Consider the following 72089-nt stretch of genomic DNA (forward strand, 5'->3'; position numbering starts at 1 on the left):
AATGATGTTTTTAGTAAGACTTGGAACATGGAAACATTCTTCCAGTTCCAAAACTAGCCCGGAGGGCAACGACAAATAGTAAGTTCCTACAGCTAATGCAGCAATCCGTGCTCCATTTCCCACTCGTAGGTCGACTTCACCCTTGCTTAACTTTCTACTTCTTCTTAGTCCCTGTGGATTGGAACATAAGTGTGAGCCACAACCTGTATCTAATACCCAAGAAGTTGAATTAGCAAGTATACAGTCTATAACGAAAATACCTGAAGATGGAACGACTGTTCCGTTCTTCTGATCTTCCTTTAGCTTCAAGCAATCTCTCTTCCAATGCCCCTTCTTCTTGCAGTAGAAGCATTCGGATTCAGAAGTGGGTTGACTGACCTTCCTCTTTACAGATTTGGCGCCAGTTTGCTTAGTTGGGCTGGCCTTGTTGCCACCTTTCTTAGCATTCCTCTTCTTTCCAGATTTCTTGAACTTGCCCCCACGCACCATAAGCACATCCTGCTTATCACTTTTGAGCGTCTTTTCAGCGGTCTTCAGCATACCGTGAAGCTCAGTGAGCGTTTTGTCCAGACTATTCATACTGTAGTTCAGTTTGAACTGATCATACCCGCTATGAAGAGAATGGAGGATGGTGTCTATAGCCATTTCCTGAGAAAATTGCTGATCCAGCCGACTCATATTCTCAATGAGTCCAATCATTTTGAGAACATGTGGACTTACGGGCTCGCCTTTCTTAAGCTTGGTCTCAAGAATTTGCCTATGAGTCTCGAATCTTTCGACTCGAGCCAGATCTTGGAACATGTTCTTCAACTCACTGATGATTGTGAAAGCATCTGAGTTGATGAACGTTTTCTGCAGATCCGCACTCATGGTGGCGAGCATTAGACATTTCACATCCTTGTTGGCATCAATCCAACGATTGAGGGCTGCCTGAGTGACCCCGTCGCCTGCGGCTTCGGGCATCGCCTCTTCTAGGACATACTCATTTTCTTCCTGCATAAGAACTATTTGCAAGTTCCTTTGCCAGTCAAGGAAGTTTTTCCCGTTCAACTTCTCCTTTTCGAGAATTGATCGAATGTTGAATGAATTGTTGTTTGCCATATTAAAACTACAATTGAAAAGAATAAACAAATAAATAACCATTCACAGTTTCTCTTAATAAACTTAAATTCTAGCATACATGCATAATTCAATGTTTATTAAGCATTTTATTCAAGTTATGTGTTCCGGCAGGTGTGAATAAAATGATTCCAAGATCCTAAAATCATTGAAGAACTAAGCACAGTTTGTCGACTTAATCCTAAAACATCTTAGGTAAGCAAAAGCCTTTTGCTAATAGTCTAGAAACTATTCTTGGTTGATAGGTACGTCTAAGAACTTATTAGGTAAACCTATCGATTTTGCCACGACATAAAAGGACTCCTTACTTATATCGTTGAGTTTCACCAAAACTAACATGTACTCACAATTATTTGTGTACCTTGCCCCTTTAGGACCAATAAGTAACACCTCGCTGAGCGAAAACTATTACTAGATTGATGTAAAGGATATCCAAGCAAGTGTATATTTTGGCATGGCACCTTATAACTCAATTTTTAGGTTTGGAACTTTAAGGCTTTTACTATGTTGGTTAGATTTTAAGTGAACTAAAATCCTTAATCATGCAACATAATCAAGCCACAATCTCATGCATAATTAAGACATATTTAAAGCAATAAATAACTTAAAGCATGCATAAGATAAATGTGATCTAGTATGGCCCGACTTCATCTTGAAGCTTCAACTTCAAAGTCCGTCTCGAAAATCTCCGTGGGAGGCACCATTTTCTTCAAATAGGATAAGCTATAATTAAAACTAATTACAACTATTTGATGGTACGCAGACCATATTTGAATTGAAAAACGACTTTGGTACTTTAGACCAATTACATTCAAATTAATGGTACGCAGACCATATTTTTTATCCTATTTGGGCCATACTAGTCACTTCATAACCTGCAAAACAGTACATATACAATATATACCATTCACCCATTCATTATCATGAATGGCCCACATAGCTGGTTAGTAAAACACATTATGCATCACGTAAACATTTGCAGCAATTATTCAAGGGCACCAATAATCTACCAATTATTCAGTCCTTATTAATTCTAATCAAGTTGTTTTAACCTTAAGGATTTGTAGACCTAATCAAGAGTTTATGACTAAAAGCGCTCCCACTTAAACCAATAAATTCATATGCTTTACTAATTTTAAACATAAAAATGTATTTCTAGTCTAACCGGAAACATACAAATTTAATTAAAATTTAAAGCTCATATAAATTTATAATTGAATCCAAAAAGTTTAATTTAATTTCAGTCGTATTTAAATTAATTCATGATTTTAATTTTAGTAAAATAATTAGAATAAATGAAATTTATTATAATTACAATATTCAAAATTAAAATCCAAGAAAATAATTTAAATTATTAATTTTAAAATTAATTAAAATTACGTAAACTGAAAATTTCAAATTAAAATTTCAAAACGATCTAATCGCAACGCAAACACCTCACGCATCACACGCCCATGGGCCACACGCACACAGCCATCGCTGGCCATGTGCGCGCAGCCCATGCGCTGCGTCGCATAGCTGCTGCTTCTACCCTTCGCAAGCCATCGCGCGAGCTGGTGCTCGCTGCGCGCGTGCCAGCGCTCGATGCACGCGAGCATGTGCTCGCTGCGCGCGCGCCAGCGCTCGATGCACGCGAGCCATCGCTCGCTGCGTTCGCTCGCTAGCGCTCGCTGCACGCGGGCCAGCGCTCGCTTCGTGCACTCGCCAGCGCATGATGTGCGCGCTCGCTAGCGCTCGCTTGGTGTGAGCCAGCGCTCGCTGCGCGCGGCATCGACGCTGGGCGCAGCACTCGTGGCACGCGAGCTTGCGCTCGCTGCGCGCGAGGCTGCGCGCGCTTGCGCGAGGCAGTGCGCGTTGTGGCGCAGCTCGCTTGCTGCCCACACGCGACTGCCGTGCCTTGCCTTCGCCCATGCCCATTCGTCCATTGCTCATAGCCCACGACACAAGGCAGGGCTGCTGCCTTGTGCTCGTGCACCATGCCCTTGCTCATTGCATTCGTGCCGCATGGGCGACGAGCTCCCTTGCTCGTCGTCACATGCCCGCACTATACAACACCCCTTAAGGGTTACACGTAGCGTCCATTGCTTTGTGCGTGCAAGTTATATGAACGAATCGCATAAAATTTAAAAAATTTATACTTAAAATTAATGACAAATTAATAAATAATATTAATTTCATAATTTTAGGGCGAAAAATCGAAAATTTATTATTCAATTGATTTCCGATTATCATGGATTCAAATCTAGGTCATAAAAATTTAAAATTTATCATAAATTTACAATTTTTATGGTGGTTTTTAATCATAGGTATCTAATTAAATTATAATTAATTATGAAAATCAAATTAATTCTAAATTATTCTAATTTTCAACAAATTAATCATAATTACAAATTAGATTGCATAATTAACAAGGCTAGGCATTCAAACTTGTTAAACATATACAGTAGGGCAATCAAAAATTCAAGATTTATCAACAAGAATCGCAAATATTTAATTTAACATCTTAAATTTACGAAATTTTGCATTCGAAAAACTAAAACCTTCGAAAAGTCATAGTTAGGCTTCGAATTTGAGAATTCTGGGTTCGGTAGAAAAACATTATTTTTGTCAAAATTTTAGAATGCCTTTTACATGCGGAATTGACACAAAAATCACTCGATTTGGATGAGTAACGAAGAAACTGCCGAATAACTGCGTACGTATAATTAAATAAACGCAATTTGCAATTAATTAACAATTACGAAAATTAATCACCCCTTTTAATTCTTGCAAATTTGTAATATTTAATCATGTTTATGCAATTTAGATTATGAAAATAATAAGAGGCTCGTGATACCACTGTTAGGTTATGATACATATCACAATTCATAAATCATGCGGAAACAACCATTAAGCCAGGAATACATATTATTTACACATAATCATATAGCATAGTCTAGAAGCATACTCTTTGTTGCGTGCCTTCCCTAGCTGCGCCCGAACCGAACAAGAACAAGTCTTTAGGACTCCAAGTGTCGTCCCTCCGTAGATAGTCCACAGCACGTCCGGATCCGCCTTAAGATTGACCAACTAGAATCGCCCTTAAGGTACTAATAATTTCGGCACTTTTAGGCAAGGTATTTGACTGAATTTTTCTCTCAAATACTCACTTTGAATACTTGAAACTCGTTATAAATTGTGAACCCAGGCCACATATTTATAGGGGTATGGAAAGAGAATTGGAATCCTACTAGGATACGAATTAATTAAATTAGAATCCTAGTGGAACTCTTATTTAATTAATTTATCTTTTAGGATTAGGAATTTAATCATTAAACGAATTCTATACGCTTTAGGATTCGAGTAACACACTTCGAGTAATACGCTAGCACCGCACGCAGGCCTTGCGGCCCACGCACAGCGCCAGCCCACTCGTCGCAGCCCCGCGCGCGCGCCCAAGCTTCGGCTGGGCCTGGCTTTTGCGTTGGGCCTGGTCGCATGCTTGGCGTGTGGTTGTTGCGCTTGGCTTGCTGGGCGATGGCCCGGCTTCGTGCTGGGCCTTTGTCTGGCAGGCCTCGTCCGATGCTAATTCGTACGATGTGCTTCCGATTAAATTCTCGATTCCGGAATTCATTTCCGATACGAACAATATTTAATATTTCCGATTCCGGAATTAATTTCCGTTTCGAACAAATATTTAATATTTCCGTTTCCGGAATTATTTTCCGATTCCGATAATATTTCCGATTCAGACAATATTTCCGTTTCCGGCAATATTTCCGATTCCGGCAATATTTCTATTTCCGATAATATTTTCCGATACGTACCATGTTTCCGTTTCCGGCAACATCTACGACTTGGATAATATTTATATTTCTGATACGATCCATATTTCCGTTTCCGGCAATATCATCGTTTCCGGAGTATTCATTTCTTGCCTGTGACGATCTCAGCTCCCACCGAAACCAAGATCCGTCGATTCCGAATATCCATAGATGGAGTATTTAATGCTATTAAATACTTGATCCGTTTACGTACTATTTGTGTGACCCTACGGGTTCAGTCAAAAGTAAGCTGTGGATTAATATCATTAATTCCACTTGAACTGAAGCGGCCTCTAGCTAGGCATTCAGCTCACTTGATCTCACTGAATTATTAACTTGTTAATTAATACTGAACCGCATTTATTAGACTTAACATTGAATGCATACTTGGACGAAGGGCATTATTTCCTTCATCAAAGACCATAACCATCTACCTTTTAGCCCAAATAAAAAAAAAATTGAAGGATTTATGTTGGGGAGAAATCCCAAGCAAAAAGAAAAAAGAGAAAGAGAAAAGGGAGAGCGAAAAGAGCGAGCCATGAAATACTTAGCCCGTACCTCACAAAGTGCGAAATTTACCCAAGTAAACGAAGGAAAAGAATTGAGTCAACCAATCCAAATCATGCCACAAAACTACATAAGGTTCTACGATGTCTACCCTTTCCAATCCTTATGTTCTTAGACGCCTTCGCTCTGGGGCCCCTGTTCAGCTCATTTAACCCATCCATGTTCTCATTACCATAACCCAAGAAACCATTACCTCGACTCTTGTTCTTGAACTTGTTGTCAACCGCAAACCACGCACGGCCATTGACACGTGCGTCATACCCGTTATTTCCAAATCCCAAACCTGCTCTTACACCACCATTAGCATAATGACCATATAACTTGTTTGGATACATCCTTGAGCCGTCCCCATGCTACTCATCGCCTTGGTTGATGTAAACTCATGACACTAGCTTGAGGCTCCAAATTTTGAGTCCTAGCAGATATAATCCTCGTGCTTACCTATACAAATTATCTTATCCCATTCAACCCACCTTTCAAACCGTCTTGAGTCACGAATAAAAAAGAAAACAAATGAAAAGTACAAAAAATAATAAATAATAAAAAAAAGCGAACTTTGCAAAGCGCCTCTAAAGTTAGTCTAAAAAGAAAAAGAAGCATTTAGCGCACCAAAAAAGATCCGCCCAGAAATCATTTTCAGCGCCCAGAGCTGGGCGCCGAAATCTTTAGCGCCCCAGCCTGGGCGTTGAATCTCTCTGCTTGCTAAAAATTTGTCCAGAAGTGCTCGTCATTTTATCCGCACATACACGGAACAATAACGAACACTTGGAGGGGTACAACACGTATTCAAATATACGTACAAAAAAAACACATGAAAAGATTTTTGTGCTAATACATGTACTTAAAATATATAAAACAAATTTTTGGCTTACGGCAAGGCAGCAGATTAAAATAATAATAAACTTCACTTATTCTACCGTTTCAAATAATATGTTTCCACCTCAGAACGTACTTATTTAAAATCGCATTCTAAGAAACCATTTTCTGGCTAAGAACTACACAAGACCTGATTCCAAATTAAATCTATTTAAGGCGGATACGTAGGCAATCCATGATTCGGTCCAACCAATTTGCAAAAATATTAAAGCCTATAGAATAACAAGAATAAGAAATAAAGTCCCTTATTGAAATTTAATTACTTGCAATCCAAGTCGAAAGAAAAATTTAAGTCAAAGGAAGAATCCAAGTCATCAAGATGCCAAAATGAGCACACATCGAAGAAGAATAATAAGGGCACGTACCCTTGCCAGAAGGAGCACTCACACTCCTAGACACTTAGCCAAGACTCAAAAGATCGCTTCGCCTCAATTGAATGGGGGCTAGCGCAAGCGTCCATGACCTCTAAAGTACTCGACTTGACCCTCCCTAAAGCGAACTAACTCACTTAAAGACCTTCTTTCACCACTAGACATAGTCGTTCGCTTAAAAACCTTCTTTCACCACTAGACACAGTCATAATCGCCAACAAGTAGTAAAGGCAGTAAGCTTGCAATAAAAAGGATTGTTCTACGGCATCGCCCTATCGTTCCTTCGAACTCAGGGCACCCGTTCATGGTAATTCAAATGCTTGCTAATCCCCTTTGAAAAAAATCAGACATTGTCAATAGGACTTAGCACTTAACCAAGGCTCACCCTACTCAGACATATGACACGGGCATCTAAAATCGAAATCTAAAAGCATCATTAATGGGAAGACATAATAGCAACTGGGGGCTAAAAAATTGAAATGAAAGAGCTAGGGAAAGAACTAAGTATACTTTGACCTTTTGTACAGACATACACCAAGTAAATCTAAGTCAATTTGAAAACGGTTTATGTTCCCACAATTCTGGAAAAGATGGCCCTAAAAGCCTAAAGCATATGCCAAACGGGCACAAGTAATATCTTGATGCTTGCACCCTGGCTTCCAGCAAATCCTTAGACAGCATTCCAAAAATCGTAACAGTATTTTGATTCACTCATGTAATCCTGTACGAACTCTTCTGTAAGTCAACTTACTTAGGACACCTCGGACTGTACACAGTAGGATTCGGATTTTAAATAATTTTCAAATAATTTTCAAAGACTTTTTCGAACATAATGCAGTGTCGTTGGTTTAAGCTAAGTATGTTGCAAGTGAGTCAAAAGATTTCTAAATATGATTATGAGTAAAGGAAGGCACCTAGCTTTTGGTCAAAGGCACACTTTAACATGTGACTACCTTGACCATGGCAATGTCGCACAATACGACATTTACAGGAAAAGTAGCAAATCACTACTCGAACGTACCTCGCACTAAACGAGTCTGGTTCAAACTATTCATGATACATGTCACCATGAATACATAAAAACGTATGCCAAGCATTATAGCACCAAGCCAATCCCGTAGCTGCAATTGGGGGCTTGAGAAAAACACTCTAAAAGTGCTCGAAATGACAATTTTATCGCAAATTCTCGATGCTGATGCTATACACACGTAATAGGGGCACAATCCTAAGCTTTAATCGTGTAAAACGAACCTTAGAATGGCTACAACCCCTCCCAATTTCTAAAGCACTACTTAGAATATATAAAGTCACCCCACTATCAAGGGTAACTGAAAATCGCGAGTCACCAAAACTCCGATCAAACCACTGCACATAACGCTCACCCTATAAAGCGCCTGTTACACAGTCTACATCGTTCCAAAGCAAAAGCGAAAGAAAAAAAACAAATCAAAAAAAAACTGTCAAAATTCTGCCCATAAATCATTTTCAACGCCCAGAGCTGGGCGCCGATATCTTTAACGCCCCAGCCTGGGCGCTGAATCTTTCTGCTAGCCATGTTTTGCCCAGATATAAAAATAAGAAAAAAAACACCTATGAATCCTCGCATCGAACGAAGTAATAAGCCGTGCAAACCCACGCAGAAGGTGCAACACTTGTTCGAGCACCTGAACGAGGCGTGATGAAGTACTCCAATGCAAAAAATAATAATGATATCCCAACACCTGGAGAAATGTTCTAATACATGCGGTTAGGCCACACAAGCCTACGTCGCACCATAAGTTCAACTATCCCACGATACAAGTCTAAAAAAAAGAGAGTAAGGCATATTTCACTAATGCGGTCACGACCAAAGAGCATGTGTAAAAGAGGCAAAGACTACTTATCGCCCAAATTCAAAATGCAAGCCCCACGACTCCTATATTAAGGATTAAAGGTAGCGAAATATTACCTACCACGGAAGGGATAGCTCGCACCTACACGAGCGGAACCCCAAGGCATCTTTCTCGAAAGAACCTACAAAAATCGTACGCCAAAAGGAAGCATCCCAACATGCATACTTGGGGGCTCCAAGCTACGAAACAACCATAGCAAAATAAAAAAATCTCGAAGCAAATGTTTGAACAATTGAAAGGGCACGATGTTTGAGCCCACTTCATGAATGGGCCTGAACCCTATCAAGCTTCTAAGCAAACTATTCAAAATCAGTCATTGCTCAAAAAAAAATGATTCAAGCAAACTGATTAATGGACCGCACACAACGGCCATTCTATGAACGCTCGTTCGCACATACATATCATCATTCTAAGTATCGAACATTTACGAACGCATTCAAAAGGAAAAAATATATACAAGAGTGATCAAAATCTTACGCCTCAAGGTATGTTCCTCGGGCCACATAGACTCGCCCAACTATTGCAATAACTGTACGCCTTAAGAGCAACAGTTCCTTAAAATAATCGCCCCAAAGTGACAGGCACCGTAGTCCACCAATCGGCTACGGCTTCTCGAGAAAATCATCACGTTCTAAAAAAAAACAAAAGAAAAGAGAATACATAGAACTTCCAAGTGAAATAAACGAAAAAACAAGAGACCAACTGTGTCATCAAAAAACCAGCCCAAACAACACTTTCAAACGCCCCACCTGGGCGTGAATTATTTCAACGCCCAGGCCTGGGCGCCAAAAATGAACCCTGGCTCAAAAAAGGCCCTAACTTCTACTGGGCCCTACCATATTTATTCGAATTGAAATTTGCCGATTCCTTTACTGAAAGTCGCACCTCACGACTTTGTTAAGAGTAGCACACCACTACAAAGATCGCTCGCACTTACGAGCACGATCCCAAACGCGATCAAGGACATTACAGAATGCGTATCCCCAAGGAACCTCTTTGACAAGAAATGACCGTCAAGCACGAATGCTTGGGGGCTCGAAAGAAAATATATATTATGCAAACTTAAGACAATATTCCCAGACTACGTTGTACGAAGTCCCGTGTTTGGATGTCTCAAAAAATCAAACCGGTTTACGACCTCAAGACAAAGGTCGCCGTTGATATTTATACATAGTCCCCTAATCAAAGACCGAATAGTGGCAAAATTGAGCCGTAAACACTAGCTCAAAACCATGAAAGATGATGACCACGAGACAATGGTCCGTCTAAGCACGTTGTCAACCCACATTCAGGTTGCAACTAAATCTGAGCATCCCTCGAAAGAAAATAAATTCTTAAAAAAAACAAAAACAGGGTTCGCCCACCCTCAGCGGGCGGGGTCTGCGTCACAAACCGCGTAGGTCCTTATTTTCAAAAAATAAAACAAATTTCAAAATAGACTCGTCCACTTTTATCGGACGGGGTGTCCACCCTTAGCGGATAGGCTCGCCATCTTTAGCCGGCGGGGTCTGCGCCACTAACCGCGCAGGTCCTTAGTCGCTGCAGCGATAACTTTTTCTGGTTTTCCGTTTTTTCCAAAAAGAACGATGTGAGTAGCTTTTGGTTTTCCCTTTTTCCCAAAAAAGAACGATGTGAGTAGCTTTTGGTTTTCTGTTTTTCCAAAAAACTTTTTTCAAAAATTAAAGGATTGGTTTTCCGTTTTTCCAAAAAAGAACGATGTGAGTAGCTTTTGGTTTTCCGTTTTTTTCCAAAAAAGCGATGTGAGTAGTTTCCCTTTTTTCCAAAATTTAAAAGATTGGTTTTCCGTTTTTCCAAAAAAGAACGATGTGCTGGATTTTCCTTCGTTTTACGTCCCATAAAAACGAGGGGGTTTTCTCGTTTAGCCAACCCTGAAAATGAGAATCTTTCAAAACATTTTTTACCTCGTGATTAGGCTTGGCCAGGCCCAATTACACTTGATAGCTTTGATTTCGAAAACATCTGTAGCTACTCCCAATGACAAAGTGAGGGAGTTTCTATGCACCTTTAGATTCTTCCAATGACAAAGTGAGGAAGTTTCTATGCTATCCGTTGACAAATCCCAATGACACGTGAGGGATATGTCGACACTTCAAGTGATGACCCTTAAGTCAAATGTTATCACTCGGGGGCTCGTGAGACCCTCGCCAAAACAAGTCACCACGGCTTGTGCGACGCACTCCGTCTAATACTTTGACCATCGTCTTACTCCAAGACTCAGTCAAAGTGGGGGCTAACTGTAGACACCTACTTTTGTCCCCATTCCCGAAAGGGAAGGTTCGATGATGAAAACGTAAATCTCCACTTGACAACGCATCTCCTATAAAATAACAAATCTCAATTCCCCTTTTCATTTCACCCGAAACCTGCTATTTATAGAAACCTGCTATTTATAGAAACCTGCTTTTTATGGAAACCTGCTAAAAATAGTAACTGCCGTAATGAGTAGTTGTTAAAAGTGGCAAGTCATAAAAGATAGAAACCTGTCAGAATTAGGTGTTGCACTCCAACATAAATCCTAAATTAGATAGAGATTATGAGAGAATCCTATTCCTAATATGATTCGAAAATAAGAGTCACGTATTAATTAAAATCCTAACGAGCCTAGAGTCCGTAACGGGCCCAGACGCATCCCGTCACAAGGTTAATACGCACTAAAAGACTCAATTAAATCTCAAATACCCCGGATTCTAGGAATCCGAATTTGACTAAGAAAATGGCCCAGATCCTATTTTCAACGCCTGGCTCTGGGCGACGAAATCTTCGGCGCCCAGGCCTGGGCGCTGAAAATACCTGGGACGTGTTCTTTCCTAATTCTTCGTGGATTAGAGTTCTACAATTCTATCTTTCCACGAACTCTTTTCTATAAATAGGGCCTTAAGTTCGACGTGAAGGGGACACACAACAACACAATTATTATTCTGAGTATTGACTCTAAACCCATAAGCCTAAGCCTCACGCTGCAAAACTGATCACACGTTCTGTCGCAATCGATCCATAAATCGAACAGAACGTATCCTGTCCGATAATTTGAGATTCGTTAAATAAAAGGAGAAATAGCAAAGTCAAAGTGGTTAGTTTTCTGGGAACCGTGACGCACCTCTCAATGGTGCGTCGTAATGTGTCCCTTTTCTATGATTTAATTGCTTTCCTCGCCCTTTTATAAACTGTTAAACTAACTAAATCTGATTGTTCGATCACTCCTAATAAATATGATATTTTTGGGAAATTGGATTATCATGCTAGGTCCCTTAAAACAATCTAAATCAGATAATCGCGTTCGATCTAGTACTATATGTTGCATATTGTTAAAATCGACTCAGATTAGTTTAATAGTTAACGCATGTCCCTTCAATTATTTATGCTGAGCTAGTAAGGATATCCTGCCTCTGGAGTTATCGAAGAGCGAGTACTCCTCTCGGTAGTTACAGTCCCCCGAACCCTCAATCTCTACCCTGCGGGTGTACGTTGAGCGATCCCCACCACTAGGGATCACAAGGGAACCTACGGCCGTCGTGGTCAAACATAATTGCACTCCATTTATGTCACGATAATCGGGTTTTGTCAGTTTTTCTCATTGTCGTTAAAAACTGAATGGCGACTCCTATATTACTAGTCAATTGGGTGTAAACTCACAGGAAATCCAATTACACTTGATTTGACAAAAAGAAGCGTCACACCCACGAGGGACGAGGTCACACATTAGCCTCGTGCTTTTTCGACCCCCTCACATCCATTGCTTTGTGCGTGCAACATTTATGAGCGTTTTTCATAAAAATTTAAAATTTTAATTCAAAATTAATGACAAATTAATAAATATATTAATTTCATAATTTTAGGGCGAAAAATCGAAAATTTATTAATCAATTAATTTCCGATTAACATGGATTCAAGTCTAGGTCATAAAAATTTAAAATTTATCATAAATTAACAACTTTTATGGTGGTTTTTAATCATGGTTACCTAATTAAATCGTTAATTAATTATGAAAATGAAATCAAATTCTAAATTATTCGAATTTCAACAAATTAATTACAATTACAAATTAGGTTGTATAATTAACAAGCTTAGGCATTCAAATTTGTTAAACATATACAGTAGGTCAATCAAAAATTCAAGATTTAACAACAAGAATCGAAAATATTCAATTTAACATCTTAAAATTACAAACTTTTGCGTTCGAAAAACTAAAACCTCCGAAAAGTCATAGTCAGGCTTCGAATTTGGGAATTCTGGGTTCGCCCGAAAAATAAATTTTTTGTCAAAATTTTAGAATGCCTTTTACATGCGGAATTGACACAAAAATCACTCGATTTGGTTGAGTAACGAAGAAACTGCCGAAAAACTACGTACATATAATTAAATAAACGCAATTTGCAATTAATTAACAATTACGAAAATTAATCACCCCTTTTAATTCTTTGCAAATTTGTAAAATTTAACCATGTTAAGCAATAATTGATTATGCAAATAATACGAGGCTCGTGATACCACTGTTAGGTTATGATACATATGAACAACATAAATCATGCGGAAAAACCTTAATGCCAGGAATCATATTAATTGCACATAATCATATAATTAGTCTAGGATGCATAAACTTTGTAGCGTGCCCTCCGTAGCTGCGCCCGAACCGAACAAGAACAAGTCTTTAGGACTCCAAGTGTCGTCCCTCCGTAGAAAGTCCACAGCACGTCCGGATCCGCCTTAAGATTGACCAACTAGAATCGCCCTTAAGGTACTATTATTTTCGGCTAAATAGGGCAAGAGTTTTGACTGATTTTTCTGCTTAAAAATCCTAGCTTTGAATACTTGAAATCTCGTGTATAAATTTGTTACCCTAGGCACATATTTATAGAGTGTGGAAAAGGATTTAGAATCCTATTAGAATACCAATTAGTTTAATTAGAATCCCTTTAGGACTCTATTAAATAAATTCTATCTACTAGGATTAGGATTTAATCATAGAACGAATTCCAATAGCTTTAGGATTCGTATCGCACACAACCGCACACGAGCACGAGCACCGCACTGCCCGCGCAAGCGTTGCGGCCCACGCGAGCTGCACAGCTCGCAGCCCATTTGCTCGTAGCCCACATAGCTCGCGCGCGCGCCATGCCTTGCTGGGCCTGGCCTTGCGCTGGGCCTGGCGAGGCTTTGGCAGCGTGTGTTGGTTCGTATGGCTTGCTGGGCGTGGGCCTGGCTTCGTGCTGGGCCTTCGTCTAGCAAGTCTCGTCCGATGCTAATTCGTACGATGCGCTTCCGATTAAATTCCCAAATCCGGAATTCATTTCCGATACGAACAATATTTAACATTTTCGATTCCGGAATTAATTTCCGTTTCGAACAAATATTTAATATATTTTCCGATTCCGATAATATTTCCGATTTTGACAATATTTCCGTTTCCGGCAATATTTCCGATTCCGGTAATATTTCCAATTCAGATAATAGTTTCCGATACGTACATGTTTCCGTTTCCGGCAACATCTACGACTTGGATAATATTTATATTTCCGATACGATCCATATTTCCGTTTCCGGCAATATCATCATTTCCGGAGTATTCATTTACTTGCCTTTGACGATCTAAGCTCCCACTGAAACCAAGATCCGCCGTTTCCGAATATCCATAGATGGAGTATTTAATGTCATTAAATACTTGATCCGTTTACGTACTATTTGTGTGACCCTACGGGTTCAGTCAAGAGTAAGCTGTGGATTAATATCATTAATTCCACTTGAACTGAAGCGGCCTCTAGCTAGGCATTCAGCTCACTTGATCTCACTGAATTATTAACTCGTTAATTAATACTGAACCGCATTTATTAGACTTAACATTAAATGCATACTTGGACCAAGCTAAGGGCGTTATTTAATACACATGTATGCTATGATTTGTACAAGGCCGGATGTTTCGTTCGCACTCAGTGCAACGAGCAGGTACAAGTCAGAACCAGGTGAGGCACATTGGACTACTGCCAAGAATATCCTAAAGTACCTGAAAAGGACTAAGGATCAGTTGCTGGTTTATGGTGGTACAGATGAGTTGATTGTTAAGGGCTATATGGACGCAAGCTTTCAAAACCGACAGAGATGATTACAGATCACAGTCCGGGTTTGTGTTCTGCCTTAATGGCGGAGCAGTAAGCTGGAAAAGTGCTAAGCAAAGCACTATTGCAGATTCTACAACTGAAGCCGAGTACATTGTTGCCTCAGAAGCAGAAAAGGAAGCTGTTTGGATTCGGAAGTTCATCGAAGAACTTGGGGTTGTCCCCTCCAATTGCCCAGGAAAAGGAGCCTAGGAGCCACCAGAAGTCCAAACACATACTGCGGCGATTTCATATACTTCGAGAGATCATTGAAAGGAAAGAAATCGAGATTTACAAGGTTGGAACTGACAACAACGTTGCGGATCCATTAACTAAACCGTTGCCACAAGTGAAGTACAACGCACATGTAGCAACCATGAGAATCAAGCATGTTGGAGAATGGCTTTGATTTTATAAAGTTTTGTTTTAGAACATCTGTTAGATCTGTGTTTAAAACAATTGGTTTAACCATTTCATATTTATGAGATTTATTATTTCATATTCATTTAAGTTTGGTTTAGTATTAAATGATAAGTCCATGTGATTCAAATCATTCAAATGGCATGTCAAGATGGATTCTTCGACAAAGAAACACCCATAAGTGAACTTGAATATTGAAGTCACAAAGGATCCCTAATCCAGGTCATTGAAAGGTGGACGACCAATGACTGATGAAGATTAGATTGCAAGTAGATTTTAGTTCTGTTTCTTGAACTAGATTGACGGGATGTCAGAATCTTTTGCATAGCTACTTATTGGATCTTGTATCGGATTGACCATGAGAAAACTTTAAGAGATTAAAGTCATGTCATAAGTAGTTCTCATTAATGGTGATTAGAACCATTCCTTAGAACATGAGCGATTATGTCTGCTCGTTTGAGAATTAGTTCGCTTTGATGCTAGCTAAACGTCGCACCGTAAAAGGAGGCTATAAAAGCAGTTATTGGGCGTACTATGAATCAAAGTGAGTGTTCATAGATTGCAAGAATGGATTGTCCTCCTATCTTTGATAGGATATGGTGTTGTTGTGTAACAAGGCTTCTCGGAGAGTTAGATACTATGAAAATGCATGGCAGTGCTCAGAATGGTTAAGGCTTAACCTTCTGTAAAAATTTAACAGTTGAGCTCTATAATCCGAGAAACACTTCTGGACCTAATAAGGATGGCTTGGATCTTACCTTATGTTCAGCAAGTAACACTAAGCGACAAAGGAATGTGAATGCACACTTGTCTTAATGACAAGTGGGAGACTGAAGGAAATATGTCCTTCACCCAAGGTGCATTAAGTCTAATACCAAGGTTCAGATTAATTGCGAACAATTAATTCAGTGAGATCAAGCGATCGTAACAGCTAGCTGGAGCAATGCTTCCGATCAGTGAGTTCTAATGGATATTAAGCTCACAACTTACTCTTGAATGAACCTACAAGGTCACACCAATGGCATGTAACAGATCACCGGATTAAATGAATCGGAAATTCATTTGATAGCTTTTCGAGAATTAGTTTTGGAAAACGTATTATACGATACGACCTTGCACCGGAATCGTATATCGTATCGTGAATATTCGTAAGCTGGGCGAAACGAATAATCGTATCGTACGACTGTGATTCTTCGTATACAATACGATAAATAATAGCCGTAAGGTATTAATCGCGAATACGAGGAGCATCGGAGCTGCCGACCCGTCGAGCCAAGCGCGCACGGCCCAACGAGCCAACGAGCTAGCGAGCAAGGCGAGCAGGCCAGCCCGTGGCGTGGCACAAGCGCGTAACAGCAACAACATCGCAACAGTGAGCGAGCTAGGCCCACGCCCCAGCTGCTCGGCTGCGCGCGCTGTGGGCTTCGGCCTACAACGTGTGGCTGGGCGCGGGTCTGTGAGGTCGTGTGTGTTGATGTGGCCGGTCAAGGCGATTTGGTCTTTGGCCGGTTACATCATTAATATAATTAGGTTAATTATATTTTTCATACACACCACACATTATTCAGTTTTTCCAAAAACCCTAAACCTAATTCCAATATTACGTTCTTCGGTTTTCTCTCTGTGAAAACTGTTCATCCCGAAAAGCAAAAACCTTGAGCATTGTCTAAGCTACAATAATCAAGACGGATCTGAACGTGTCGGTGAACCAAGTAGAGGAACAACAAGTGGTGTTCTTTGTTCGTGTTCGTTGACATAATACTCGGGAAAACACGCTTCGAATGTATGTTTGCTTAAATTATGCTTACATGTTTCCTGGCTTTGGGGATTGTTCCGCACATGTTATGTATGTTTAACTGTATTCCCCTACACCTAGAACCCATGTTCCTTTGTAATCTCTTGCCACCACATCTAGACCAACCACCCAAGAGGTTCTATCCCATGAAGCATCCACATTTCTGTTAGGTTATGAACAATCCAATGTCATGCAGAAAAATCATAAATGTCAGAATCCATGTTAAATGCACATAATAAATTAGCATAATTCAGATTACATATTTGTGATGCCTGTCTTCCCTAGCTGCTCTCGAACCAAACAAGAACAAGTAAGAACGTCAAACGTCGTCTCCGTATAAAGTCCACAGCACGTTCACATCCGCCTTAGGTTCAACCAACTAGGATATTTTCTAAGGTATTATGAATTATGGATCTCACTTTATGTGATAGGCAAAGTATAATGAATTGTGTATTTAAATATTTTACCCTAGGGTCATATTTACAGTGTATGGAATATTCTAGAATATCATTAAACCTAACTATATTAGGATTATATACTAGAATTAGGGATGACTTAGGAAATCGGTAAGTTTAGATATATTAGGAATCTAATCCTAAACCTAACATAAACTGGTTCCATAGGTCCAAGAAACTTGCATAGCAAGTTACTTGGCGCCTAAGAAACCATAACTCGCCAATGTGCACAGCCCAATAGGCGCAAGGCCCATGGGCGCTGGTTGGCCCCAAAGCACGCGGGCTAGCCTTCTTGCCTGTGGGCGGGCGCTATGCTGTGCGCTGGCATTGTGGCCATGGCGCATGGGCACTTGCGCGTTGCACCATGGGTGTTGCCTTAGTGCTGGCGATGGACCGGGTTGTGATGGCCCACGCGCTGGCGCTTGGCCGACCTTTGTGTTTCCGATTCAATTTTCGATTCCAGCAATATTTCCGATTCAGAAAATATTTCCATTTTCAGTAATATTTCCGATTCCGCAATATTTCCATTTTCGGCAATATTTCGATTCGAACAATGTTTCTGTTTCTGAAAATATTTCCGATTTCGGCTATATTTCCCTTTCCGATAATATTTTCATTTCCGAACAATAATTATATTTCCGGTAATATTTATGATTATGGTAATATTTCCACTTCTGATACTATTTCTGATTCTAACCATGTTTCCGGCAATATCTTTGTTTCAGACAAATATTCTCGTCTTTGCCATTTGACGGTTTGTTTACTCCGACTGAAACCAACATCCACCATTTTCGATAATACATTATTAGAGTATTTAGTGAATGTTATATTCACCTAAATACTTGATCCGTTCACGCACTATTTGTGTGACCATACCGGTTCAGTCAAGAGTAAGTTGTGGCATTAATATTATTAGTTCCACGTGAACTAAAGCGGCCTCTGGTTAGGCATTCGGATCACTTAATTAATCTCACTTAATAATTAACTTGTTTAATTTATAATGAACCTCATTTGTTAGACTTTAATTAAAAGCATTAAATGCAAACTTGGAACAAGAGCATATTTCCTTCAGTCTCCTACTTGTCCTTAGTAACAAGTGTGCATTTCCTAATTCCTTTGTCGATTGATGCCTGCTCATGAACATAACCTTTGTCACTTGATACCTGCTCATGAACATAAGGTAAGATGGTCATCCTTATTACGTTCAGAAGTATTTCTCGGGGTTAGAGTTCAACTTATCAAATAAATAGATAATCGTATGTAGCCTATGATTCATCTGGGCACGGCCATGCATTTTACAGTTTCTAGCTCTCCGAGTGGCCTTGTACAACTTTTGGCATCTCATCCCAATTTGTGGGAGGACAATCCCAATCTTGCGAACCGTTATAGCACTACAAGAAAATGCTGTACATAATGACGTTTTTTTCTATGACGCTTTTAAGAAGAGTCACGATATATTCGCATCCAAAAAAAACGGGAATACGCATATTGACGGTTTTAAGCGCACAAACAAATACTGACAACCAAAGGAGTCGCAATATACCAAAAGTAAACCCGTTTTCACTCCCCGCTGGATTAAAAATTTCAAAGAATAAAATATTCAATCCCTCTTTTCAGTTTTCACTCACCCACGATATCATCCTCAACCTCCCTCAACCCCCAACCGACTCGCCCTCACTCTAGCTATTCTTTGGCAAAATCCCATATTATTCTCAGTAAAATGATCTCCTCAACTCAATTCTCCCCCATTCCTTTCAAGTTAAATGGGAAATCTGGAGAAGCACATAATTCTCACTTTCACCGCTAATTTCATCATGATTTACAAGCTTCTTTGGATTTCACGATTTGATTTGTAATTGCACAATTGAAGATTTGAACTCAATCACAACACCGTGAACAGATTCTTCGCCGCCAATTTCACCGGTAAGTTTTATTTATTTATTAATGTTCCATTTAGATCAAGTTAATTGTACAATTAGTTTCTGCAATTGAATTTTAGGGGAGAGGTATCGATGGAACAAGTATAGGGTTAAGGGGATGCTTTTATGGGAACTAGGGACACAAAAATTCCACAGATTTTGAACCTTGAATTCTAAAGGGAAACATATGCTAATTAAAAATCCTGCAATTACTTTTCTTTGTTATGAACTTATTCCATAGAGAATTGAGTGTATACTGTGAATATGAGACTTTGTTTTTTTTAGTTATACGGATTAAGCATAGGCTTCGCTTGTGTTCCTGGTTGTGCCAAGCACGGAGCTATTTCATTAGGGTTATTATCTGGTTGGACTTGCTGAAGTTATACTTGCTGAAGTAGGGGTCTATAGAACTTGCTGAATTTAATACTACTCTGATACATTGCAAATTTATGTCTTGTAATATTTTCAGAAGAGAGAAGGCAGACTGCAAGGGGTTGGTCAATGCCTAATCTACGAGTTTAGGATGGTTTGCCATGTTTGGCAAGGAGATGTAAGCAAAGATTTCTTCGAGGTTCCAAAAGTTTAAATTAGTTATTTTTCCTGTCATATATGTGCCATGTGTGTGGCTAGTAAGTTCTTGCTTCTACTACAGGGTTTCCGAGCAATCTTGGTTGACAGAGACAAAAATCGTAAGGTAAATTTTACTGAAGCTTTCAACTGGATGGACGGTCTGTTTCATGATACCGTCTTAGCTAGATAATGAATCTCTTTGAATTTGACTTGATTTCTCCGGATGCTGTGGGTTACAGGTTTAGTGGAATCCTTTGCGGTTGGATCTGATTAGTGGCCTTGGCTTTGTTGGTCCAGTCGGTCATTTCTGATATGCTTTCCATATGTTTTTCTTGGTTTTGGCTTAAAATGTTGTTGCATGAGAGTTTTAAAAATATTTCATTAGATTTGTGTCCTATCTGCAAGGAAGCAGGCATTTTTAATTAGTTATATTAATTTCAGAATCTTTCGTGCTATTTACATGAGATTTCGGATGTCTGAAATGTACATATATCTACCCGAGAACCATTTAATTTGGAGTGGGACTACTCTTTATTTTATAAAATTTTGAAGTAATTGATATCCATATCTTGTTTAATTTCTCTTGATACCCAATTATTACGTGATTACATTTTGTTTTTCTCTTGGAAGATGACTTGTTCATGAACCACCTAATATGTATCCTGTGCATCCTGGATTTCTGACGTTGTTTGGAGAAGTCAAAGTTAGTCATAGTTTGAATAAAACACCCTGTTGAAATGAATTTCACCATCTGCAATTTTAGAAATATGAAATCCATGTTCACAGGGTCTAATTGATTGACAGGTATGAAGGCCTAGACAAGTTAGGTTAAGGCTTCGACTAGAGCCTAAGACGATGTGTTTTGTAGCGACCAAAGTCACAGCAGACGGGAAGATCTCCAGGCCCTTTGGGTTGTTTACATTTTTCAGATACATTCGATTTGCTCCTTTCATTAAGTAGGTGAGTGGTCTTGCCTGAGGGTTATTTATTGCTATAAAATTTGACTTTGTGTAGATGCTAATTTTAATTGACAGCCCAGAGAGCCTCTTTCACTTGGTAGAGGTTCACGAAGACATGATAGTCGCAGCAAATAGAGCATACTGACATGGGGTAGAGAAGGAAATTGCAAACGAATATCTCCTGGACTAGATTTATGGAGACCACGGAATTCAAGTCGGTCCCCTAGGAATGGTTGGAGCCGCTCTCACAGGTATGACTTGTAAAGTGCCAATCAGTCATGGAATTTTTCATGCTTCCTTTGTACTTTGTAATAAGAATTATATTGATTAGGGGACAACATAGCAGTTATCCATAATATGATCTCCCTTTATATGCTTCCTCTTGTCTTGAGTTTCCTTCATCATTGATTTGTTTTCTCTTAGGGTGTTCTTGGACATTAAATTTTTCCTCGAGATCTCAATTCCATTCTGAGATCTAAGAGGGGATTTTTGTGTGTGTTTCTTCTTTACTTTGTTTATATTTTATACGAATCATACTCTATAGCAGATTTTTCATCTTAAAGTGGTCAATATATTGGTTGGAAGTTGCGCTTTAGTCATGTGGTTTACACTTTACACGGACTCCCTTCTATTATCAACTTATTATGCTAGCTCCTTTTAGTTTTTAACAATTTGTCCTTTTCCCCTAATATTGCAAAGCTGTCTAGGACTAGTCAAAGCAGAAGGAGGAGCCGGAGCTAGAGCCCAACTCCTAACTTTAGACAGGAGCCTACATCAATTGATAGGAGTAGAAATGTCTGGAGTTTCAGCACAAATATGTAGAGATTTTGTTGCTGGAAGATACAGGAGAGGGAATAGTTGCCATTTCCTTCCAACCTTTTAAAAGGTAGTGCTTAGCAGATAATTCAGGTAGCAAATTTCCGGTATGTACCTGTGAGGTATCAGCTCCTGTATTCAAGCATTTCTTTCGTGGCTTGAACAACAGAAAGATGTGGCTTGGAAACAGTGGTTTGTAAAACTGTCAATTGTAACTGGAAGTTTTCACCAGGAAAAAACTTGTAAAACAGGTTTCAGGATAGCTTAGAAATGCAGACTTGGCTTCTTATATGCGAAACATCTCTTTAGTTTCACCAGGAAAATACTTGTAAAACAGGTTTCATGATAGCTCATAAATGCAGACTTGGCTTCTTATATGAAAAACATCTCTTTATCAGTTCATCCACTTTCAATAATGTGTAAAATAGCATCATTTCATTTGATCCCAACTGAAGATGTTGAATCAAGTGAATTTTTCAAGTTATATATAAACGTTGTTCCCGCGCCGTTTTGTAGTTTTTAACTAAAGGCTTTGCAGATTTGATGATTTGGAGATTACTTATGTATGCACAGGGGTAGGACATTTGAGAGGGTACTCAATAGGTCAGACTCTCGTCTTGAGGACAGAACCTAACAATATAATTATTATGGATTGGAACATGTTGGTTGTGGTTCCTCCCCGGAATTTAAGGTCTCCATTGTATAGCAGGTGCATGAATCTTTCTTTAACTTTTTGGGTGATATTTAAGTTAATGTCGTTATTTTTGTCGACAATATATTAGGAGGCTAATGTTCTGTGCAAGTGTTGTAGAAATTTTTCTTTGATATATGAATTACTCTGATTTCACATGCTTTTAGTTGGGTAATTCTATGTATATTTAGGATAATAAAACAATCAGAGTGTGATATAATTCTATAAATGATACTTGAATTCCCCATCATTCTCAAATTGTCTAATATAATAGTTAATGACTCAATCGCTAAATAGCTGCCCGTCTCACATGAAGTCACTCTTAGATTAATTAATTCGGCATAGTAACACTATTATTTATTTCATCTTCTTTTTTTATTGTAGTTAAGAGTATGTTTTTCTCTTTAATTTTTCTTTAGGACTTCCGGATTACATGTTACTTGAGATCTTTGTGGATTTGGGATTGATATATAGTGTATTGATAAACAATCAAACTATAATATTTTTATCTGTCTTACTTGCGTGTTGCCCTTCTCTAGTTGCTGTCTAATTTGAGAAATTTGGTTTTAAAAGTTAATACACATACGAATTTTGGGACAGTGGTGAAGTTCGTTTGATGGCTGAGGTGATCTGTTGCAGTATTGAGCAACATGTAATGTTATAATATACCTAGCTTAACTATAGAATCGAATAATGGATGGGAAAACAATCTGTATAAACTGAGCCAAGTTCTAATGTTCATCTAATTCTGTAGTAATAATAGCTATAGTAAGTACTACATTTAAAGGTTTATTGTAACGACCAAATTGTAACACTATATTTAATCGTTACAAAAAAGGGGTATATTGTAACGGGTGTATAGTTTTTTATCTAAAACATAAGCTATTGTAACAAGTGTATGGAAGGTGTTACAATAGATTAAAACCTGTCATAGTAGGTATGCGGCGTATGCCCTATTGTAACAACATATTCCTAATGTAACGCCCATCGAAAATATGACAAGGCGCAATTTTTTTTTCCAGTTCGCGCCGAGTATTTTGACATCAAAAGTTTCAGAATTAATTTTGAAAGCCCTCTTTTTCTTTTTCTGTCTTGGTTCTAAACCCTAACTATAGAAACTTCTAGCTTCCTCTCAAAACATTCACAACTCAAACATCTTCAGCAGCTAAATCGCTCAAATTCAAAGCTAATTCAATCAACAAAGAAATTGAATTTCCTCTCTTTACATCTTGGTTCTAGGGTTCTTCAAGCTTTAGCGGAAGGTGTTTCAGTTGATACACTTCCATTAAAATCATTTGTTGAAATTGTTTTTTTTACCGATTTCCATTCAATTTCATCTCTTTTCGTGGAAGGCGTCGATCTAGCCTTCTAGGGTTCAAAGAAAGGTGTTTTGGTTGATAAATTCCCAATCAAATCAGTTGGTACTGCTGTTTGTTTGACCAAAGAGGTAATCTTTCAACTTTCCCCAAATTGTTTGAAAATTCATTTCTATATGTAGTCAATGTTTAGATGTGAAATTGGTATTACTTAAGAGTTTGACTAAATGATCTTGATTAATAGGTAAATCACACTGAATTTGGTATAACTCATAGGATTGGTAGGTAAATTTTTTGAATAAACAGATTTCCTTTACGGGTCATAGAATTTGGCTGTGAAGGGCAATAGGGAAAGTTATAGTGTTTTGACTCATTACAAATGTATTTTGTTTTTATGCTTCTCCTTTTAGCATGAAATATTGTGTTCATAAATATTTCTTGATGATTTGGTGATACAATATCTGATACTCCGTAATTCACTATGTGATGTCAATAAATAAAATCTTCTGGTCTCATATTTTACAGATGGTAGATGTTTTGATGGAATGTCCAAACAGTAGAAAATGGTGGTCCATTAATTCACCAAAGTTTCAAACTGTAAATTAAATAATGCTTCTTGCTAATATACTTTTAAGTGTATGGCTTTAACTTTGATTGAAAAAGGGTTAAAGGGGTATGACGTATCCACTACTAGTCCAATTGCTAAACATCTCACTATCTCCAAATAGCTGAATAGATTATGATTTAGTATGGCAGGAACCTTGTTGTCGCATACAGTCAGATTCTTACAATATTTTTGATGTCATACACATTTTTTGGTGACAAGTCAGATAACATATACAAACTGGCTAATATTCAGTGTACTATTTTGGGTTACTTTTTATATTATTGCAAATTTGGGTAATGATAGAAGACTATTCTAGATATAGGGTGTATTAGCTATGTTGGACAATCCAGTTTGTTATCAGTTGCTATTAGCTATGTTGGACGATTAGGGGGTGTTTGGTTCGTGCAATTTATGTATGAGGTATGGTTTTAGAATGAGTAAAACATAAACCTTGTGTTTGGTTTGCAATAGTATGAATTTAAACCTATACCTCAAACCCATGAGGTATGCGGTTTAGAAACCTTGCTGGGATTTGTACAGAAAGGTAACTCTGAAGGTGTATCATATATTTGTCAGATAGGGGAGAATTAAGGCTAGCATATGTACATTCTTGCTCTTTTTTTCCATCTATTCTTTGGTTATCTCACTGTTGTGTAGAACGTTTTACATACGCTCAGTTGTTTTTTATACAAGTATATATATAGAGTAAATTATGCTTAGTACTTTCTTTTTCCTGACTTATGGTAAATTCAGATTCTCATCTTTATTTGTATATTGGCTAATCTGGATCAATATTAGTCTTGTCATTCCTGACTTTGAAGTAACCCCAAGAGCTGAATCCAATGATCCAAATGGCGAACGAGATGGAAGGGTTTCTTCTAAAATCGTTTCAGAACATCAGGTATTATTTCTTTTAATTCGTATACTTTCTTTTTCTTCTCCCTTCTAACTCCAACTTGTTTCCTTCTTCCCTTTTATCGATCTCTCTCGTACTCATTTCCTTGGAAACTATATTTTCCATTAATGACACCACTCTGTGTATATCTACATGGTGATGGGTTACTTGAATGTGAGTACTCTGTATTTTAATATTATTTTGACGGTAGTTGTTGGGTTTCAAGATTATTAAGAAAGGCTCAACTCCTATTATCATCAAATTATTGCACACAATAAATTAGAATGTGATCAGGATCAAGCTACAAAGTAGAACCATGATAATGCACTATCAAATGTTGGAGCTGAAGGAAATAATGCCCTTGGTCCAAATATGCATATAATATTAAGTCTAATAAATGCGGTTCAGTATTAATTAACAAGTTAATAATTCAGTGAGATCAACTGAGCTGAATGCCTAGCTAGAGGCCGCTTCAGTTCAAGTGGAATTAATGATATTAATCCACAGCTTACTCTTGACTGAACCCGTAGGGTCACACAAATAGTACGTAAACGAATCAAGTATTTAATGGCATTAAATACTCCATCTATGGATATTCGGAATCGACGAATCTTGGTTTCAGTGGGAGTCGAGATCGTCATAAGCAAGAAATGAATATTTCGGAAACGATGATATTGCCGGAAACGGAAATATGGATCGTATCGGAAATATGAATATTATCCAAGTCGTAGATGTTGCCGGAAACGGAAACATGGTACGTATCGGAAAATATTATTGGAAATGGAAATATTGCCGGAATTGGTATTGCCGGAAACGGAAATATTGTCAGAATCGGAAATATTATCGGAATCGGAAAATAGTTCCGGAAACGGAAATATTAAATATTTGTTCGAAACGGAAATTAATTCCGGAATCGGAAATATTAAATATTTGTCGTATCGGAAATGAATTTCGGAACCGGGAATTTAATCGGAAGCGCATCGTACGAATTAGCATCGGACGAGGCTTGCCAGACGAAGGCCCAGCACGAAGCCAGGCCCGCGCCCAGCAAGCCAAGCGCCCAACACGACGGCCACAGCCTCGCCAAGCCCAGAGCAAGGCCATGCCCAGCAAGGCCGTAGGCGCGCGCGCTGGAGCGTATGCTCGTGGGCTGCGAGGCAGCGCTCACTCGTGTGGGCCGCAAGGCCTGCGCGGGTGCGTGCGTCCCTCGTGGTCGTGCGACACTCGTGTTCGTTACGAATCCTAATCCTATCGGAATTCGTGCAATGATTAAATCCTAATCCTAATAGATTAAATTTATTATTTAGAGTTCAAATAGGATTTTAATTAATAAATTCATATCCTACTAGGATTATAATTCTTTTCCATAAACTCTATAAATATAAGCCTAGGGTCACATATTTAACAAACGATTATTGAAGTATTCAAGGTAAGATTTTTAAGCAAAAATCAGCCAAACACTTACAACCCAAAATAGCCGAAAATCCTAAGTAACCTTAAGGGCGATTCTAGTTGGTCAAGCTTAAGACGGATCCGGACGTGTTGTGGACTATCTACGGATGGACGACACTTGGAGTCCTAAAGACTTGTTCTTGTTCGGTTCGGGCGCAGCTAGGGAGGGCACGCTACAAAGTGTATGCATCTGAATTATGATAAATGATTATGTGTAAATAATATGTTTCCTGACTTTATGGTTTTTCCGCATGATTTATGTTTATTCATATGTATCATAACCTAACAGTGGTATCACGAGCCTCTTATTATTTTCATAATTTAAATTGCATGAACATGGTTAAATTTCACAAATTTGCAAAGAATTAAAGGGGTGATTAATTTCCGTAATTAATTGCAAATTGCGTTTATTTAATTATATGTACGCAGTTTTTTGGCAGTTTCTTCGTTCCTCATCCAAATTGGGTGATTTTTGTGTCAATTCCGCATGTAAAAAGCATTCTAAAAATTTGACAAATTTTTTTTTCCCGCCGAAACCCAGATTTCCCAAATTCGGAGCCTAACTATGACTTTTCGGAGGTTTTAGTTTTTCGAACGCAAAAGTTTGTAAATTTAAGATGTTAAATTGAATACTTGCAATTCTTGTTGATAAATCTTGAGTTTTCGATTGACCTACAGTATATGTTTAACAATTATGAATGCCTAGACTTGTTAATTATACAACCTAATTTGTACTTATGATTAATTTGTTGAAATTCGAATAATTTAGAATTGATTTGTTTTTTATAATTAATTAGTAATTTAATTAGGTACCAATGAATAAAATCCACCATAAAAATTGTTAATTTATGTTAAATTTTAAATTTTTATGACCTAGATTTGAATCCATGTTAATCGGAAATTAATTGATTAATAAATTTTCGATTTTTCGCCCTAAAATTATGAAATTAATATGATTTATTAATTTGTCATTAATTTTGGAAATAAAAGTTTTAATTTTTATGCAATTCGCTAATAAAACATGCACGCACAAAGCAATGGACGCTACGTGTTACCCTTAAGGGGTGTTGTATAGTGCGGACATGCGACGACGAGCAAGGGAGCACGTCGCCCATGCGGTACGATGCAACGAGCAAGAGTCATGGCGCACGAGCACAAGGCAGCACGCTGCCCTGTGTCGAGTGCTGTGTGCATATGGGCGAGTGGGCAATGGCGAAGGGCCAAGGCGCAAGCCATCGGGCAGACGCGTGTGGGCAGCAAGCGTGCTGCGCCACAGCGCGCGCTGCCACGCCCAGCAAGCAAGCAGGCGCAACGAGCGAGCGGGCGCGCGCAGCGTGGCTTGCACTGCTGCGTTGCGTGTGGCCTGCTTGCGTATTGCTATACGAACAGTCGAGGGGCGCTAAGCCTCGTGCACTCGATGGGGCTTGGGCGCAAGCCCAAGTGCCTCGTCGTGTTACGATTGAGTCGTTCTTAAATTTATTATTGAATTTTCAGTTTGGAAACGTTTTAATTAATTTTAAAATTAATAATTTAAATTGTTTTCTTGGATTTTAATTTTGAATATTATAATTATTATAAATTTTAATTTATTCTAATTATGTTACTAAAATTAAAACCTTGAATTAATTTAAATTCGACTGAAAATAAATTAAATAAGTGGATTCAATTATAAATTTATATGAGATTTAAATTTTAATTAAATTTGTATGTTTCCGGTTAGACTAGAAATACATTTTTATGTTTAAAATTAATAAAGCATATGAATTTATTAGTTTAAGTGGGAGCAATTTTAGTCATAAAATCTTGATTAGGTCTACAAATTCTTTAAGGTTAAACAACTTGATTAGAATTAATAAGGACTGAATAATTGGTAGATTATTGGTGACCTTGATTAATTGCTGCAAATATTTATGTGATGCATAATGTGTTTTACTAACCAGCTATGTGGGCCATTAATGATAGTGAATGGGTGAATGGTATATATTGTATATGTACTGTTTTGCAGGTTATGAAGTGACTAGTATGACCCAAATAGGATAGAAAATATGGTCTGCGTACCATTAATTTGAATGTAATTGGTCTAAAGCATCAAATTTATTTTTCAACTAAAATATGGTCTGCGTACCATCAAATAGTTGTAATTAGTTTAATTATAGCTTATCCTATTTGAAGAAAATGGCACGGAGATTTTCAAGACGGACTTTGAAGTTGTAAATTCAAGATGAAGTCGGGCCATACTAGATCACATTTATCTTATGCATGCGTGAAGTTATTTATTGCTTTTAAATATGTCTTAAATATGCATGAGATTGTGGCTTGACTATGTTGCATGATTAAGGATTTTAGTTCACTTAAAATCTAACCAACATAGTAAGAGCCTTAAGTTTCAAACTTAAAAATTGAGTTAAAAGGTGCCATGCTTAAATAACACTTACTTGGATATCCTTTTTTCATCGATCTAAGTAATAGGTTTCTGCCATAGCGAGGTGTTACTTATCGATACTAAAGGGGTAAGGTACACAAATAATTGTGAGTACATGTTAGTTTTGGTGAAACTCAACGATATAAGTAAGGAGTCTTTTTATGTCGTGGCAAAATCGATAGGTTTACATCAACCAAGAGTAGTTTCTAGACTATTAGCAAAAGACTTTTGCTTACCTAAAATGTTTTAGAATTGAGTCAAAATACATATTGTTCTTAATTTTTTCAATGGTTTTAGGGTCTTGAAATCGTTTTATTCACACCTGCCGGAACAATAAATTCGAATAAAATGCCAATAACTTGTTTAAAATTGCATTATTGTTTTTTTTTTGCTAAGCAAGTAAGGATAATATTAAGCACAAAACCAATTACAACCTAAGCTTAACTTTAAGAGGCACGAACCAACTAGGTTGGACCTTATCACCATGAAGCAAGCAAGCAGAAACACCTATACAAGCTCAAAGAGCCAAAAATCAAGTACAATCCCTCCTACTAGCCTTCTTAGGCATAACAACTTTGATTCTATCTTTCACAACATGTTTAATACTTTTTACAGAATACTGCACTGTAGGAACACACTTACCCCAAAAGCTACCATTTCTGCACTGCCAAACCACATAGACTGTTGCTGCAAGTCCTGCATACCAGACTTGCTTCTTGAAATGAGAATGTCTGCTATGATCAATCCCCCTTGTGATCTGCTGAAGATCAGAAGAAACACCAGGGATACTCAACCAACTTCTAATACCATTAAGGCATTGCTGACTGTAGGAGCAAGAGAAAAACAAATGCTTATGATCCTCATTCTGTTGCCCACGTAATAAACACAGGCGGGACACACTAACTCCAATTCTAGCAAGCTTTGCTGTGGTTTGAAGTCTAGCTTGAACAGCCATCCAGCAAATAAATCTATGTCTTGGAACATTTAGCCTATTCCAAACTAACCTGTCCCAGGTGACCAAAGGTCTAGCCTCAATTAATTTCTCATATACCACTTTAACTGAGTACTGAGCAATAGTACTAAACTCATTCTGAGAGTAATATTGCTTTAAAAACTCTTTAGTTTCACAAATTTTCCTCCAATACCAGTTGGCTGAAGCATTAGGCTGGTATTCCCACCAAACCCCATCTTTAACATACACAGCATTAACCCACTTAATCCACACATTATCCTGTTTAGAAGCAACAGCCCACACATATTTTCCCATCAGTGCAATGTTCCATTTAACATCTCTGAAGCCTAAACCACCCTCTTTCTTGTGACAGCAAGACTGTGCCCACACATATTACTTGGTTTTGTGCTGTAAGCTTTGCCACTCCAAAGAAAAGACCTGCAGATCTTATTAATCTCATATAGAACTTGCTTAGGGAGCACATACACCTGGGCCCAATACATATGCAAGCTCAATAAGACTGAATTGATCAGTTGCATTTTGTCTGAGTAGGAAAGATTCCTGGAACTCCAAACTTTAATTCTTGCAATCATCTTGTCCACCAACATATCACATTGGGATGTGGTGATTTTCTTAGAACATATTGGTACCCCCAAGTACTTGAAAGGCAAGTAACTTCTGGTAAAACCAGAAACCAATTCTACCCTATTAACATCAGAATCAGACATCCCATAGCAATAGATGGAAGATTTCTGTTTGTTAGGTTGCAGACCAGAAGTATCAGAGAAAAGCTTGAATGCCTGTAGCAACAGATAGATAGAAGCAAAATCACCTTTGCAACACAAGATCAGATCATCTGCAAAGCAGAGATGAGTGAGTTTTACAGATTTACACCTTGGATGGTACTGGAACAAAGGCAACAAGCTCATGCTGTGCAGAACTCTGGACAAATATTCCATGCAAATGACAAAGAGCAAAGGAGACATGGGATCACCTTGTCTTAGCCCTCTCTGAGATTTAAAGAACCCATGCATAGTGCCATTAATCATCAAGGAGAACATAGGAGTGGTGACACACTTCATCACAATATGCACAAAGTTTTCAGGGAAACCCAATTGTTCTAACATCTCCTGTAAGAAATTCCAATCCACAGTATCATAAGCTTTTTGTAAGTCAATCTTCATTAAGCAGCTAGGTTTGACATATTTTCTACCATAATGCTTCACTAAATCCTGCACCACCATAATATTATGAACAATGTGCCTTCCATGAACAAAACCACCCTGATTCTCCATGATCAAATTAGGTAAGATTTGTCTAAGCCTATTACACAGCACCTTAGTAACACACTTATACAGTGTGTTACAACAAGAAATGGGTCGAAAATCACTCACATTATTAGGACATTTAATCTTAGGAATAAGAGTGATCACTGTGTGATTAAGTTCTTTCAAAAGCTTCCTTTGCTGCAGAACATCTAAAACAGCAGCCACCACTTCATCACCATCAATACTCCAGGAATCTTTAAAGAAAAAGGTACCAAAATCATCTGGACCTGGAGCTTTAACCCCAGGAATAGAAAACAAAGCCTTCCTTACTTCATCTGCAGTGTATGGACCATTCAGAATTGCTCTATGTTGATAATTTATGAGAGGACCTAGCTGGACTACTTGACTGAGAACTGCTTTCCTATTGGACTGAGTAGTACCCAATAAGGAAGTATAATACTCCAAGAATGCCATAGACACCTCAGCAGAATCTTCTTTCCAAATGCCATGCATATGATGAATACTATAAATCTGATTCAAAGTTCTTCTCTGTCTGATGCTCTGGTGAAAAAGAGTAGTATTTTCATCACCTGCTTTGAGCAAGTCCAACTTTGCTTTTTGTCTCAAAAAATCCAAATAAGCCTGATGTTTTAGTCTATATTCATTGATAGCCTGCAATTCCAAATCAGCCAAAGTTACATCTGAAGGATTCAAATGCATAGCCTGTTGAGCTGCATTCATATCATTAAATGCCTTAATATCTGCAGCCTGAATATCAGAGAAACCCAACCTATTCAGATCTTTCAAAGCACCCTTAACTTGCTTCAATTTGTTAACAACCACATACATCTTTGTGCCATGAAATTGCTTATTCCATTGTTGCTGAATGATAGATAGAAAATCAGGAGAACTTTTCCACATAGTGAAGTATTTAAATGGCTTCTTTCCCCCTCCAGTCCTAGGATAAACAGTAAGTAAACCAGGGGAATGATCAAAGGTGCCCTCATTCATAAAACAAACCTCAGCTGTGGGAAATTGAGTTTGCCAAGTAGAATTTGCCATAACTCTGTCAAGCTTTGAAAATACTCTGGCAGCACCTTGTTGTTTATTGTTCCAAGTGTAATAATTTCCCACACTCTTAATATCTTCCATTCCACATAAATGCATACATTGACATATATCCACAATCCCAGCATTCCTAACAGGAGCCCCTATCTTCTCTTCAGTGGTCATTACACAATTAAAGTCACCACACATAATCCAAGCATCCTGAGTGTATGAAGCTTTGAGATCACTCCACAGATCCAATCTCTTATGACTTTCATTAAAGGCATAGATGAAGGTACAATAAAAACTATAAGAACCACCCACTGGCTTAACTAGACAGTGAATAAGCTGACTTGTAACTTGCAGAATAGTTACAACAAAACTGCTAGGATTCCAAGCAAGGACAATCCTACCCCCATCATGATAACTGCTATTGCTAGTGAAACACCAATTCAAAAACACTTTTTGTTAAAGATTCCCAAGATTAGGAACCTTCACCTTATGCTCCAGAAGCCCTACTAGCCCCACATGGTGTTTATGAATGAAATGCTTCACAACACCTTGCTTATGAGCTAGATTAAGACCTCTGACATTCCAAGTTACAATTCTATCCATAAGAGTGGGAGGAGTTCCCTCCTCCTAGATCATCTGCCCCACCTTCAATGTCCACCTCCACTATTGTAGGTTCAAATTCACCAGTTCCCTCTTCATTTAACAAATGAAAAGTATTATTCAACTGTGTTGGTGCTGCAATTGAATTTCTCACCCTGATAGGCCTAAGAGCTTTCTGAAAACCCTCTTGGTCCACTTCAGGAGCCTGCACCATTGGTTGCACTTAGTGTTTCTGCACCCAAACTTTTCTAGTACCCTGCCTACATTCAGCATCTTGGTGTCCCACCATCTTACACACCCCACACTTACTAGGTTTTCATTCATACTTTATGTCTACCTTAATCAATTCACCATGTTCATCCATGAAAGAAACTTGATCAGGCAAACTTTGAGTAATGGGCATGTCCACTAACACCCTAGCAAAGTGAAATTTATCCCTTTAGTAGTAGCAGAATCTCTCTTCACAGGTTTCCCTATTTGATTCACAATCTTGAAGAGTGCCTTTTCTCCCCAATATTTGATATTAAGTTTTAGTTGAATCCAGATAGGAACAGACCTAATCTCCTCCTTCTCCATGTCCATATCTACACTCCTTGGCTTCATGATTAATGGCTTACCATCAAAGAAAAAGTGCCCTGTTAACACTTTATCCCTCATGTCCATAGTGTGAAATCGAACTAGGAACATCCCTTTTTTCACCATAACTACCTTATCAAGCTTGTAATTCTTCCATATTCGTCTAACAAAACCCTCCATAACATGAGCACGTTGATTAGCACCAACAACATAACACAAAACAGCAGAATTCCAGAATTCTATTTCTTCCTGAATGTCATCCAAATCAATCTGAATAGGGTTTAGATTTTCAATTGATTTATTCGAAACTGATTTATCAGATATGCTACCAACTTCATCATTATTATGCACAGATATCTCATCCAATTGCTGCAAAATAGGGACAGAAATTGATCCTACATCCATGTTTGCTCTGTTTTGACGCAAAACTCAAAAGAATGGTGAATCTGCTGCATCCACTCATTGAATGAGTGTCGCACCTCTGATCTCAGTTGAAGATGTTGCACACTTGATTTCGGAGTGAGAATGTCATTCTCCATTCCAAAATCCAGTGCCTCCACGCCTAATAGTTCATCAATCGAACGCGTTCTGAGAGCCTGCGAATCCGATGAAGGTCCATGAGGCTTCGTCGTCACATTTCCATGAGAATTATGCTTGCTACCTTGCCCTTTGCCCCCAGATTTTCATGCCATGGCAACGGAGCACGATAAGGCTATCGAGCACCGAGAGAGCTTGGGAGAAAGAAACTGTTGTAGTTTTTGCATTATTGCTTTAATTTCAAGTTATTATTCATGATAAATGTTTAGACTTTGCATGCTTCAATATATGTTTTAATTATTGTTTATAATTAAATATCTTGCACTGCAGTAAATCCTTTTAGAAAGGTAACAGTAAATTTCCTCGATTGGTAATGAATTCAAGAACGATTCATGGAAATAAGAGAAAATGAGCAATTTAAAATGTACGTTTCTTTTAGCGACTTTTATGGTTGTTTTCGAGTATCAAAGTCGAATGGCGAACCGATCGGTGCTTGTGAATTCAAAATACAATGTAGTTTTGAGATCATAAAGCATTGAGTTTAAACGCTCAGCTTTACCAATGGTTAACAACCTAAAATCATTTTTCATTTAATTCTCGAATGAGTCTAGTCCCTAGACATTCGAATAGATCGATGCTTAGAGAACTTTAGAAGCTTCTGATAAGATCATCTAGTTGAAACAAAATATTGAACATAAATTAAAATGGTAATGAACCTTGTTGGTGACATTGGACATGTCTAAACAAAGTATAAAAGTCAAATCTAGAGAAATCAATTCTTAAGACTATAAGAAAGGGTACAAGAAATAGGAAAACAAGGAAAAAATGAAAGAAATTTTACGATTTCGTTTCTACCTATAAGTTAATGTTTAAAGAGAAGTGACATAACAATCAAACTTCCTTGATATCATATACCGCTTGAGGTTCTTACTTACTAATGGCCTACAAGTGGGAAATGAAGCATGGCAATGCTACATTAGTTGTAGGGTCATCTAGTTTGTTTTAAGTCCTTTCAAAGGCTGGAACTTAATGGCTATTTTGTTCCATAATCAGCATACCTCAATTTCTGTTTCAAACACAGAAAGACTCACATTCAGAAGAACAAAAACAATGTTTGTTTGTTTATTTGAATGAAATGGTCATTTACGGGTTGAGTCAATATGCTTGATTAAAACAAACAACTCTTTAACAATAAAAACTTTACTAGGTTCAAATCAAACCCTTGATTTGAGTTCCACTAATCTTTGGCATTGTTGCTTAGACCATATCAACAAGTTAACATTCATAAGCTCTATTTTGATGGACTTTTGAAAGTTGATTGATTTCTAGATCAATTCAAGACAAGCTAGTCTTACTTGTTGAAAGTAACAAAAGATATGAACTATTGCTAGAACGCCTAGACGATAGAGTTCAAAGCTAAAGAAAGGTTTTATGACTTTATTATTTCACAAAGATTTGAGTGAATATAGGTTTATTTACTCAATGTGATATAAGATTGAATCTGTTTGGCCAGTTCAAAGATTCAGAAGTATAAATCCCACTTGGCAAGAAATCATAAAGATCTAAGTTAGATCATGTCGATGATTACTTTAAGACCAAATATGATCATCTATGATTGTGTGTTGTAATTTCACGATCTAGCTCCATAAGATATGGCATATCTAAGTTAGAATGATCGGAGTCAATTAGTACTTGATTCGATCAATGATGATTCATAAAGACCTTTCCTATAAATTCTAAAACAAAATGCTGAACTACTACCAAACAAAACCAAATTCGTCAAAGCTATTGAAAAGTAATTTCAGAATATCTATTCATAAATATATATCTAAAGAGTTGCTAAACTCAGTGGAAGCTTAGTGTTTGTTATTCAACAAACTAAGACCCATGTCTAGATATATGTATCATTGTGATTTATTCAAATGAGACACAAGGTGTGAGGGGGTCGAAAAACACGAGGCTAATACGTGACCTCGTCCCTCGTGGGTGTGACGTTTCTTTTTGTCAAATCAAGTGTAATTGGATTTCCTGTGAGTTTACACCCAATTGATTAGTAATATAGGAGTCGCCATTCAGTTTTTAACGACAATGAGAAAAACTGACAAAACCCGGTTATCGTGACATAAAGGGAGTGCAATTATGTTTGACCACGACGTCCGTAGGTTCCCTTGTGATCCCTGGTGTGGGGATCTCTCAACATACACCCGCAAGGTAGAGATTGAGGGTTCGGGGGACTGTAACTACCGAGAGGAGTACTCGCTCTTCGATAACTCCAGAGGCAGGAGATCCTTACTAGCTCATCATAAATAATTGAAGGGACATGCGTTACCTATTAAACTAATCTGAATTGATTTTAACAATACGCAACACATAATACTAGATCGATCGCGATTATCTGATTTAGATTGTTTTAAGGGACCTAGTATGATAGTTCAATTTCCCAAAATATTATCTTTATTAGGCGTGATAGAACAATCAGATTAAATAGTCTAACAGTTTTATAAAAGGGTGAGGAAAGCAATTAAATCATGCGGAGGGACACATTACGACGCACCCTTGAGAGGTGCGTCACGGTTCTCAGAAAACTAACCACTTAGGCTTTGCTATTTCTCCTTTTATTTAACGAATCTCAAGTTTCCAGGCTTAATTCTTTAGCTACAAGGGACAGGATACGTTCTGTTCGATTTTTGGATCGATTGCGACACAACGCGGGATCAATTTCGCAGCGTAAGGCTTAGGCTTAGGGGTTGGAGTCAATACTCAGAATAGGAATTGTGTGTTCTTTTCTCGTCGAATTTGGGGCTATATTTATAGAAAAGAGTTCGTGGAAAGATAGAATTTTAGATCTCTAATCCACAAAGAATTAGGAAAGAACACGTCCCAGGTAATTTCAGCGCCCAGGGCTGGGCGCCGAAGATTTCGGCGCCCAGAGCCAGGCGTTGAAAATAGGTTTGGGTCGTTTTCTTTGTCAGATTTGGACTTTTAGCGCGTATTAACTTTATGACGGAATGCGTCTGAGCCCGTTACGAACTCTAGGCTCGTTAGGATTTTAATTAATACGTAACTCTTATTTTTGAATCATATTAGGAATAGGATTCCTCTTGCAATTTCTATCTCATTTAGGATTTATGTTGGAGTGCAACACCTAATTCTGACAGGTTTCTATCTTTTATGACTTGCCACTTTTAACAACTACCCATTATGGCAGTTACTATTTTTAGCAGGTTTCCATAAATAGCAGGTTTCTATAAATAGCAGGTTTCGGGTGAAATGAAAAGGGTGATTGAGATTCGTTATTTTATAGGAGATACGTTGCCAAGAGGAGATTTATGTTCTCATCATCGAACCTTCCCTTTCCGGAATGGGGACAAAAGTAGGTGTCTACAGTTAGCCCCCACTTTGACTGAGTCTTAGAGTAAGACGATGGTCAAAGTATTAGACGGAGTGCTTCACACAAGCCATGGTGACCTGTTTTGCGAGGGTCTCAGGAGCCCCGGAGTGATAACATTTGACTTAAGGGTCATCACTTGAAGTGTCGACATATCACTCACGTGTCATTGGAATTTATCAATGGATAGTATAGAAAACTCCCTCACTTTGTCATTGGAACTATCTAAAGATGTGTAGAAACTCCCTCACTTTGTCATTGGGAGTAGCTACAGATGTTTTCGAAATCAAAGCTATAAAGTGTAATTGGGCCTGGCCAAGCCCAATCACGAGGTAAAAATGTTTTTAAAGATTCTCATTTTCAGGGTTAGCTAAACGAGAAAACCCCCTTGTTTTTATGTGACGTAAAACGAAGGAAAATTCGGCACATCGTTCTTTTTTGGAAAAACGGAAAACCAATCCTTTAATTTTTGAAAAAAGGGAAAACTATTCACATCGCTTTTTTGGAAAAAACGGAAAACCAATCCTTTAATTTTTGGAAAAAAAGGAAAACTACTCACGTCGTTCTTTTTTGGAAAAACGGAAAACCAATCCTTTAATTTTTGGACAAAAAGGAAAACTACTCACATCGTTCTTTTTTGGAAAAACGGAAAACCAATCCTTTAATTTTGGAAAAAAGGAAAACTACTCACATCGTTCTTTTTTGGAAAAACGTAAAACCAATCCTTTAATTTTTGGAAAAAGGGAAAACCAGAAAAAGTTAGCGCTGCAGCGACTAAGGACCTGCGCGATTAGTGGCGCAGACCCCGCCGGCTAAAGATGGCGAGCCTGTCCGCTAAGGGTGGACACCCCGTCCGATAGAAGTGGACGAATCTGTTTTGAAGTTTGTTTGCTTTTTTTTGGAAAATAAGGACCTACGCGGTTTGTGACGTAGACCCCGCCGGCTAAAGATGGCGAGCCTATTTTGAATTTGAAAAATTTATTTTTCGAAAACTGAGGACCTGCGCGGCTAGTGACGCAGACCCCGCCCGTTGAAGGTGGGCGAGCCCTGTCTGCTAAGGGTTGACGCCCCGCCCGTTGGAGGTGAGCGAACCTGAATTCGTCTTTTTGATTTGGGATTCGCGTGCCGCGGTCTTACCTGATTGAGGTGGACAAGTCCCTATTTCATTTTTTCTTGTGATTTCTCTTGAGAATTTCTTTTTATTCATTCTTGTAGGAGCGAATTCTTTCGAGGGATGCTCGGATTCAGTTACAACCCGAATGTGGGTTGACAACGTGCTTAGACGGACCATTATCTCGTGGTCATCATCTTTTATGGTCTTGAGCTAGTCTTTACGGCTCAATTTTTCCACTACTGGGTCCTTGATTAGGGGACTACGTATAGGTATCAACGGCGACCTTTGTCTTGAGGTCGTAAACCTGTTTTATCTTTTGAGACATCCATACACGGGACTTCGTACAGCGTAGTCTGGGAATATAGTTTTACCTTTGCATAATATATATTTTCTTTCGAGCCCCCAAGCACTCGTGCTTGACGGTCATTTCTTGTCAAAGAGGTTCCTTGGGGATACACATTCTGTAATGTCCTTGATCGTGTTTGGGATTGTGCTCGTAAGTGCGAGCGACCTTTGTAGTGGTGTGCTACTCTTAACAAAGCCGTGAGGTGCGACTTTCAGAAATCGGTAATTTTCGAGTCGAACAGATACGGCAGGGCCCTATAGAAGTCAGGGGCCTTTTTGGGTCTGGGATCGTTTTCGGCGCCCATGCCTGGGCGTTAAAGATTTCGGCGCCCAGCGCTGGGCGCTGAAAATGATTTCTGGCGAGGTTTCTTGATGACACAGTTGGCCTCTTGTTCGTTCGCTTTTTTTTTTCTTTTCGTCTAGAGATTCTTTTTTTGGAACAAACCATTCATTTGAGATCACCATTGATTGGTGAAAAATTATTTCTCGAGAAACCGTAGCCTAATAGTGGACCAACGGTGTTTATTATTTCCTTATTCGTTCGCCATTTCTTAGCTTAGAATGATTGTGGGATTAATCTTCAACGCCCAAAGTCAGGCGTGGGTTTTGGCGTAGGAGTTGATTATTGGGTAGATCTGCCTCTTTTCCGTTCCCTTATTTCACTTGGAGATTCTACGTATTCTCTTCTCTTTTGTTTTTCTTTATTTTTGGAACGTAGAATTTTATTAGAGATCACAATGAGCTGAGTGATCGTGATGATTTCTCGAGAAGCCGTAGCTGATTGGTGGACTACGGTGTTTATCGCTTTGGGGCGATTATTTAAAGGAACTATTGCTCTTAAGGTGTACAGTTATTGCAATAGTCGGGCGAGTCTATATGGCCCGAGGAACATACCTTGAGGTGTAAGACTTTGATCGCTCTTATATTTTTTTGAACGTGTTCGTGAATGATGATATGTATGTGCGAACGAGCGTTCATAGAATAGCCGTTGTGTGCGGTCCATTAATCAGTTCGCTTGAATCATTTTTTTTCAGTAATGACTGATTTTGAATAGTTTGCTTAGAAGCTTGATAGGGGTCAAGCCCATTCATGAAGTGGGCTCAAGCATCGTGCCCTTTCGATCGTTCAAACATTTTCTTCGAGATTTTTTATTTTGCTATGGTCGTTTCGTAGCTTGGAGCCCCCAAGTATGCATGTTGGGATGCTTCCTTTCGGCGTACGATTTTTGTAGGTTCTTTCGAGAAAGATGCCTTGGGGTTCCGCTCGTGTAGGTACGAGCTATCCCTGCCGTGGTAGGTAATGTTTTGCTACCTTTAATCCTTAATGTAGAAGTCGTGTGGCTTGCATTTTGAATTTGGGCGATAAGTAGTCTTTGCCTCATGCTCTTGGTCGTCCCCGCATTAGCGCAACATGCCTTACTTTTTTTTTTAGACTTGCACCGTGGGATGTTTGAATTTATGGTGCGACGTAGGCTTGTGTGGCCTAACGGGGTGTCTTAGAACATTCCTCCAGGTGTTGGGGCATCATTATTATTTTTTGCATTGCCGTACTTCATTATGCCTCGTTCAGGTGTTCGAACAAGTGTAGCGCCTTCTGCGTGGGTGTGCACGGCTTATTACTTCGTTTGATGCGAGGATTCATAGATGTTTCTTTCTTGTTTTTATCCTTGATTTTTCTTTTACTTTTGCTTTGGAACGACTTAGATTGTGTAACGGGCGGTCGTAGGGCGAGCGTTATGTGCAGTAGTTTGATCGGAGTTTTGGTGACTCGCGATTCTCAGTTACCCTTGTTAGTGGGGTGACTTTATATGTTCTAAGTAGTGCTTAGAATTTGGGAGGGGTTGTAGCCATTCTAAGGTTCGTTTCACACGATCAAACCTTAGGATTGTGCCCCTATGACGTGTGTATAGCATTAGCGTCGAGAATTTGCGATAAAATCGTCATTTCGAGCATTTTTAGAGTGTTTTTCTCAAGCCCCCAATTGTAGCTACGGGATTGGCTTGGTGCTATAATGCTTGGCATACGTTTTATGCTTTCATGGTGACATGGATCATGACTAGTTTGAACCAGACTCGTTTAGTGCGAGGTACGTTCAAGTAGTGATTTGCTACTTCTCTTGTAAATGTCGTATTGTGCGACATTGCCATGGTCAAGGTAGTCACACGTTGAAGTGTGCCTTGTCCAAAAGCTAGGTGCCTTTCTTTACCCATAATCATATTTAGAAATCTTTTGACTTACTTGCAACATCGAGATAAACGCATACTTAGCTTAAACCAACGACACTTTATTATGTTTGAAGAAGTCTTTGAAAATTATTTGAAGTCCGAGTCCTACTGTGTACAATCCGATGTGTCCTAAGTAAGTTGACTTATGGAAGGGCTCGTACAGGATTACATGAGTGAATCGAAGTACTGTTATGATTTTTGGATTGCTGTCTAAGGATTTGCTGGAAGCCAAGGTGCAGGCGTCAAGGTATTACTTGTGCCCGTGTGGCACATGCTTTAGGCTTTTAGGGCATCTTTTCTAGAATTGCGGGAATATAAACCGTTTTCAAATCGACTTAGATTTACTTGGTGTATGTTTGCACAAAAGGCCAAGGTATACTTAGTTCTTTCCCTAGCTCTTTCATTTCAATTTTTTTTGCCCCCAGTTGCGCGCTATTATGTCTTCCCATTAATGATGCTTTCAGATTTCGATTTTAGATGCCCGTGTCATATGTCTGAGTAGGGTGAGCCTTGGTTAAGTGCCAAGTCCTATTGACAATGTCTGATTTTTTTTTCCAAAGGGGATTCGCAAGCATTTGAATTACCATGAACGGGTGCCTTGAGTTCGAAGGAACGATGGGGCGACGCCGTAGAACAATCCTCTTTATTGCAAGCTTACTGCCTTTACTACTTGTTGGCGATTATGATTGTGTCTAGTGGTGAAAGAAGGTCTTTAAGCGAACGACTATGTCTAGTGGTGAAAGAAGGTCTTTAAGTGCGTTAGTTCGCTTTAGGGAGGGTCAAGTCGAGTACTTTAGAGGTCATGGACGCTCGCGCTAGCCCCCATTCTATTGAGGCAAAGCGATCTTTTGAGTATTGGCTAAGTGCCTAGGAGTGTGAGTGCTCCTTCTGGCAAGGGTACGTGCCCTTATTATTTTTCGATGTGTGCTCATTAATTTTGGCATCTTGATGATTTGGATTCTTCCTTTGACTTAAATTTTTCTTTCGACTTGGATTGCAAGTAATTAAATTTCAATAAAGGACTCTATTTTTTATTCTTGTTATTCTGTAGGCTTTAACATTTTTGCAAATTGGTTGGACCGAATCATGGATTGCCTACGTACCCGCCTTAAATAGATTTAATTTGGAATCAGGTCTTGCGTAGTTCTTAGCCAGCAAATGGTTTCTTAGAATGCCGATTTTAAACAAGTACGTTCTGAGGTGGAAACATATTATTTGAAACGGTAGAATAAGTGAAGTTTATTATTGTTTTAATCTGCTGCTTTGCCGTAAGCCAAAATTTTATTTTATTTTTTAAGTACATCTTTTCATGTGTTTTTTGGTACGTATATCTGAATACGTGCTGTACCCCCCCAAGTGTTCGTTATTTTTCCGTGTATGTGCGGATAAAATGACGAGCACTTCTGGGCCAAGTTTGGCAAGCAGAGAGATTCAGCGCCCGGGCTGGGGCGCTAAAGATTCCGGCGCCCAGCTCTGGGCGCTGAAAGTGATTCCTGGGCGGATCTTTTTTGGTGCGCTAAATGCTTCTTTTTCTTTTTAGACGAACTTTTAAAGGCGCTTTGCAAAGTTTGCTTTTTTATTATTTATTAATTTTTTTTTTGTACTTTTCATTTGTCTTCTCTTTTTTTATTCGTGACTCAAGACAGTTTGAAAGATGGGTTGAATGAGATAGGATAATTTGTATAGGTATTGGTCAAGCACGAGGATTACATCAACCAAGGCTAATGAATAGCATAGGGACGGCTTCAAGGATGTATCCAAATAAGTTATATGGTCATTATACTTATGGTGGTGTAATAATGGGTATGATGCACGTGTCAATGGCCGTACGTGGTTTGCAGTTGACAATAAGTTCAAGAACAAGAGTCGAGGTAATGGTTTCTTGAGTTTTGGGAATGAGAACATGGATGGGTTAAATGAGCTGAACAGGGCCCCCAGAGCGAAGGCGTCTAAGAACATAAGGATTGGAAAGGGTAGACATCGTAGAATTTCATGTAGTTTTGTGGCATGATTTGGATTGGTTGACTCAATTCTTTCCCTTCGTTTACTTGGGTAGATTTCGTACTTTGGAAGGTACGGGCTAAGTATTTCATGGCTCTTTTCGCTCTCCCTTTTCTCTTTCACTTTTTTTCTTTTTGCTTGGGGTTTCTCCCCAACATAAATCCTTCAATCAATTTTTTTTTATTTGGGCTAAAAGGTAGATTGTTGTGGTCTTTGAGTCACGAGGCGAGACTGAGTGAGCCTCGTCTGGTAGGCCTATAGTGGACCTTTAATTTTAGTAGGGCCTAGGGTGGACCTTTAGCTTTAGTAGGCCTAGGGTGGACCTTTAAATTGTCTTACTTTGCGAGCGTATTTAGTCGTTTCTTAAAATGTGCAAATAGCGTAGATTCCAAATATTGTTTTTACTTTATTGAAATTTAACGAAAGAATTACATCGAAAATAATTTTTTGTTTCTTTTCAGACTCCGGTTTCCAGGATTTAATTGGAAGTTGTGATTTAGACTCGAACTTTCATTAATCTTCCTGATTATAACCCGTGTATGAATACAAGGAGGTGGCCTATACTCAAAATAATGACATGGCGTAAGCCTATAATACTTGACCAAGCGACTTTTAGACTTAGGTTAATTGGACCATAACTTTAGTTGGTTGACACTTTAGATTTTAACCCTTGGGTGTTCATTTGTCATGCGCCATTTTGCTTAATGTTGGCAAGGTAGTTAGTTGGGGAGATCGAATTTTTATTTTTGCAAGACTAGAATCATTAGTGCGGCTTCCCTCTTAGTGTGTATTTCTTTACCCCAATGGTAGCCTTATGGTATGCCGATTTGGGTATTTTCATGGTTCGTCATGTTGCATTCATGGAAAATCTTTTAGTCCGTACTTAGGAGTATTTAAAGGAGCGAGTGGCTCGAGAGGACTATAATAGTTGTGACCCAATGTGATCATAAGCCTTGAGGCCATTAATTTTTTGCTAATGGTATTGACACCTTAGGTTCACTTTGGGGGTTGTGCGACTATGGGGGAATGATTTTCAGAATGTGACTGTTTCCATTTTGAAAATAATATAATATATTCTTTTTATTGGTGGGAGAGAGTATTGAGGCTGCAGATTCTTAGCAAGGGATGACAATTACATATGGGTGCTTATTGATTTAAATGTTAGGAAGGGAGACTCAATATGGTTTAACCCTTTTAACTTGCAGAACAACACCAAGCATTAGGACCGATTCTATGGATAAAACAACTAAGACTTAGGATTTAGATTGTACTTTGGCATAGCCAGTCTAGACTCGGATTTATTTTTTATTCGAACATTATTTTTCCTTGAAGACTCTATTTGAACATTATTTTTTGAATATTTTGCCCATGTGACATCCAAGGTTATTTTAATTCGTTTTCTGTTTACGTATATTTTTTGTTTATGCGACTTAATTTTGCGTGCTTGCCTAATAACGTCCTTTACGCGTTGTGCAGCGTTTGTGGGATTTGTTACGGGCCATCCCGAGCGTAGCTTATTTTTGTGGCGAACGTTCGGGGTTGCGGAACACGTATTTTGGTATAACTCTTTGGCCAATTGGTTTATGAATGTTTGGGTAATTCTTAAGGTCGTTGGTTTTCTAGTATTATTTGTCACACACAATCACATAATTCGCTACACATAACTAGCATTACAACATGAGGCAAAATAATAATATGTCATGTAGTTTATGATAGGCTTCTATGGGTAGTATTTGCGCCGGCTTGGTACCGCTTCTATCGCAGATCCAACACATGCCCCGGTCGAGGTAGTGCCTTCAACAGACGAATTTTGCCCAAGAGGCCAATCACGATGTAAGCCAAGGGGGCATGCACCAATGAGAGGGACCTAGTGGGCGAGCGATTGGGTTTGGGACGGGTGTACTACTAGCGAAAGTGCCGAGTGGACAACGTTCGAAGCGTCTGCACCCCCCGGTTGGCGATGGGTATCCTTAGTCCCAACTCCCGAGATGAAACATCCAAGGGAGCCAAGATTCGTTATGCGGTTCTGTCCGTTCACATTAATATGCTGATTTTCAGGTCGTCCCAACTTGATGGGGAAATAAACGCGGGGTAGGATCGTTTCACCCTTCGGCTATTTTTATTACTTACGAGCACGAGTATTTCATTCACTATCCCCAGCAGAGTCGCCACTGTGAGGGGGTCGAAAAAGCACGAGGCTAATGCGTGACCTCGTCCCTCGTGGGTGTGACGTTTCTTTTGGTCAAATCAAGTGTAATTGGATTTCCTGTGAGTTTACACCCAATTGACTAGTAATATAGGAGTCGCCATTCAGTTTTTAACGACAATGAGAAAAACTGACAAAACCCGGTTATCGTGACATAAAGGGAGTGCAATTATGTTTGACCACGACGGCCGTAGGTTCCCTTGTGATCCCTGGTGTGGGGATCTCTCAACATACACCCGCAAGGTAGAGATTGAGGGTTCGGGGGACTGTAACTACCGAGAGGAGTACTCGCTCTTCGATAACTCCAGATGCAGGATATCCTTACTAGCTCAGCATAAATAATTGAAGGGACATGCGTTAACTATTAAACTAATCTGAATTGATTTTAACAATATGCAACACATAATACTAGATCGATCGCTATTATCTGATTTAGATTGTTTTAAGGGACCTAGTATGATAGTTCAATTTCCCAAAATATTATCTTTATTAGGCGTGATAGAACAATTATATTAAATAGTTTAACAGTTTTATAAATGGGAGAGGAAAGCAATTAAATCATGCGGAGGGACACATTACGACGCACCCTTGAGAGGTGCGTCACGGTTCTCAGAAAACTAACCACTTAGGCTTTTCTATTTCTCCTTTTATTTAACGAATCTCAAGTTTCCAGGCTTAATTCTTTAGCTACAAGGGACAGGATACGTTCTGTTCAATTTTTGGATCGATTGCGACAGAACGCGGGATCAATTTCGCAGCATAAGGCTTAGGCTTAGGGGTTGGAGTCAATACTCAGAATATGAATTGTGTGTTCTTTTCTTGTCGAATTTGGGGCTATATTTATAGAAAAGAGTTCGTGGAAAGATAGAATTTTAGAGCTCTAATCCACAAAGAATTAGGAAAGAACACGTCCCAGGTAATTTCAGCGCCCAGGGCTGGGCGCCGAAGATTTCGGCGCCCAGAGCCAGGCGTTGAAAATAGGGTCTGGGTCGTTTTCTTTGTCAGATTTGGACTCTTAGAATCCGGAGTGTTTGAGACTTATTCGAGTCTTTTAGCGCGTATTAACTTTATGACGGAATGCGTCTGGGCCCGTTACGAACTCTAGGCTCGTTAGGATTTTAATTAATACGTAACTCTTATTTTTGAATCATATTAGGAATAGGATTCCTCTTGCAATTTCTATCTCATTTAGGATTTATGTTGGAGTGCAACACCTAGTTCTGACAGGTTTCTATCTTTTATGTCTTGCCACTTTTAACAATTACCCATTATGACAGTTACTATTTTTAGCAGGTTTCCATAAATAGCAGGTTTCTATAAATAGCAGGTTTCGGGTGAAATGAAAAGGGTGATTGAGATTTGTTATTTTATAGGAGATGCGTTGCCAAGTGGAGATTTATGTTCTCATCATCGAACCTTCCCTTTCGGGAATGGGGACAAAAGCAGGTGTCTACAGTTAGCCCCCACTTTGACTGAGTCTTAGAGTAAGACGATGGTCAAAGTATTAGACGGAGTGCGTCATACAAGCCATGGTGACCTGTTTTGCGAGGGTCTCACGAGCCCCCGAGTGATAACATTTGACTTAAGGGTCATCACTTGAAGTGTCGACATATCCCTCACGTGTCATTGGGATTTATCAAAGGATAGTATAGAAAACTCCCTCACTTTGTCATTGGAAGTATCTAAAGATGTGTAGAAACTCCCTCACTTTGTCATTGGGAGTAGCTACAGATGTTTTCGAAATAAAAGCTATAAAGTGTAATTGGGCCTGGCCAAGCCCAATCACGAGGTAAAAATGTTTTTAAAGATTCTCATTTTCAGGGTTAGCTAAACGAGAAAACCCCCTTGTTTTTATGGGACGTAAAACGAAGAAAAATCCGGCACATCGTTCTTTTTTGGAAAAACGGAAAACCAATCCTTTAATTTTTGAAAAAAAAGGGAAAACTACTCACATCGCTTTATGATTTTTCCGCATGATTTATGTTTATTCATATGTATCATAACCTAATAGTGGTATCACGAGCCTGTTATTATTTTCATAATCTAAATTGCATGAACATGGTTAAATTTCACAAATTTGCAAAGAATTAAAGGGGTGATTAATTTTCGTAATTAATTGCAAATTGCGTTTATTTAATTATATGTACGCAGTTTTTCGGCAGTTTCTTCGTTACTCATCCAAATCGAGTGATTTTTGTGTCAATTCCGCATGTAAAAGGCATTCTAAAAATTTGACAATTTTTTTTTTTCGCCGAAACCCATAATTCCCAAATTTGAAGCCTAACTATGACTTTTCGGAGGTTTTAGTTTTTCGAACGCAAAAGTTTGTAAATTTAAGATGTTAAATTGAATATTTGCGATTCTTGTTGATAAATCTTGAGTTTTTGATTGACCTACGGTATATGTTTAACAATTATGAATGCCTAGACTTGTTAATTATACAACCTAATTTGTAATTATGATTAATTTGTTGAAATTCGAATAATTTAGAATTGATTTGTTTTTCATAATTAATTAGTAATTTAATTAGGTACCAATGATTAAAATCCACCATAAAAATTGTTAATTTATGTTAAATTTTAAATTTTTATGACCTAGATTTGAATCCATGTCAATCGGAAATTAATTGATTAATAAATTTTCGATTTTTCGCCCTAAAATTATGAAATTAATATGATTTATTAATTTGTCATTAATTTTGGAAATAAAAGTTTTAATTTTTATGCAATTCGCTAATAAAACATGCACGCACAAAGCAATGGACGCTACGTGTTACCCTTAAGGGGTGTTGTATAGTGCGGGCATGCGACGACGAGCAAGGGAGCTCGTCGCCCATGCGGTACGATGCAACGAGCAAGAGCCATGGCACACGAGCACAAGGCAGCACGTTGCCCTGTGTCGAGTGCTGTGCGCATATGGGCGAGTGGGCAATGGCGAAGGGCCAAGGCGCAAGCCATCGGGAAGACGCGTGTGGGCAACAAGCGTGCTGCGCCACAGCGCGCGCTGCCACGCCCAGCAAGCAAGCAGACGCGAGGCAAGCAGGCGTGACGAGCAAGCGGGCGCACGCAGCGTGGCCTGCACTGCTGCGTTGCGTGTGGCCTTCTTGCGTATTGCTATACGAACAGTCGAGGGGCGCTAAGCCTCGTGCACTCGATGGGGCTTGGGCGCAAGCCCAAGTGCCTCGTCGTGTTACGATTGAGTCGTTCTTAAATTTAATATTGAATTTTCAGTTCGGAAACGTTTTAATTAATTTTAAAATTAATAATTTAAATTGTTTTCTTGGATTTTAATTTTGAATATTATAATTATTATAAATTTTAATTTATTCTAATTATTTTACTAAAATTAAAAACCTTGAATTAATTTAAATTCGACTGAAAATAAATTAAATAAGTGGATTCAATTATAAATTTATATGAGATTTAAATTTTAATTAAATTTGTATGTTTCCGGTTAGACTAGAAATACATTTTTATGTTTAAAATTAATAAAGCATATGAATTTATTGGTTTAAGTGGGAGCAATTTTAGTCATAAACTCTTGATTAGGTCTACAAATCCTTTAAGGTTAAACAACTTGATTAGAATTAATAAGGACTGAATAATTGGTAGATTATTGGTGCCCTTGATTAATTGCTGCAAATATTTATGTGATGCATAACGTGTTTTACTAACCAACTATGTGGGCCATTCATGATAATGAATGGGTGAATGGTATATATTGTATATGTACTGTTTTGCAGGTTATGAAGTGACTAGTATGACCCAAATAGGATAGAAAATATGGTCTGCGTACCATTAATTTGAATGTAATTGGTCTAAAGCACCAAATTTATTTTTCAACTAAAATATGGTCTGCGTACCATCAAATAGTTGTAATTAGTTTAATTATAGCTTATCCTATTTGAAGAAAATGGCATCTCTCACGGAGATTTTCAAGACGGACTTTGAAGTTGTAACTTCAAGATGAAGTCGGGCCATACTAGATCACATTTATCTTATGCATGCTTTAAGTTATTTATTGCTTTTAAATATGTCTTAAATATGCATGAGATTGTGGCTTGACTATGTTGCATGATTAAGGATTTTAGTTCACTTAAAATCTAACCAACATAGTAAGAGCCTTAAGTTCCAAACTTAAAAATTGAGTTAAAAGGTGCCATGCTAAAATAACACTTACTTGGATATCCTTTTTTCATCGATCTAAGTAATAGGTTTCCGCCATAGCGAGGTGTTACTTATCGATACTAAAGGGGTAAGGTACACAAATAATTGTGAGTACATGTTAGTTTTGGTGAAACTCAACGATATAAGTAAGGTGTCCTTTTATGCCGTGGCAAAATCGATAGGTTTACCTAATAAGTTCTTAGACGTACCTATCAACCAAGAGTAGTTTCTAGACTATTAGCAAAAGGCTTTTGCTTACCTAAAATGTTTCAGAATTGAGTCAAAATACATATTGTTCTTAATTCTTCAATGGTTTTAGGGTCTTGGAATCATTTTATTCACACTTGCCGGAACAATAAATTCGAATAAAATGCCAATAACTTGTTTAAAATTGCATTATTGCTTTAATTTCAAGTTATTATTCATGATAAATGTTTAGACTTTGCATGCTTCAATGTATGTTTTGATTATTGTTTATAATTAAATATCTTGCACTGCAGTAAATCCTTTTAGAAAGGTAACAGTAAATTTCCTCGATTGGTAATGAATCCAAGAACGATTCATGGAAATAAGAGAAAATGAGCAATTTAAAATGTACGTTTCTTTTAGCGACTTTTATGGTTGTTTTCGAGTATCAAAGTCGAATGGCGAACCGATTGGTGCTTGTGAATTCAAAATACAATGTAGTTTTGAGATCATAAAGCATTGAGTTTAAACGCTCAGCTTTACCAATGGTTAACAACCTAAAATCATTTTCCATTTAATTCTCGAATGAGTCTAGTCCCTAGACATTCGAATAGATCGATGCTTAGAGAACTTTAGAAGCTTCTGGTAAGATCATCTAGTTGAAACAAAATATTCAACATAAATTAAAATGGTAAAGAACCTTGTTGGTGACATTGGACATGTCTAAACAAAGTATAAAAGTCAAATCTAGAGAAATCAATTCTTAAGACTATAAGAAAGGGTACAAGAAATAGAAAAACAAGGAACAAATGAAAGAAATTTTACGATTTCGTTTCTACCTATAAGTTTATGTTTAAAGAGAAGTGACCTAGCAATCAAACTTCCTTGGTATCATATACCGCTTGAGGTTCTTACTTACTAATGGCCTACAAGTGGGAAATGAAGCATGTCAATACTACATTAGTTGTAGGGTCATCTAGTTTGTTTTAACACTACTACATTTTTTATCAGATGCAACGGTCAAGAAAAGGCTAATGCGACACCTTATCGAGAACCATTGCAATAGAGAAGGCTAATGTAACGGTATCTTGTATAACATTTCAAAAATCTGGGCTAATGCGACGGTGTGTCTAAAGCCGTTGCATTAGAGGGTCAAATGCGACGCATATTAGGCTAATGCGACGGGTGTACCAATTTACTTTATTCCCTCCCATAAATATTACTGTGCTTAAAATTTTCACTGTATTTCCAAAATTTTAAACCCCGCGCTTGGATGATTGTTCCCAAAATTTTCAAACCGCGCTGGAACCCAAAAGAGGAAAAGCAACATAAACTAAAAAAACACAAACCCTAATTATTCTAAGGAGAGGAAAGAGACTGAGAAATTCATAAATGGAGAGGACAGATAGTGAGAAGAAATAGAGAGATTTTCAATGTTAGGGTTTAGTTCGACAATTTAGGTTTGCAATTCGCAATTAGTTCTGAGCAATTCTCGCAAGGTCTAGCAATTAGATGCGCAAATTCTCTGAAGAAAACTCCAAAACTCTTCAATGGATTCAAATTACACCACCACGATGAAGCCAGAGGACGACAAACTGTAGTCCCATACAACAGATTCAAAAACTCTACCAAGGTTTGTTATTTCGATTTATTTTTTGGCCCAATTTCTTGAATTGCATTGTAATAGTTTTAGTTATTTAGGATTTTGATGATTTGAATTGATGGGGTTTAACATGTCAGCTCTTTGCAATTTCAATGGGTTCACTTTATTTCAAAGATGAATTTGATTTTCGCAACTTATGGCTTCTTGAAGTTTAAAGAATTCAAGTATTTTGCTGTCTTGAGTTTAGATGATAATTGATTAATTTGACTCCATCGTTTTCGATCCCTGGAGAGAGAGAGAACAGTGATAGTTGAAGGAGACGAATAAGAGGGAGAAATGGCGAGATAAGACAGATCAATTACAGTATTTTCACTTGTCGCCCATCTCTTTCAAGTCGAATACACACTTGAAGCAGTCCGTAAGGGCAACGCTGCCGTCGGAGTACGAGCTACCGACACCGTCGTTCTCGGTGTCGAGAAGAAATCCTCCGCCAAACTTCAAGATTTCAGGTTTCCTTTTTCTTTCTTCTAATCTTATTTTCTGTTTTCCGCTTTACTTTTTTGATTTAGGGTTTCCGATTTGTTATGAAAGTGAATGATTTAGGGTTTTAGCGAAGATTTTCCGAATTCAGATTAGAGAAACCCGTGGAATGTATGTTGATATGTTGTATGATTTTAATCGTGGAATATGTGTTACTAGGTTGTACAAGAAATGTTTTGATGTATGTGTTCAAAATTGCGGAGTAACCGAATATCTTCATTGAAACCATTTAGCGATGAGTATCTGCCTAATTGGGGTTTACTTGATTGATTGTTTATTAATTAACAAAGGTCCGCCCTTGTTTCCCAAATTTGTGTCATAAGAGCAACTAGGTGTGCAAATTGTAACTAGAAGGTCTTCCCAGGAGTTTCGATTAAGTAATTCGGATTGTTCGGGAATGGGAAATGCGTTATCTTCGATTTTATTTTACTTTAGCTGACATGCTGTCAATAAGATGACCCATATATTGGTTTATGTTTTCTTCTTCATATGTGCTAGAGCATCGATTTAGGGTGCCTGGGATATTAGGTAATTACAGGGCAAGCTTGGTTCTGTTGATATGGAGCGATTTGTGTAAATGGATTTGATACTGTAGCTAGAAACTCTGCAGGTTATATTTGTGTAATGTGAAATAGGGCTCTCACAGAAAGAAAAAAATATGAGCTATGTAACCTTCAATCCGATGTACATGATAAGTAATATGTCCAGTGTCTATTCTTACTTTTCATATGAGTATATTGTGCTATTCACTCCAATTTTTCTGCGTTTTGCATTCCTGGCTTCTGTTTTATGATCCAAAGCGATAGTGTATCTGGAAATCCGGTGCTTTATGTAGGTTTGTTTTCTTGCTTCTTATCTGTAAAGTTGTTAAGTTCATCTTTGAGGTGTCTACTTTATGAAGTACAATCAATTAGTTTCCTAATTAACCTTCCACCCATTGCCTTTAATCCCCTCGATCTCTTATTGAGGATCGGTGTAGAAAAACTGATGGTTAACAATATTCCCTAGAAATCAAGGTATGTTTCACCTAGCTACTTCAATTATCTCCTTCGATTTCCTGTTAGTTTTGCTACACTAACTTACATTTCTTGACAAATAGTCGTTCAAAGATTTGATGAAAGGAATGAGAATGGACATGTGGAAAATTCGTTATGAGAACTATGAAGAGCTTGAACTGTATTGCTACTATGTAGCAGGAACTGGTAGTCTATTTTTTCAATGTAGTGCTTTAAGGGGGAGATTTTACCTTCCACAAGATGGGCTCAGAGAATTTGGACTGAATGACAAGTTATATTTATCATCTCATAAAGATGCAACTTGTATCACTATCCTATGAAATTGATTTCTCGGTTTGAACTGAGCAGAGCTAAATTTCAAATGTGTTGCTTTGAGTTATAAACCCATGCCTTTTAAATTTACATCACTAGCCTGGTGGGTTGGAGATATAATATTCGTTTCCTTTTTCTGCAGGAGAAAGATCATCAATGGTTCCCATTAAGATGAAAGAAATTATAGAGGCTTTCCTTGGCTCGAATGTTAAGAATAATGTTCTTACAGTCTCGCGTTCTGACCACTTCATCCAAGGAAAATATACAAATAAGCATGGAGGAACATTTACTACATGCTTCCTGGAATTAATTTTCGTGGACATCCTCTCTAGAAGGGTAAATAAGAGCAGGTATGCCCCCATGCCTCCATCTTCTCTGTTAGCGCTAGCTTGGAATTCTCATGGAATGGCAGTCTGCAGTAATGATGTAACTCGCATAATATCCCCTGATTACGGCATACAGGCGACTATGCCAATGGATGATCAATGTGATTGAATGACAACAAAGACAATTATAGGTGCAAAACTATAATAAAATGCAGTTTCCTCTTTTGAGCTTCAATTCAATACTTAATTAACAGATTGTTGTTCAATGTTAATAAAATAAATCATTTTGTCCATGTAACAGAATATTCTACAAAATTGACATTTAATTCTCTACGGTCTACCCCTTTCATAACAATCGTTCTACCAGTTTAACTGTCAGGATTGGTTGCATATTAGGTTGGTCTTTGGTGCTTTTTACTGATTCATAGTCTCTATGTCGATGTTGGGTGTCCTTATTGTTGCCAATTTACCCATGATGAATCAGGTGTTATGTAACTCTATTCACACGCCATTCTTTTCAGAAATCTTTATCCCAAACATGAGTTTATTAAGCTTATTCATTAGGGGATTATGTAACATATGTTGATGATTGATTCTGAGTTTAAAAGTGGTTACAATGTCTTTGCAAACGTGTTTTTTATCTCACTTTAATTGTTATAGACTTGTTTGCTCCTTTCTCTTGCTTTGAGTTGTTTTCTGAAGTAGAGAACTGTTGTGGTGCTACAGGAGCTGTCTATTTCCTATTATCTGTGTCAGCATTTCTCGTTGTGTTGCCTTCATAGTGACCAGGAAATGTTGTTTCCTATATTTGACCATCGCATTGACCATGTCAGTGGGAACATACTCGGGTTTCTTCCGCACGCGGATAAAAAAGAAGTTTAATATTAGGGTGAGTTTCTCTTTATTTATTTTGTTTGTATATTGGTTGCTGCTTTGGTCATACCATGATGCCCTTAAAATGGTTCTACACGTCTGTCCCTAAATTCACTAAAATTTCTTTTTAACTCGTGTTTTACTCAGTGAAGCTTGTTCCAATGTCCCATTTTACCCTACTGAGTATTTAAATGTTAGGCCCTGAAGCTATTTTTTTCAAAGTTCATGTTCTTAGTTGCTGATGTTTTTGGTATTGATGCATAAGTGGGATTTCTTTTTATGAAAACAAAGATGTGGGTGGCTTTTGCTACTAGCTTGCAATCTTGCATTGTCTCCACACAACTGTGTAAGTTAACTACTCCACTTACTATTAAGTTCTGTTTCCCTGATTTGTTTGTGAAATGTGGGGGTAGATGCTTGATTTTGAGCAATGTAATGATTTGTTGTTGTATGTAGAAGTATTTCTTATCTAAAATTGTTCGAATCTTTACCCCTTCACTTTAATAGGAAGGCGTTATACATTATACCCGACTTTTCCATACCTCCCCAGCTCCCCTGCAGTAGAATAAAGGCTAACCTATGTGGATGTTGTATGCCGAAAGTTTGAGCTTTGATTATCTGATACTATGACAGTATAGTCATTATAATGTGCATCTTTACTCGCCTTCTTCAATATGTTACCTGATAATGGATAGTTATGCTTATGGCTTATAACGTGGATTATATAGTGAAGCAAAGCAAAGCTATAGTTAATGGCGTTTTTACTCTTTTCTTGCAAACTTTTATCTGCATTTCTGAATTCTTTTGACAAGTGGAACCATGTGGGTAAACCTTACGTTTTATCTACATGATTGTTATTTCATCAGGAGGTTTTCTATTACTAATATTACTGATAATAAGATTATGATTCCTTATATTGGAATGGCCTCAATCATTTAATGGAAGAATAATGATTGTTAAGGAATGGTGATTGTTAATAGGGGATCTTCAACCGGATTTCTTACAAGCACTACAAGTATACATACAGTAACTCTTTCTTTAATTAGCTAGTTTCTCTTCATTTTCCCTACTTTTTAGTATTCAGAACAGAACATTTGAGTATGGACTATAACACTACCTCTTTTTGGTAATCAGTCATTTTACTATGAGGGAAAAGTTGTCTTGTCAAACGAGGAATTCAACATGAGTGAAATTTCATGTTTTTATTTGAGTAAACATGAAGGTTATTTTTTTTATTTATCGTGTTTTAGCTAGTGTACCATCTTTAATTTGTGCCCATTCGTGATTTAAACTTGCAGGAGCATGGTGAGCTAAATGGAGGAGAAATATAGATCTAGCAAATGAGATGGGGGCTCTTGTTTGTTTTTGGGTCATTTTGTGATTTTTAGTAACGTTGAATTTGTTTCTATGAATCTTAATTTTATGTATTTTAGTCATTAAAAACACTAAGTTAGTTAGTGAACAACTATTTTGTAATGCATGTGTCCTATGGGCACTAATATTGTAATATTACTCTTTAAGTCAATGAAAATCTTTTATTATTGACATCCTTTTTTAATTTGAAAAACTAATTTTAATTATTATTATTATTATTATTATTATTATTATTATTTATTATTATTATGAATAAATGAACCCGTTGCATTAGGTGCTCAACAGATTTATTTTGACAATAAATTACCGTTGCATTAGGCTAAAACGCGTTGCATTATTTCTTTAAGCCAACATAAATAACCGTCGCATTAGCTAAAATAACCGTCGCATTAGCTTAAATAACCGTCGCATTAGCTAAAATGCCCGTCGCATTAGCTAAAGATCTAATGCGACACCCCATCTAAGGACCGTCGCATTAGATGCTTATCTAATGCGACGGTATTAATTTCCCGTTGCATTAGGTCACTGATCGTCGCATTAGGCCTAATGCAACGCCACCGGATGCAAGGGTCATTTATCGTCGCATTAGGTCTAATGCGACGGATTTTGATGCCTAATGCAACGATTTTAGGCGTTGCATCTGATAAGAAATGTAGTAGTGTAAGTCCTTTCAAAGGCTGGAACTTAATGGCTATTTTGTTCCTTAATCAGCATACCTAAATTTCTGTTTCAAACACAGAAAGACTCACATTCAGAAGAACAAAAACAATGTTTGTTTGTTTATTTGAATGAAATGGTCATTTACGGGTTGAGTCAATATGCTTGATTAAAACAAACAACTCTTTAACAATAAAAACTTTACTAGGTTCAAATCAAACCCTTGATTTGAGTTTCGCTAATCTTTGGCATTGTTTCTTAGACCATATCAACAAGTTAACATTCATAAGCTCTATTTTGATGGACTTTTGAAAGTTGATTGATTTCTAGATCAATTCAAGACAAGCTAGTCTTACTTGTTGAAAGTAACAAAAGATATGAACTATTGCTAGAACGCCGAGACGATAGAGTTCAAAGCTAAAGAAAGGTTTTATGACTTTATTATTTCACACAGATTTGAGTGAATATAGGTTTATTTACTCAACGTGATATAAGATTGAATTTGTTTGGCTAGTTCAAAGATTCAGAAGTATAAATCCCACTTGGCAAGAAATCATAAAGATCTAAGTTAGATCATGTCGATGATTACTTTAAGACCAAATATGATCATCTATGATTGTGTGTTGTAATTTCACGATCTAGCTCCATAAGATATGGCATATCTAAGTTGGAATGATCGGAGTCAATTAGTACTTGATTCGATCAATGATGAATCATAAAGACCTTTCCTATAAATTCTAAAACAAAATGCTGAACTACTACCAAACTAAACCAAATTCGTCAAAGCTATTGAAAAGTAATTTCAGAATATCTTTTCATAAATATATATCTAAAGAGTTGCTAAACTCAGTGGGAGCTTAGTGTTTGTTATTCAACAAACTAAGGCCCATGTCTAGATATATGTTTCATTGTAATTTATTCAAATGAGACACAAGGTGTGAGGGGGTCGAAAAAGCACGAGGCTAATGCGTGACCTCGTCCCTCGTGGGTGTGACGTTACTTTTTGTCAAATCAAGTGTAATTGGATTTCCTGTGAGTTTACACCCAATTGATTAGTAATATAGGAGTCGCCATTCAGTTTTTAACGACAATGAGAAAAACTGACAAAACCCGGTTATCATGACATAAAGGGAGTGCAATTATGTTTGACCACGACGGCCGTAGGTTCCCTTGTGATCCCTGGTGTGGGGATCTCTCAACATACACCCGCAAGGTAGAGATTGAGGGTTCGGGGGACTGTAACTACCGAGAGGAGTACTCGCTCTTCGATAACTCCAGAGGAAGGATATCCTTACTAGCTCAGCATAAATAATTGAAGGGACATGCGTTAACTATTAAACTAATCTGAATTGATTTAAACAATATGCAACACATAATACTAGATCGATCGCGATTATCTGATTTAGATTGTTTTAAGGGACCTAGCATGATAGTTCAATTTCCCAAAATATTATCTTTATTAGGCGTGATAGAACAATCAGATTAAATAGTTAAACAGTTTTATAAAAGGGCGAGGAAAGCAATTAAATCATGCGGAGGGACACATTACGACGCACCCTTGAGAGGTGCGTCACGGTTCTCAGAAAACTAACCACTTAGGCTTTGCTATTTCTCCTTTTATTTAACGAATCTCAAGTTTCCAGGCTTAATTCTTTAGCTACAAGGGACAGGATACGTTCTGTTCGATTTTTGGATCGATTGCGACACAACGCGGGATCAATTTCGCAGCGTAAGGCTTAGGCTTAGGGGTTGGAGTCAATACTCAGAATATGAATTGTGTGTTCTTTTCTCGTCGAATTTGGGGCTATATTTATAGAAAAGAGTTCGTGGAAAGATAGAATTTTAGAGCTCTAATCCACAAAGAATTAGGAAAGAACACGTCCCAGGTAATTTCAGCGCCCAGGGCTGGGCGCCGAAGATTTCGGCGCCTAGAGCCAGGCGTTGAAAATAGGGTCTGGGCCGTTTTCTTTGTCAGATTTGGACTCTTAGAATCCGGAGTGTTTGAGACATATTCGAGTCTTTTAGCGCTTATTAACTTTATGACGGAATGCGTCTGGGCCCGTTACGAACTTTAGGCTCGTTAGGATTTTAATTAATACGTAACTCTTATTTTTGAATCATATTAGGAATAGGATTCCTCTTGCAATTTCTATCTCATTTAGGATTTATGTTGGAGTGCAACACCTAATTCTGACAGGTTTCTATCTTTTATGACTTGCCACTTTTAACAACTACCCATTATTTTAGTTACTATTTTTAGCAGGTTTCCATAAATAGCAGGTTTCTATAAATAGCAGGTTTCGGGTGAAATGAAAAGGGTGATTGAGATTGGTTAATTTATAGGAGATGCGTTGCCAAGTGGAGATTTATGTTCTCATCATCGAACCTTCCCTTTCGGGAATGGGGACAAAAGTAGGTGTCTACACAAGGGTATTGTTTCTACCACGAATTTTTGAGAACATAATGTTTGTTTGCTCGAAATAATGTCCTTTTGGAGATTCGTTTCCAAAATGACAAGTGGGAGAAAATAGACCTCGAAAGTCTTCGAGGCGAACAACAAACATAAAACGGAGATTCCAGAGGCGTTTCGAAGTTCTTTAGAAAATCCGAACACTTATTCTTTGAGGACTTTAGAAGTGGCTTTAAAGAATAGACATCTCTTAGAAGAATTTACAAGTGCTTCAAGGAGAACAGAATATTCAAAGGACCTTCAAGTGGCTGTTGGTATTCTATTGTTTGATCGATGTTCTATACCCAAGTAGGCATAGAGTTCAAGTCACTGAAACTATAAGATTCTTCTATTAGATAGTGAAGAATCATGGAGTTCAGGTCACTGAAGCTATGCGATTCTTCTATTAGATAGTGAAGAAACCAACAACTTGCAGTCAAACTATTATCATGTAGATTAATGAGTTTGTGACTTGTAAGAAAGCTATGACAAAACCTAGATTCCCTAAAATGGTTAAAGGCCATATATAGACTCAAATGTTTTAGATGGTTAAAGGCCATAAAACATAACCAATGTTTTGATGACAAAATTGAAATTTTGTTTGATTTGCAAGAATGGGTTAACACCTATTTGTTGCAAATTGGTCTTAAGGATAAAAACAATCAAACATGGAATTGTGTTCACACACAAAGCTAGATTAGTTGCTAAAGGTTACAAGCAAATTCACGGCGTGGATTGTGTTGAAACCTCACGCATAATCGTAATGCTGAAGTCTATAATTCAAGCAATGATTGCATATTGGTACATATGGCAATTGGATGACAAAACGTATTCCTCAATCAAATGTTGGAAGAAAACTATGTACATAGCATGTCATAGGATTTGTGGATCCAAATAAAAGCCTGAAAAGAAAAGCTAGCTTATGAAATCTAAGTACAGATTTAAGCAAGCAAAATTGGGAATTGGAACTGTATTTTAGTGAAGCTAATAAGTATTTTAGTTTCATAAAATGTACATAATTCTTATAGATATATAAGAAGTTTAGTGGGAGTGCATAAAACTTAATTGGTCCTATGTGTATCACACACATATATCTCTATTGTGAAATAACATTCAAATGCTAATGACTTAGATTTGAAATTATTCATCAATGATGAACCATGGCGAAACTTAGTACATACTGGGTATTAAGATCTATTTACAAAGATCTTATGATTAAGTAATGGAATTTACTAAATCAAACACGAAAGACTCCATTAGAGATATTCGACCCATGTGAATAAATCTAAGTAAAGAATGTTTGAACTATGTATAAGCATTTACTAAGTTAAACATCAAAGGATCTAGATGAGATTCTTAACCTATATTATATGTCAAAGAATTTAGCTGGATTTAGTATCGACTGAAACTATAATGAGCTAAAGTTACATGAATAGAATTCAATTGGGAATTATTCTGCAAAAGAATTTATCATGTATGATATAATATGAGGATCGCCAAAAATATATCGTATGGCTTTAGGCATAACGAGCATATAACAATCTCTATTGATCTAAGTGAAGATCAACTAGATTGAGATCAAGAAAAACTTATGGTAATTGAAAAGGTACATAGGAATAGTTCTTGATTCAAGGAAATAAAGATATGCTAAATAGTTGATGCTACACGCATAAACACTGGCAAAGGATCAAGCAAGATCCCTTTGGAGTTAACCATTGGCAAGGACGAGCTATATAGCATCGTGTTTTGAAATGGAAACATGGATTGGAGACCATGAGTTGTTGCGTGGGAAATTAAATATTAATTTCTATGTTCTAAGATACAGCTGGAAAGTCTTCCACATATTTGTGAACTGCTTGGATAAGTAAATCCAACCAAAGCATCACTGGCAACCTATACAGTTGAAGTAAAAGTACTTATTGCCTAAGAAGCAATAAAACAGGGTTGTTTATGTTAAAGAGTTCTTCACTGAACTTGGGTAGATCACATGTCTGCTGGCTTGATGGTTCTTCATTGCAAAATGCGTAGAACCACTATCGAAGTAAGAAAGACTAGATCACATAATAAACAAAATCAAAAGATCTTATCATCCTATATCGAAGAACATTCGATGAAAAGGATATTAAGATTGGCAAAGCATGATAACTAAACCTATGCAACAAGTGAGAAGCAACACTCACATTGTAGCACTGGAAATCAAGCATAGCTTTGAATTCCATGAACTGTTTTAAAGATGGGTTTGAGGCCCATGGTTGTAAAACATTGGGGTTGAACATTTATCATATATGAAATGTATTTTCATATTCCATTTAATCTTGGTTTAGTATTAAATGATGAGTCTCTTCAATTTGACGATATATTCAAGATAGACTGTCAGGACCAGTCATGTGACTAAGAAATGTCTATCAAGTGAACTTGAATGTCAAAATTTGAAAATGGTCCCTGGTCGGAGTTTTCTATAAAGATGGACGCATAGAAAACGTTAGACGACTAGAATGCAAGATGACTAGTAGTTCTGTTTCTTGAACTATGTGGACATGGCAATGTCGTAATCATTTGCATAGATACTTACTTTTGGAAGACTAGTATCGGACAGACCTATGAAACTTTACTGTAAGAGATGACAATCTGTCACAAGTAAATTTCATTAAAATTATTAGACACTAAATCCTCAATACCTGAGTGATTTGAGATTACTTGTTTGAGAACTGGTTACTTTGACGTTGACCAACCGTCGCACCGTAAAAGGAGGCTATAAAGGCAGCGCTCAGGTAATCACCTATCAAACGAAGTCTAATCTCAAGATCGCAAGATTGGGATTGTCCTCCCATAAGTCGGGATGAGATGCTTAAAAGTTGTACAAGGCCACTCGTAGAGCTAGAAACTGTAAAATGCATGGCCGTGCTCGGATAAATCATAGGATATGATTATCTGTTTATTTGATCAGTTGACCTCTGAAACCGAGAAACACCTATGGACATAATAAGGGTGACAACTCTTACCTTATGTTCAAGAGCAAGCATCGAGCGACAAAGGACTTAGGTAATGCACACTTAGGACAAGTGGGAGACTGAAGGAAATAATGCCCTTGGTCCAAGTATGCATATAATATTAAGTCTAATAAATGCGGTTCAGTATTAATTAACAAGTTAATAATTCAGTGAGATCAAGTGAGCTGAATGCCTAGCTAGAGGCCGCTTCAGTTCAAGTGGAATTAATGATATTAATCCACAACTTACTCTTGACTGAACCCGTAGGGTCACACAAATAGTACGTAAACGGATCAAGTATTTAATGGCATTAAATACTCCATCTATGGATATTCGGAATCGACGGATCTTGGTTTCAGTGGGAGCAAGAAATGAATACTCCGGAAACGATGATATTGCCGGAAACGGAAATATGGATCGTATCGGTAATATGAATATTATCCAAGTCGTAGATATTGCCGGAAACGGAAACATGGTACGTATCGGAAAATATTATTGGAAATGGAAATATTGCCGGAATCGGAATATTGCCGGAAACGGAAATATTGTCAGAATCGGAAATCGGAAAATAATTCCGGTAACGGAAATATTAAATATTTGTTCGAAACGGAAATTAATTCCGGAATCGGATATATTAAATATTTGTCGTATCGGAAATGAATTCCAGAACCGGGAATTTAATCGGAAGCGCATCGTACGAATTAGCATCGGACGAGGCTTGCCAGACGAAGGCCCAGCATGAAGCCAGGCCCGCGCCCAGCAAGCCAAGCGCCCAACACGAAGGCCACAGCCTCGCCAGGCCCAGCGCAAGGCCAGGCCCAACAAGGTTGTAGGCGCGCGCTGGAGCGTATGCTCGTGTGCTGCGAGGCAGCGCCCACTCGTGTGGGCCGCAAGGCCTGCGCGGGTGCGTGCGTCCCTCGTGGTCGTGCGATACTCGTGTTCGTAACGAATCCTAATCCTATCGGAATTCGTGCAATGATTAAATCCTAATCCTAATAGATTAAATTTATTATTTAGAGTTCAAATAGGATTCTAATTAATAAATCCATATCCTAGTAGGATTATAATTCCTTTCCATAAACTCTATAAATATAGGCCTAGGGTCACATATTTAACAGACGATTATTGAAGTATTCAAGGTAAGATTTTTAAGCAAAAATCAGCCAAACACTTGCAACCCAAAATAGCCGAAAATCCTAAGTAACCTTAAGGGCGATTCTAGTTGGTCAAGCTTAAGGCGGATCCGGACGTGCTGTGGACTATCTACGGAGGGACGACACTTGGAGTCCTAAAGACTTGTTCTTGTTCGGTTCGGGCGCAGCTAGGGAGGGCACGCTACAAAGTGTATGCATCTGAATTATGCTAAATGATTATGTGTAAATAATATGTTTCATGGCTTTATGGTTTTTCCGCATGATTTATGTTTATTCATATGTATCATAACCTAACAGGAGCATGAAAGAACAAAGAATAAAAAGGTTCTGGTGTCACGGTCTAACTGTTCTTAGCATCATGTCAAGGATGAAAGTGCCTCAAAACACCTTAATGTGTTTCAATTTCTGCCATCATTGAAACATATTGCTGTCCTGTTATCTCTTTGCCCCACCCTTCTTTATTTTTGTGAATAAACTCAGTTTGTTGGGCGGTTGAGCCATGTACGTAGTTAAGAATTTAAAAGGCCACCCTCCCCTTGATCTTAAGCTCCATACTGTATGCCTATTTGACAGCAATGGTCACCCATATTGGCAGCTTTCATGAAACATATGTTTCTGCCATCATTGAAACATATTGCTGTCCTGCGTCCTCCACTAGAGCACTTTCATGAATGTTGGCAGCTTCATACTCACCTAGGAAGTTCATAGTTTTGGAACAAGCCAAAATAGGATCGATCTTTTTTCAATAAAAAATCCATGAATTTTGCATACTCCAAATCTGCCAGATCATCAATGCAATTTCCCAACTACTGTCCAAACAATATTTCGTTATTATCTCACACCACTCAGTAAAGGAAATGTTTTTCCACCTCTTTACCTCCAGCCTGAAGGGCGAGATACGCCACATTAGTTGGGTATCCCTACATAAAACAGCAATGTGAATTTTGGTTTCCCCCCTCCATGGTTGATAGACTTAACTATCAATTTTCTAACTTGAGCATTACGTGAATTTTGGATGATCGAGAAGTGAACTTTTGATTTTAATTTTCAGTTATTTTAATACCATTGTAGCTTGCTTGTCCTTTTATATATTTTCTTCTGGAAATTGGTAAACAATACGAAGTATTGATTAGATGGGGAACATAATTTCTGTGAGAGACATACATAATTGTTATTCACGTAGAAATTAAGCTCAACAATAGTAGAGGCTCATTTTTTAGAGCAACATAGAGATAAGATCTGATTAACATATAAATGATCAGAAGATAGCAGAGAGCATATCAAAAGTTCAACAATAAGCATATCAGCAAATCATCAGAATAAAAACAGTAACAATAGTGTTAAAGACTTCTTGTAGCATCAAATTATAGTCTACTACATATTTCCCCATATTCTCTGCTTCATTTTTTATGTCCTTCTGATTTCATCCCCTTTCAGCATTATTTTACTACTCGTAAGAATTCAAGATGCCCTGCATTAACTGTGAGGTATATGGAGTATTTAGACTTGGATGATAATAAGTGGAGTAGTTAAGTAGGTAGGATCATCTCTTTTGTACCCATATTGTGCATCACAAAGAACAATGTCGTGAATCTTAATGTTTTTTTCAAGTTTGTCATGTTACTGCACTAGAATGGTTCACTAGAATGGTTCAGTATGTTTCCATTGAAATCATTTTGCCCCTAGAGTCAATTTCAATATCCATTCAAGTTTCTCACTATATAATGCTTTCTGTTGTATTGATTCTTGTTTTTGAAATTGTGTATAGCTAAATTGGTCTTTTTTTGGTGTTAAATTTTTTACTTTGTTCAGTAGGAGTTTTCATTGTACAAGGAATTCGTAAGTCCTTAAAATTTGAGTTTGGACTGAGGAATCTTTGTATACTTTTCCTATATGTTCGCTTTTTTTAATGAAGTATTTCCTCAAAGAAAATAGTGTTATACTACGTATTTCTTTTTACATTGCATGTGTGACATAAATTTTTTGATGTGTAGATTAATGATGATTCAGGAAGGTAACAATTAGATCAAGATATTGAAACTCCGATCTCAATCACGTGGATTTAGGAATAGACAATTTTTTTATGTTAAAGGAACAAAATAAGTTATTTTTATTTCTACTGTGATTTGATAAGACAAAAATTTGATGTATGGATATAATATACGATCCTAAGTTATTTTGGTATGTTCTTAACTAGTGCAAATATGCACGTGGATGTTTTTTTTTATTAAAATTAAGTATGTGATTACAAGTAAGTTTGATTATTGGACAATGCAAATATGCACATGATGAGTGTTTGCGGCTGTTTGTTCTGTTGTTGCAGTCAGCTGTTTCTTTTGTGGTTGGTTGATGTGCTATATATTTGCAGGTTTTATAGTGTTGTTGCTATGCTTCCTTCTGGTGTTGCGGTCTGTACACCCATTGATGTTGTTTTTGTTTTTTCGTTTGAACTTTTCTTGGAATACTTCATTTTGGTAATAAAGTTTCTCTATTTAGAAAAATATAAAAGAATATGATTGGTAGGTAAATTGTGACGCTTTTTTGCATCAAATGTGTTTTGGTGGGAAATAATGGGGAGGTAAATTGTGACGCTTTTTGCATCATAATTGTTTTGGTGGGAAATATGGGGAGGTAAATTGTGACGCTTTGTTGCATCACAATCGATTTGGCTCAAATGTAGCTCGACAAAAAATTTACCATTAAAAGCGTCCTTATATTGAAGGAGTGGCTAAAAAGAGCGTCACAAAATTTGAGCTTTGTGGCTACTAAAAGCGTCATTATATAGTGGCCCAAAATATAATGACGCTTTTGTGAAGCGTCATTATAGAAAATTGTGACGTTTTTTAGCGCCACTTTTCGACCAAAAGAGCGTCAATATGTGTCGTATTTTTTTATAGTGTAGTCTCCTTTTACGGTGCGACGGTTGACAACGTTAAAGTAACCAATTCTTAAACATGTAATCTTGAATCACTCAGGTAATGAGAATAAGCGTCTAATAAGACAATGAAATTTACTTATGAATAATTTTCATCTCTTACAGTAAAGTTTCATAGGTCTGTCCGATACTAATCTTATCAAGTAAGTATCTATGCAAATGATTGCGACATTGCCATGTCCACATAGTTCAAGAAACAGAACAACTAGTCATCTTGCAATCTAATCGTCTAGCGTTTTCTATGGGTCCACCTTTATAGAAAACTTCCGACCAGGGACCTTTCAAATTTTGACATTCAAGTTCACTTGATAGACGTTTCTGATCGAGGGAAAACTAGGTCGTTACTAGTCTCTCCTAATCAAAAAAATTACCTAAACTAACCACTAAACACGAGTAAAGCGGTAAGCAAGGGTCGGAATCCACAAGGACTAAGGTGTGCTAATTTATGCTAATCGAACAACAAGCTAGGTCGAAACGAGTTGGAAAGTCAACTAACCAACTAAAACTAAATCAACTAAACTAAGAAATCAAAAGTAAATGAGATTAGGGAATGGGTCAAACAACAACAAATCATGGAATGGAGATAAAGGAATTGAAAACGGGGAAGATTCACAAGCACTACATGATAAGCGTTGAATTCACAAATAGCTCCAACCATCTCCCGATGCGCGAGCAATTTCCCTAAGCATCAAGAATGAACTCCCGTTCTACCCTATCATAACCGGGGTAAATCAAAATCCCAATTCAACCAAATAGTCAAGTTTAAGTCTTTAATCCCTTTCCAACCCAACTAGACTACTCCAAGCAATTATGGAACACTTAATTATTGATCAAGTTAAATGCAACATGTATTGGAAATGCTTAAACATACAATAATTTAATCATGAAAATCCCTAATTTCCAATCACAAACACCAAAACCAATCAATGTTGGGTTTTCACCAAACCCTAATCAATAAACTACTCCATAATCATAAACACACAAAATTTAAAGAAATTAACAACTAAAAACATGATTCTAAACATTAATAGCAACTCATCTAAACATGAATCATTTAACTAAACCAAAATAATTAAACTAATTAAAACGATTAATAAAACAATAAATAAAGAAATAAATGAGGAGAGAGAGTAAGAAATTCTCATTGATTAATGGTGGAAATCTTGAACAAAATTGCCACACTTGAATTTAAAAGCCCCAATTTTTCATTGATTTTCCTCACTTTATCTCTCTAAAAGCTAAACCCTAAACCCTAAGAAAAAGAAGAACTAAACTAATTATTTACATTCCTAATGAGTTGGTTTCAACCTTAAGTATTTATACTCCTAAACTAAAAAGAAATTAAAGGAAGAAAAGGAAAAAGAAAAAAAAAAGAAAAAAAAAAAGAAGACTAAAAGTCTAAAACAAAATTCCAGTAAAAAAAAATCGAAACTAAAAAAAAAAGGGAAAAGAGAGGAGAAAAGTAAAGAGAAAATTAAACTCAAAAGAAAAGTAAAAGAGAAAAGAAAACTCAATTAAAGAAGACAAAAACAAAACATTTCATCCCTGAATATCAAACATTAAGACCCTTTTAATCAACTCCCAGGTCCATGAAACCAAACCCGTCTCCCCTTTCGTTTCCTTCGTCTCCCCTCTTCGTTTGTTTTGCTCCTTTCAATCGTTGATACTGCTGCTGCATCTCCTCCCTCCTCCATTTCGATCAGCGTCCACCATCACCATTAACGGCCATCACCGCCGTCCATCACCCCCAATCATCAACGATCATCATCGTGTATCATCATTACTGCTCCTTCAATCGAACGACCCAATTCGCAGCTCAATCGTCATCAAATCGCAACCATTTAGCTTCATTAATTCCGTACAACCAAACGCGTCCAAATGTTCGGACGAACTCTAATGGAAGTTCGCGAACTTCATTGTGGTTTGGGCGAACTTCATTCAGGTTTGACCGAACCTCATACAATTAGGAATTGTAAATTTTCGGTTCGGTCGAACATAATTACGGGTTCGAACGAACCCAATTCCTCAGTTTTTTTCTCTGTTTTGGGCAACGATTTCTGTTGTTTGATGGACTGAGATGATGGCAGGTGGTCTTGGTGCTGTGTGGTGAAAGGGGAGTCGAGCAGGTTGTTGTGGGTGTTGGTGGTATGGTGTTGCAGCTAGCCAGAAGGGAGCAGCCAACAGTGGCTAGGGTGATGCACAATTGTGTGGTGTAGGATAGAGGAGGAGAATGGTGAAGGATTAGCTTGCCTTGCTTATTTGTTCTCAAGCCTTAACATTGACTTTTGTTGACCATGCCTTGAACTTGTGCTCCGGCACTCCGAATAATACATACCTACACAATTAAAATAGCACACGAGGGGTGAAATGCGAAATAATAATAATAATAATAATAATAATAATAATAATAATAATAATAATAATAATAATAATAATAATGTGAGGGGGTCGAAAAAGCACGAGGCTAATGCGTGACCTCGTCCCTCGTGGGTGTGACGCTTCTTTTTGTCAAATCAAATGTAATTGGATTTCCTGTGAGCTTACACCCAATTGACTAGTAATATAGGAGTCGCCATTCAGTTTTTAATGACAATGAGAAAAACTGACAAAACCCGGTTATCGTGACATAAAGGGAGTGCAATTATGTTTGACCACGACGGCCGTAGGTTCCCTTGTGATCCCTGGTGTGGGGATCTCTCAACATACACCCGCAAGGTAGAGATTGAGGGTTCGGGGGACTGTAACTACCGAGAGGAGTACTCGCTCGTCGACAACTCCAGAGGCAGGATATCCTTACTAGCTTAGCATAAATAATTGAAGGGACATGCGTTAACTATTAAACTAATCTGAGTTGATTTTAGCAATATGCAACATATAATACTAGATCGATCTCGATTATCTTATTTAAATAGCATTAAGGGACCTAGCATGATAATTCAATTTCCCAAAAATATTATATTTGTTAGGCGTGGTAGAACAATCAGATTTAGTTAGTTTAACAGTTCATAAAAAGGGCGAGGAAAGCAATTAAATCATAGAAAAGGGACACATTACGACGCACCCTTGAGAGGTGCGTCACGGTTCTCAGAAAACTAACCACTTTGACTTTGCTATTTCTCCTTTTTATTTAACGAATCTCAAATTATGGGACAGGATACGTTCTGTTCGATTTATGGATCGATTGCGACAGAACGTGTGAACAATTTCGCAGCGTGAGGCTTAGGCTAGGGGTTGGAGTCAATACTCAGAATATGAATTGTGTGTTGTTATTTCACGTCGAACTTGGGCTATATTTATAGAAAAGAGTTTGTGGAAAGATAGAATTGCAGAGCTCTAATCCACAAAGAATTAAGAAAAAACACGTACGTAGGTAATTCCAGCGCCCAGGCCTGGGCGCCGAAGATTTCGGCGCCCAGAGCCAGGCGTTGAAAATAGGGTTTGGGCTGTTTTCTTAGTCAGATTCGGATTCCTAAAATCCGTAGTGTTTGAGACTTAATCGAGTCTTTTAGTGCGTATCAATTTCATGACGGAATGCGTCTGGGCCCGTTACGAACTCTAGGCTCGTTAGGATTTTAATTAATACGTAACTCTTATTGCCGAATCATATTAGGAATAGGATTCTCGCCGTTTTCTATCTCATTTAGGATTTATGTTGGAGTGCAACACCTAATTCTGACAAGTTTCTATCTTTTATGACTTGCCACTTTTAGAAGCTACCCTTTTACGGTAGTTACTATTTTTAGCAGGTTTCCATAAATAGCAGGTTTCTATAAATAGCAGGTTTTGGGTGAAACGAGAAGGGTGATTGAGATTCTTTATTTTTATAGGAGATGCGTTGTCAAGTGGAGATTTATGTTATCATCGAACCTTCCCTTTCGGGAATGGGGACAAAATTAGGCGTCTACAGTTAGCCCCCACTTTGACTGAGTCTTGGAGTAAGACGATGGTCAAAGTATTAGACGGAGTGCGTCACACAAGTCATGGTGACCTTTTTTTTGCGAGGGTCTCACGATCCCCCGAGTGATAACATTTGACTTAAGGGTCATCACTTTGAAGTGTCGACATATCCCTCACGTGTCATTGGGATTTGTCAACTGATAGTATAGAAACTTCCTCACTTTGTCATTGGAAGGATCTAAAGGTGCGTAGAAACTCCCTCACTTTGTCATTGGGAGTAGCTACCAATGTTTTTGAAATCAAAGCTGTAAAGTGTAATTGGGCCTGGCCAAGCCTAACCACGAGGTAAAAATGTTTTTTAAAGATTCTCATTTTCAAGGCTAGTTAAACGAGAAAACCCCCTTGTTTTTATGGGACGTAAAACGAAGGAAAATCCAGCACATCGTTCTTTTTTGGAAAAACGGAAAACCAATCTTTGAATTTTTTGTGGAAAAAGGAAAGCTACTCACATCGTTCTTTTTTGGAAAAACGGAAAACCAAAAGCTACTCACATCGTTTTTGGGAAAAACGGAAAACCAAAAGCTACTCACATCGTTTTTGGGAAAAACGGAAAACCAAAAAGAGTTATCGCTGCAGCGACTAAGGACCTGCGCGGTTAGTGACGCAGACCCCGCCGGCTAAAGATGGCGAGCCTGTCCGCTAAGGGTGGACACCCCGTCCGATAGAAGTGGACGAATCTGTTTTAAAATTTGTTTGTGCTTTTTGAAAATAAGGACCTACGTGGTTTGTGACGTAGACCTCGCCGGCTGAAGATGGCGAGCCTATTTTGAATTTGAAGACTTTATTTTTCGAAAACTAAGGACCTGCGCGGTGTGACGCAGACCCCGCCCGCTACGGGTGGGCGAGCCCTGTCCGCTAAGGGTGGACGCCCCTGAATTCGTTTTTCATTTTGGGACTCGCGTGGTTCGTGACGCGATCCTGCCCACTAAGATGGGCAAGTATCCTACTTTTTTCATCGTGATTTCTTTTTGAGAATTTCTTTTATTCATTCTTGCAAGAGCGAATTCTTTCGAGGGATGCTCGGATTTAGTTGTAACCTGAACGTGGGTTGACAACGGGTTTGGACGGACCTTTGTCTTGCGACCGTCTGCTTTCGTGGTTTTGAGCTAGTCTTTACGGCTCGATTTTTGCCACTACTTGGTCTTTGATCAGAGGACCATGCACAAGTGTCAATGACGACCTTTCTCTGAGGTCGAACCTGTTTTTTTTTTTGAGATATCCGAACATGAGATGGTGTATGGCGTAGTCCGGGAATGTGATTTTGATTGTACGCTCCTCGTTGGAGTATATTTTTTCGCGAGCCCCCAAGCACTGGGGCTCGTCGGTCGTTTTTCGCATCTTGTAATCATGTTTTGGGGTCATGCTCGTATGCACGAGCGACCTTTTATAGTAGTGTGCTATTTTAGCGAAGCCGTGGAGTGCGACTTCAGTTTTCAGGCGACATCCGATTTTAGCTTGGCCCGGATTAATCCTTTGACAGACAAACATTTTTTTTATTTGGGAAACCAACGACTTAACGACACACATTTTTTGGTGTTTCGAAGAATGACCATGATATTTATTTTGATTTGAAAAGTGTACATAAGCATTTTCTGAGACAAGTCTAAGTTTTGACCAAGTTTTAATGTTTATTTTTGCTTATTTGGGAGATAAAGGTGCTTTTGGGCTTGATCCTACTTGCAATAGGGCCTCGTGTTTAGCAACACGGTTTTAAGTCCTTTCCTGTTCCGCGTTTTGTGAAATCTGGGCCTTGGGCTGCATTTCCGGCGCCCAAGGCTAGGCGTTAAACATTTCGGCGCCCAGCCATGGGCGCTGGAAGTCTTTTCCTGGTGATATTTGACTTTCGGATTTCCTAACACGTTTCCGAATGGGATCAGGACATCACTGGGTGCGTTCAGCTATATATAGGGGCTAGATACGTCCCTATTTTCCACCATTCTCAATTTCCTTCTCTCTTTTTGCTGTGTTTTAATTACTCATTGCTTTTGCCATGTCGATCCCTACTTTCTCACTCCAACGGACTGTTAGGCGTTGGCTACGGGCCCTTACTCCCACAGAAAAGGCTTTGTTAAAAGAATACCACTTAGAGGCACTTTTAGGCTTACAACAAATTAACATTGATTATAACTTCCTGCATGCTGCCCTAAACTTTTGGGACTCCAATCATCATGTTTTTGCCTTTCGGGGCAACGAAATATGTCCTTTGCCAGATGAATTTGCTGCGAT

General features: G+C 38.0%; 2 protein-coding genes and 2 long non-coding RNA genes across 6 annotated transcripts; 3 read left to right on the forward strand and 1 right to left on the reverse strand.

The window, feature by feature from the left end:
* Window positions 1-18993: 18993 nt before the first annotated feature.
* LOC130461057 (uncharacterized) lies at window positions 18994-22559 on the forward strand. 3 transcript variants are annotated; one of them, XR_008921375.1, is made up of 6 exons: window positions 18994-19331; window positions 19797-19898; window positions 19980-20021; window positions 20702-20857; window positions 20932-21107; window positions 21556-22559. It is a non-coding gene; the product is annotated as an uncharacterized lncRNA (long non-coding RNA). The 3 variants fall into 3 exon arrangements; XR_008921373.1 differs by having other exon boundaries at window positions 19797-19877; XR_008921374.1 differs by having other exon boundaries at window positions 19797-19877; window positions 21564-22559.
* A 710-nt stretch (window positions 22560-23269) lies between these two features.
* LOC130461120 (uncharacterized) lies at window positions 23270-29063 on the forward strand. The gene is made up of 2 exons (XR_008921465.1): window positions 23270-23810; window positions 25085-29063. It is a non-coding gene; the product is annotated as an uncharacterized lncRNA (long non-coding RNA).
* A 524-nt stretch (window positions 29064-29587) lies between these two features.
* LOC110785181 (uncharacterized) lies at window positions 29588-30322 on the reverse strand. Its single transcript, XM_021989625.1, has one exon. The coding sequence runs from the start codon at window positions 30320-30322 to the stop codon at window positions 29588-29590; it is 735 nt and encodes a 244-aa protein (XP_021845317.1).
* A 21268-nt stretch (window positions 30323-51590) lies between these two features.
* Window positions 51591-55892, forward strand: LOC110785184 (uncharacterized). Its single transcript, XM_056829066.1, has 4 exons — window positions 51591-51789; window positions 53291-53498; window positions 54201-54363; window positions 54639-55892. Exons 2-4 carry the CDS (start codon window positions 53305-53307, stop codon window positions 54801-54803), a joined length of 522 nt encoding a protein of 173 aa, XP_056685044.1. The 5' UTR covers window positions 51591-51789; window positions 53291-53304; the 3' UTR covers window positions 54804-55892.
* Window positions 55893-72089: the final 16197 nt, after the last annotated feature.

The sequence above is a fragment of the Spinacia oleracea genome, chromosome 5, assembly GCF_020520425.1.
Source record: "Spinacia oleracea cultivar Varoflay chromosome 5, BTI_SOV_V1, whole genome shotgun sequence".
Classification (NCBI taxonomy): domain Eukaryota; kingdom Viridiplantae; phylum Streptophyta; class Magnoliopsida; order Caryophyllales; family Amaranthaceae; genus Spinacia; species Spinacia oleracea.

Bases quoted from the DNA above. Each gene is read 5' to 3' on its own strand.
- LOC110785181 (XM_021989625.1), bottom strand. From the start codon at position 30,322: ATGGGAAAATATGTGTGGGCTGTTGCTTCTAAACAGGATAATGTGTGG.
- LOC110785184 (XM_056829066.1), top strand. From the start codon at position 53,305: ATGGTTCCCATTAAGATGAAAGAAATTATAGAGGCTTTCCTTGGCTCG. The intron at 53,499-54,200 runs GTATGCCCCCAT...GTGGTGCTACAG, and splicing joins AGAAGGGTAAATAAGAGCAG to GAGCTGTCTATTTCCTATTA. The intron at 54,364-54,638 runs GTGAGTTTCTCT...ATGAAAACAAAG, and splicing joins AAAAGAAGTTTAATATTAGG to ATGTGGGTGGCTTTTGCTAC.